Source organism: Bufo bufo, chromosome 1 (genome assembly GCF_905171765.1).
Source record: "Bufo bufo chromosome 1, aBufBuf1.1, whole genome shotgun sequence".
NCBI lineage: Eukaryota > Metazoa > Chordata > Amphibia > Anura > Bufonidae > Bufo > Bufo bufo.
In genome coordinates, this window is record NC_053389.1 from 813870456 (window position 1) to 813942544 (window position 72089).

A 72089-nucleotide genomic window follows, 5' to 3' on the forward strand; every position below is an offset into this window, starting at 1 on the left:
AGACTAACCTTATTGTGGCTCTATCTCCTGAAGATGACTTCAGATATATTTATCTACAAGATAAACTTGTCTTACACCCCCACCACTGCCCCTAATGTGCCCATCATCCGGTCCAATCCTGCAGTGGTTCCCATCTGGTGTTACTACCCACGGTAAGTCTGTACCAATAGTAGGTTTTATAGCTATGTCTTCTAGAGTCTTCCAGTGGTGAAATGTCTTCCAGGACTTTCAAGTTAAGCTAGATGGTAGTTGAATGTGGTCACATTGAGACAGTTTGCCTCAACTAGCCATAAGACAGTCCTGTCCTGCTGGATCTGACTGGGACAGTCACAGCTTGATTCCACTTACATTATGAAGCAATGTTCTGTAGTATCTGTACTGTGATCTTTGGCCATGTAATGAGTATAGCAGCCGTACTGTCCATGTAGCCCCATCCTAATTATTGCATTAATCATCCTGCTCCTCTTCAAGGTTCATAATGACTCTGAAAGGGATCTTGACAAACATTCCCCTCTTGCTCTGTCAATACTAGTGAGAGGATTGGAGCTGTCTCCTCTCCTGGCATGTCTGTTTCACCAACTACTTACTCTCCATGTAGTAATTCTGGAGAACCTTAACTGTTACTGTTTTCTAATGGAAGTTAGCAGTATGCCATAAAGGTCTGAGTGTTCAGTTTTGGGGTGTCTGACACTATTCTATTTGTGCTGCCAGTCACTATGCAGGGACACTCAGATTGGCTTTTATTGCAAACTGCCAGCAATTCAATAGTAGGAATAATGGGGGAGAGGACTGTAACTAACGAGACACTTCAGAAATGTTCTGACCTGGGAATTGGTTACTAAAACAATTGTCTGGGGAGTAGACAGGCCCTCTTTGAATAGGACTTGGCTGGAGGACTCAAGGCAAAAAAAGTAGGTCAGCAACCATCAAACTCTTTGGTGTAAGTAGAGCAGGACTGGTAAGGGGGTCGTAACTTCAGTTAAAAGCGCTGCAACACCTTACATGGCTGGAACACCCCTAAGGCCTCAATGCCATAAGTGTCCGCTTCGCTAATTTACTATATGGTTGACAAGATACTTTACTGTCAACCTCTCAAAGGGCTTGTCCACCATTACAACCATGGCTGCTTACTTCCAAAAATCACCCCTGCTGTCCATTGGCTCAGCTCTATAGTGAATAGGGCTAAACTGCGGTGCACCTGTGGACACATGGGATGATTATGGAAAGCTGCCATTTTCTTGAAATCATGTACAGTTGTCCTTTCATTTCTCTACTCTTCCAGATTTGGCAATGTAAGCAGCAATGCCATCAAGCCAACATGGGCTCCCTTCAGCACCACAGTGAGCTCAGAAGAAAGGTTGTCTTTCTCCTTGACTCTCATGACTGGTAAGACTCCTTCCAGTAGAGGAGGGGTGCGTAGTCTCTTGTCTTTTACTAATAGCCTTATTTTGTCTGTAGAGGACTGGAGTGCTCCTCGTCAATCACTGGTCTACCAGCTTGGTGAGATCTTCTACATAGAGGCCTTTGTGGACATACAGAACCACGTTCCGATGATGCTGTTTGTTGATAGCTGTGTTGCCACCCTTACTCCAGATGAGACCTCTAATCCTCACTATGACATTATTGCTTATAATGGGTGAGTTTCTGTTTTTGTTTTTACTGTTAATTCAAGGGCATTTTCACTGAAATAAATATCTCCTACAGGTGCTTGATCGATGGGATGCTAGGAGATTCCTCTTCAGCCTTTGGTTCTCCAAGACCTGAAGCTAATAAGCTTCGATTCACAGTTGATGCCTTCAGGTTCATTAACAGTGACCTTTCTATGGTAAGGACTAGAGATGGTAGTATGACCCTGAATGCCAAGCAATTAACTTTTTGTACCTGTCTTTAGCATCCTTGTTTTCACCCCACTAATTGGGGTTGAAAGCGCACAACTGGCTACTGTTCTAACCTGCACTTTTAACATTAACGAGTCTGTTGCCAAAATTGGATGTTACACACTGTTTACATGGCACTGTAGCACAAGTGCTATTGGTACCTTAGTTCTTTTGTGGTGACTTTCACCAGCTGAAATTATGTTCAACCCATATGCTAATGTTCTGTCCTAGGGGCTCAATACCAGAAAAGAACTGAGTTTTATCCTAATGCATTCTGAATGGAGAGTAATCCGTTCAGGATGTCTTCAGTTCAGTCTTTTTGCCTTTTCAGGACTGAGATAATACTGCAGCATGCTGCTGTTTTATCTCCGTCACAAATTCCAGAACACTTGCTGGAATGCCAGATCCGGCATTTCTTCCCATGCATTGATGCCGGATCCAGCCCCGAGTGTTCCGGCAAAACAGAACCGTTTTTGCGGTCTGCACATGCTTAGACCACAAAACATGTGAGAAAATAATGCCGGATGACACCGGAGAGATGGATCCAGCATTTGTCAGACGGATCAGGATCCTGTTCTGGCGACTGAACTGCCTGCTGGAATCCTCTGCCGCAAGTGTGAAAGTACCCCAAGTCTGTTGCATCATCCCCAGTACCGGCAAAGAACCTGCACATGGCAGTTCGCCGCCTGGGCATGAACGCTGGTTTCACACGGCGCATGTGCACTTGATTTATTGATGCTACTCCCCACAATGGGCATCAGTGACAAAACAGACTTACAGGGCAGGACAAGCAAGAGGTTGGGGAGTAGTAATATGGAAAAGGCAGTGGCCTGGGCACCTACATCACGAGCACAGCCCCTGGACACTTGCCAGCCCTCATCTGCATATGGATTAAATGTTTTTCGGCTGACAGTCTAACAAAGGAACCTTTGGTACTTGAGCAAGAATGCCATGTAAGCAATGTGTAATGTCAAATTTTGGTGACAGACTCCCTTTAATGAAGGTAAATGTATTGGAATTTATATTCTCCTTTGATAACCTGATTATAATGGTATTCTGCTTGACACTATTGTACGTTAACTGTTTGAAATGAGAAACTCAATAAAAACTATTGAAACAGAATAATCCATATGGGAAACCTAATCCTTTCTAGTATGGGCCCTGAGGTTAACTTTTCCAGCTGTCCAAGATTATGAATAAATTATTTCTCATGAGATATAAACTGTAATTGTGGTGTCTTAGATCTACATAACCTGTCACCTGAGAGCTGCTGACATCAACCAGACCCCTGATCCAATGAACAAGGCCTGCTCCTACAACAAGGCTACCAGCAGGTAAAACCTTGCACATCTGAGTGTCTTCAGTTAGATGACTACACAACCCTAGATGGAGTCTTGGATAACAATGGATGTTCTCTCAATGGTTGACACTTTTCTTGCTCTTACAGTTGGTCACCTGTGGAAGGCCCCAGTGCGAACTGCCAGTGCTGCAACACTGGGAACTGTGCTACAGTTGGCAGCCGGAGAACAGCATGGGGCCCACAACCTGCCAGGTCAAGAGGAGTTGGGAAGAGAGATGTTGGTGAGTTCTTCATTCAAACGTCTCCTAAAGCTTCCATAAATGTGAAGGTATTTGAAAATGGGTGTTGCTAATTCTTCCACTAGGTTCTCATCTAGAGAAATACACTCTGGCCAGACTGGGCCCTCTTCTAGTGACTGGATCTAAGCCTAACCAGGTCTCCAAAGATGGAATTTCCCAAGCTTCCAGAATGGGTGTAGAAGAACCTCTGCAGTTGTGGGTGCTGGTGGCCATGGGCTCAGTCACTTCAGTAGTTGTTGCTGTGACTCTTATTGTGGCTGCAAAATGTCTTCTGAAAAAACTGTCTCACAAATAGTCAAGAAATAAAAATGGGTAAAATGTTACTTGCGTCTTTTTGTCTCAATCGATGGTACCAATGGTTGTATGGGATTGGCTTCATGGGACCCATAACTTCATGCATGGTCCAGCAAAACAGACCATCTCCTGGTGCTATATACATGAGTACTATGGGGCTATATGGAGGAATTTCTGTGGGTCACATGGAAGTATGGTATGGGCACATCTGTATAGAGCTGAGGGTGGTTCATAGCTCACACTTCTCAGGAGCAGAATAAGAATTAAAAGCTGCTCTCTGGAGGCTAAAATTGCTTTAGATTCAGACTGTTAATATTGATCAGGTCATAAAAGCAGGTCTGCATGATGCAGAGATGTGAATGAGGTTGCCGATCATTATACAGATGCATCTAAACAATAGTGGTACTTGATGCCTAAGCCTTATGTTATGGACCTACTAATTAACGAGGATCTATAATCTGGAAATTACACCTACTCCCCACCCCCCCCCCCCCCCCCCCCCCCCAACAATGACACCTAACAGCCTTTAAGGACCATTTTGTAAAGATCCAAATGGAAAAACTGCGGTTATTTGATTTTCGGGTTGGGACATATGGATTTTCTCATGGCATAGCAATAGTATGTGCCCTTAAATGTCTGGGTGTGCGCTTCACCTTCAAAGAAGATCCTGGCTTGAAGTGCATACTTTTCCATTGACTGCTATGCGAATTCTGACAGGACTGCTGGCTCAGCTGTTTTTGGAGATCCCATATCAGTCAATGAAAAGGGTGGCATTCTTTGTTCTTGGCTGGACTACGTTCTTAATGTAGGTCCAGTGGTGGTCTTGAGACCCACACAGTTGCTTGGAACCCCTTGACAGTTGGACAGTGCAAATCTTTCAGCAGGACATGGGGCTTATAGCACCATCTCTGCTATTCATTATCTTAGGCCTCAGGCCACTAGACCTGAATCCTAGGAGTTGGTACAATAGGACAGGTGGTCAGCATGACTTGATGTGCCAGTTTTTAGTGCACTGCCTAACTTGATTTGCCTGCAGGCTGTCCATTGCAGAAGGCAACATGAATGGGGAGTGAGGCAAGCAATTTCTATTTTGGCACTTGGGAGGGGCAGTATAAATAAATGCAGCACTCCTGGGGCCAACCATACTGGAGGGGTGTTATAAATATAGTGGGCACTGTTGGGGTCCCAGCAGTGCCCACTTAGTAGTGTCTTGCAGCAGTGTTAACTTTATAGTGCCCCCTCTTTTATATAAAGAGGAGCACTTCCTGCAGCATACTAAATTGGGGGGTCGCAGCAGGATAACACTATTGGGAACTAAAAGGAAAAAGATGGTCTGGGTGGAGAACATCTAAATCACTAGATGTACGATGCTGTATATAATGTCTAATTCAAATATGCTTTTAGCAGTAGGGTTGATGAAGGAGTTGGACTGGGAGCTTGGCATGGGGACGCTATTTAGCTTTTACCTCAAGGCTAAAATTGATCCAGGTCAAATTTTGTATGGATCTGATGCAGATCTAGTTGTGGACAGATAGGACTGCAGCCAGGAATAGTGAACTGAATAGGGCCCCCAGACATAGCTTTGCTTAGGGCCCAAGCCCTCCCCTTGGTAGGTCCTGCCTCTGGGACCCACTAGACACTGAACGCAAAATAGTAGGATAATCGTGAGGTCCACCCAGGACGTATATATGCAAAGTATTTGCTGTTTGTACAGTACCTGCACTGTAGATGAGACTAAAGATCATCCACAGACCGTAAAAAAAACTGCAGGGTATAAATTGACCTGCAATGTGGATCTTTAACCTGCAGCATTAATTCTGCAGATTTTCAGTGTCCTCTTTTGCAATGCATGGGGACCTTGCCCTTAGACCTTGTTTACAGTCAGGGTTCTGAGCCAAAACCTGGTGCTGGTCAAACACAGAACAGGTACAAATCTTTCCCTCCTGTCTGTGGAGCCTCCACTGCTGGTTTTGGCTCACTGATGAAAATCGCTGATCACAACACTGAAGTGTGAATGAGGCCTTAGAGAGGATACTTCTAATGGTTTCCACTTCTTTTTGGCTCAAAGCCAGTGTTCGTTACTCTAGACCTGTTTAGAATCTAAGTAGCAATCAGAAAAAGCTCAAAACTCTACAACACGTGTCTTACCATCCAGAGGATAGCTTAAGATTTTAGTGAAAACTCCTAAAGTAGCATGAAATCTGGTAATGCCAGTGGGCGAATAGGGGACACAGGATTTTGTGGACAGGTGCCAGCGGAACCAGCTCCAGGTCAACGTGGGCAAAACCAAGGAGCTGGTGGTGGATTTCCGCAGACACAGGCCCTCTGCTTTGGTTCTGGTGAACATACAGGGAATGGACATTGAGCTGGTGGACTCTTATAAGTACTTGGGTGTTCACTTGAACAGCAAACTGGACTGGAGCCAAAACACTGATGCTCTTTTTAAAAAGGGTCAGAGCAGACTATCTGTTGAGGAGACTGAGGTCCTTTGGAGTGCAGGGGACGCTTCTAAAGACCTTCTTTGACTCAGTGGTGGCATCAGCCACATTCTATGGTGTGGTTTGTTGGGGGAGCAGCTTATCTGTGGCTGAGAGCCAGAGATTAGATATGCTCATTAAAAAGGCCAGCTCTGTCCTAGGTTGTCCCCTTGATCCAGTGCAGGAGGTAAGTGCCAGAAGAACTCTATCAAAATTACCATCACTGTTAGACAATGTCTCCCACCCCATGCACGAAGCTGTTGTGGAGCTGGAGAGCTCCTTCAGTGACAGACTGCTGCATCCTAGGTGCACGAAGGGACATTATCGGAGGTCCTTACTCCCAGCAGCGGTTAGGATTTATAACCATCACTGTTCCCAGAAACCCAGTAGTGAATTTTTTTAAGTAAATTCTGTGTAATGTTTTTCTTGTATTTTCCTCTTTAACCCTTTCATGACCAAGGGTCATTGATGCCCCAGTGTACAGGTCAAATTTTATAAAACTGACATGCGTCACTTTATGTGGTAATAACTTTAGAACACTTATTTATCCAAGCCAGTCTGAGATTTTTTTTCTCGTGACACATTGTACTTTATGATAGTCATAAATTTGAGTCAATATATTTCACCTTTTTTATGAAAAAATCCCAAATTTACCAAAAAGTTTGAAAAATTTGCTATTTTCTAAATTTTTAATTTCTCTGCTTTTAAAACAGTGATTCCTCATAAAACATGTATTACTTAACATTCCCCATATGTCTACTTTATGTTGGCATCATTTTGGAAATGTCATTTTATTTTTTGGGGACGTTAGAAGGCTTAGAAGTTTAGAAGCAATTCTTCAAATTTTTAAGAATTTCTAAAACCCACTTTAAGGACCAGTTCAGGTCTGAAGTCACTTTGTGGGGCTTACATAGTTGATACCTCCATAAACGACCCCATTGTAGAAACTACACCCCTCAAGTTACTCAAAACAGATTTTACTAACTTTGTTAACCCTTTAGGTGTTCCACAAGAATTAAAGGAAAATGGAGAATAAATTTCAAAATTTTAATTTTTTGGCAGATTTTCCATTTTGTTACATTTTTTTTCTTTAACACATCAAGGGTTAACAGCCAAACAAAACTCAATATTTATTACCCTGATTCTGCGGTTTACAGAAACACCCCACATGTGGTTGTAAACTGATGTAAGGGCGCAGAAGGAAAGGAATGCCATACGGTTTTTGGAAGGCAGATTTTGCTGGACTGGTTTTTAGATGCCATTTCCCATTTAAAGCCCCCCTGATGCACCCATCCAGTAGAAACTCCCAAAAAGTGACCCTATTTTGGAAACTGTTAGGTGCCATATTTATTGTTACTATTTTTGGGGGCATATGCCTTTTTGATCGCTTGGTGTTGTACTTTGTGATGTAAGGTGAAAAAAATAGCTTTTTGGCACTGTTTTTATTTTTTACGGTGTTCACCTGAGGGGTTAGGTCATGTGATATATTTATCGAGCATGTTACGGACGCGCCAATACCTAATATGTACACTTTTTATTTCACTTTAACACAATAATGGCATATTTTAAATTAAAAAAATGATGTTTTAGTGTCTCTGTGACCTGAGCTTTTTCTTTTTTTTTTTTTTTTTTTTTTTTTTTTTTTTTTTTGAGCGAATTTCTTATGTAGGGTCTCATTTTTTGCGGCATGAGGTGACTGTTTGTTTTATTGGTACCATTTTGTAGGACATACGCCTTTTTGATCGCTCTGTGTTGCACTTTTTGTGGTGTAAGGTGACAAATTGCTTTTTTGACAGTTTTTATGGTGTTTATCGTACGCGGTCGATCATGTGATATATTTATAAAGACTGTCATTATTACTGGCATCCCCATGCGGCGATTGAGGATGCCGGTAATGAATTCTAATAGGCTGACTCTCTCTGAAGAGACCCAGCGTATTAGAGCTGCAATTCTTATGTTGGCCAGCAGGTGGAAGGCCAATATAATAAATCTGCAATTCACATATTACTATACTGCTATTTGAAGTATGGTAATATTGAATAAAAAAAAAAAGTAGTGAACATGTTGGCCTCATAGAGTGGCTACAGAAACATAAAAAAAGGAACCCACCCTGACATAGCACAGTTTGAATGGCGACCTGTATACTCGCAGGTGAGGGCACAGGGGCAAATCCTGGGCTATGCCAAGTGTGCTGTCAGAGCAACCCACTGACTCCTGGATGTGTTTATCTGTTGTAACTTGAGATGACACATGACGGCAGGATGACAGTGGCAGCCACTGCCCATTCCTTTGGCGGTCCCAGGCAACTGTCTGTTGGCCATAGTGTAAAACAACTGTATTGCTAACAGAACGGATTAACTATCAATATCGGTGCACTTGACAGTGATGCACATGGCGGTATAATACACCTTCCTTCAATACTGAGGTAGAGTAACTGTATCCCTAACAGAACGGATAAACTCTGAATGTCGGTGCACTGCACAGTGATGCACACAGCAATATATTGTATTACACCTGCCTTTAAAGGGGTTCTGCAATTTTTTTAAACTGATGATTAATCCTCTGGATAGATTATCAGCATCTGATCGGTGGGGGTCCGACAACCGGAACCCCAGCTGATCAGCTGTTTGAGAAGGCAACAGCGCTGGTGTAACACCCCAGAGTAGTTACTTCACGTCTCTACCCCGTTACTATGTTCTAAGAGCTTTACACTGTCATCAGATGTGATTTTGCTTATGTCTTCCACAAATGTGCAAAGAAATCCATGTTAAATGTAATTGTTCCTGTAATTTTCCTGGTTACCAGTAGGTGGCAGCAACACATTGGCAAGTAAAGCTACAGTTTAGTGAATCTAGGCTGGAATGGATTATTGTGAGAGAGGTGGGCAGTTCCCACATCCTGCAGCATGGTTGGAGAAGGAAGTTAGTGTGAGTGTAGCCCACCCCCTGCTAGGGGTAGGGTGTGTGTGAGGAGATCCCCTGGATAGAGAAGACATCAAGGACCTAGTCTCGGCTGAGACTTGGCCATATACCCAGTGTGAGTAGATTCAGCTCAGCTGGATGAAGAAAGCAGAAAATTACAGACAACCGCCAGAGTTCCAGGAAGAAAGTATCCCCTGAGAATTAATCTGAGATAAGTCCAGAGATCTAGGAGAAGCCATATCCTCCTCATCTAGTCTGTCCCTGTGATGGACTGAACCGTCACTGGGGCTGCTGGAGAAGCCTGAGGGCCAGCCTCCTTCCTACGGACTATGGACCCAGAACTATGGAGACCCCCTCAGACCTTTTGGGGTTACAAGGAACTAGGAACCCTGATATATGTGTGGAGTTTATATGCCACATATTTTCTATTGACCACTAAAGGTGCAGGGTGTGAATCCAGCAACACAAAAAGGGTTAACGCTGCACTGAGACTCCCACTGATTGTGTTAGTGATGGGATTAAGATAGCTGACTCTAGGAGTAGCCGACTCTAGTGTAGATGAGTAGATCCCCCTAAAATACATTTAGGAGATAATCCCATCACATGTGTCTCCTCTCTCCCTATTCATTCATTAGGGAGGGGGTGAAGATGTCTGTTTGCATGTTGTTCATGGTTGATTGATTTATGTTGCTAGACTTTTTGAACTGTATATATACTGAGTTGGTCTTCAATAAAGTGAGTTCCTTCAACATAGAGCCTCATCTCATGTGTGGTGGGAGCATCTATATTTACTCTGGGGATTGCTATTGGTATTATACTCCCCTGGTATTACAACACGGTTCTACCCACTGGATCCTGGTCTTGGGCCCAGGGTGAGTAGAAGACGGCGAGATCCCAACCAAGCTGTGGCGGTTTGTGGGGTCTGCAGTGCTTACGGTGTCAAGTGGAGTGCTTGGAGCCCTCGGGAAGCAAAAGGAGCATCCATCAACTGAGGTACCCAATCGGGGTGCCAGGAGATCCGTTACAGTCCTCACACAGCAGCAGTTAGAGATAAGTGCAGACGCTAACCCTGCCATAGTTACATAGCTACCAAGCAGACATTTTTATCCTGCAAGCTCTAAATTTAAAGCAGAAGTATTCATTCCTGCCAATGATTGCCAGAACCTACTTGGACCAAGAGAGCAAAGCTGTATACTGCTTGGATGCAAGTTACTTCAATTAATGAAACGTTTGAACTTCATCTAAAGGTCTGGACATCATTTGTTCTGCAAAGTTTCTCTATTGAAGGAAGATTACAGAGGCTCTACTGACATCAAAGGATGGCTTGGTGCTCTCTCCAATATGGCAGTACCAATTGTTTCTCTATTTTTCCTACTATCACTACACTCAAATTTATTGCAAGTGAGCCAGGAGTCGCGCCGTACCCAGGTAGGAGACACCGTGACACAATTATCACCTCCCTGTAGAGACATTATAGGCCCTTACACCGCTCTGGCTTCCTAATCTGGGACGTGCGTTATAACACCTTGGAAGAGCCCTGGGATAGTACCCTGCACACGCTGCAATTGGCGTCACAACAAATTCAGAACATTAACAACCCGTATCCTGGCCATTGCACTGGCAGTAGTGCCGCGGCCTTCTCGCTGTTTACCGCAGGCCCAGTGTCGTCACGACTAGTATCATTGGCCTGGGCGCGGCTAAGCTCCATTCAAGTAAACAGAGCTTAGCCCCGCTCAGACCATTGATACTAGTCGTGACGTCACTGGGCCTGCGGTAAACAGCGAGAAGGCCGCTGCGTTACTGCCAGCGCCGCTGCCTTCTCAAACAGCTGATCGGCAGTGGTCCCGGGTGTCGGAACCCGCCGATCAAATGCTGATGATCTATCCAGAGGATAGATCATCAGTTAAAAAAAATTGCAGAAACCCTTTAAGGCCTCATGCACACGACTGTATTTTGTTTCCGTGTCCGATCCGTTGTTTTTGCGAAGAGGATGCGGACCCATTCATTTCAATGGGTCCGCAAAAAACGCTGTGTGCTGTCCGCATCAGTATGTCCGTTCCGTTGCTCCGCAAAAAAAATTGTGCACGTCATCCGTGGACCGCAAAACACATACAGTCGTGTGCATGTAGCCTAATACTGAGGCACAGTAACTGTACCGCTAACAGAACAGATTAACTATGAATGACTGCGCTGTGATGCACACGGTGATACATCATCCCTGCACTCTCCCTACACTCTCTCTGCTCTCTCCCTCTCCAATATTGTTCATTTAAACTTTATGGAACAACACTGTCCCTAGCGCATGAGCGCTTGCCACGGAGACCGCGCGGGATGAGGATTTTAGGCTACTTTCACATCTGCCCGGGTTATTTTCTCCCAGGCTGTGAGCTCTGCGCTGCGATTGGCCAGCGCTACAGAAGAACAAGGGCAGACTCCGCCTACCATAACTTAGTGACCGGAGATACCGGAGGACATAACAGGAGAACGGAGCGGCGCCCGGGGATAATAGTAAGTGCAGTGAGATCCCCGGGCGCCGCTCTCCATGTCTGTATAGTTAGTTCACAGTGTAATAATAGGTGAAAGGTCCTCTTTAAGCAGATAAGTTACCATGAAGGGGACTGGTCAATCGGGAGCTCGCTCATCTGTTCACGGCTTTGGTGACTTTACTCTTTGTGTTATCTTTTGTACGTATACATTTTATCATCGCTTAGTAAACTTTTTATACACCTAAAGCCTCATTGACACATCCGTGTTCATACTCAAATCCGTGAAGAGGTGGTCAGTGATGCCTCCGTGAAGATGTCGTAGCTGCGATAGCGCCGCCCCCGTCATTGCACCCCTCAGATGTCGCGTTCATACATGATTGCAGCATCTGAGTGTAATTTCACACAGTTTTTAACAATAAAAAAGATTAGATCAAACTTACCGCCTCCATTTGCTTGCGACGGGTCTGCCGCCGCCATCTTGCTTGAAGATCTCGGCAGAAATCTGTCTGTCGTAATGATGTAATCTCGCGCCGCATGGGTTTTCAGCCGAGATCTTCAAGTAAGATGGAGGCTGGCAAGCTGTCGCGAGAAAATGGAGGCGGTAAGTTTGATTTTTTTTTGTTTTTTAGACAATTTCAGGTTAAATCGATTCGCTGACACAAGGCAGGAGGAAATTTGGATTCTAGGCGAATTTATCCTGAAATTCGCATTGAATTCCACTTCGTGGGATTCGATTCGCTCATTTCTAGTCTGTGTGTCCGTTTTTTTGCTGTCCGTGTGTCTTCCGTGTTTCACTGACAGCACAGCTAACACAAATAATTTTCCAAACATCTCTTCCTAGTGATCCATGAAACACGGATGGCATCCGTGTTGGATCCGTGGTTTTCACGGACACAGACTATAATGGGCGTGATGGATCCGTGACAAAATACAGCAGGATCCGTGCTAAAAACACTGATGTGTGAATACACACAATACAATGTATGGGGGACGTGTGCTGGAGAACACGTACAGAACACGTACATGGAACAGTGACATGTGAATGAGGATTAAGTCGCGTTAAAAGGGTTTTACCAAGACGTTAACACTGATGACGAGGGTTGGGCGAATCGCGCTTCGTTCAAAACTTGGTTTAAATACTGTACAGAGACCCGTATGTAAGGGCTGCACGGAGGGGAAATTCGCTAAGTCCGACGTCTCGTGAGGCTTTTTTAGGTCCAGGCTCCACAGTGCAGCACAATATACTGCCCCAGCAGAACCAAATACCACAGTGCAGCACAATATACTGCCCCAGCAGAACCAGATACCACAGTGCAGCACAATATACTGCCCCAGCAGAACCAAACACCACAGTGCAGCACAATATACTGCCCCAGCAGAACCAAATACCACAGTGCAGCACAATATACTGCCCCAGCAGAACCAGATACCACAGTGCAGCACAATATACTGCCCCAGCAGAACCAAACACCACAGTGCAGCACAATATACTGCCCCAGCAGAACCAAATACCACAGTGCAGCACAATATACTGCCCCAGCAGAACCAGATACCACAGTGCAGCACAATATACTGCCCCAGCAGAACCAAATACCACAGTGCAGCACAATATACTGCCCCAGCAGAAACAGATACCACAGTGCAGCACAATATACTGCCCCAGCAGAACCAGATACCACAGTGCAGCACATTATACTGCCCCAGCAGAACCAGATACCACAGTGCAGCACAATATACTGCCCCAGCAGAACCAACTACCACAGTGCAGCACAATATACTGCCCCAGCAGAACCAAATAACAGAGGGCAGCACAATATACTGCCCCAGCAGAACCAACTACCACAGTGCAGCACAATATACTGCCCCACCAGAACCAAACACCACAGTGCAGCACAATGTACTGCCCCAGCAGAACCAGATACCACAGTGCAGCACAATATACTGCCCCAGCAGAACCAGATACCACAGTGCAGCACAATATACTGCCCCAGCAGAACCAAATACCACAGTGCAGCACAATATACTGCCCCAGCACAACCAAATACCACAGTGCAGCATAATATACTGCCCCAGCAGAACCAGATACCACAGTGCAGCACAATATACTGCACCAGCAGAACCAAATAACACAGTGCAGCACAATATACTGCCCCAGCAGAACCAGATACCACAGTGCAGCGCAATATACTGCCCCAGCAGCACCAAATACCACAGTGCAGCTCAATATACTGCCCCAGCAGAACCAAATACCACAGTGCAGCACAATATACTGCCCCAGCAGAACCAAATAGAACAGTGCAGCACAATATACTGCCCCAGCAGAACCAAATACCACAGTGCAGCACAATATACGGCCCCAGCAGAACCAAATACCACAGTGCAGCACAATATACTGCTCCAGCAGAACCAAATACCACAGTGCAGCACAATATACTGCACCAGCAGAACCAGATACCACAGTGCAGCACAATATACTGCCCCAGCAGAACCAAATACCACAGTGCAGCACAATATACTGCCCCAGCAGAACCAACTACCACAGTGCAGCACAATACACTGCCCCAGCAGAACCAAATACCACAGTGCAGCACAATATACTGCCCCAGCAGAACCAAATACCACAGTGCAGCACGATATACTGCCCCAGCAGAACCAAATACCACAGTGCAGCTTGGGCGGCCCCTTGGTCATCAGCCCACTGATACATTTTCCTGTAGGATCTATGACCAGCCTGCCCCTGGATACATAACTGAGAAGAAATAGAGAATGGGGGTCATTTACTAGGACCAGCATTTTACGCCGGTCTTAGATGCCCCTCCTGCGCTGCTGTAAGACTTGTCTAATTTATGAAGAGTCGTGGACATGGCGAGAAGTTGAATGAAAAAAAGTGGAGAAGTAGTATTTTTTCCTAAAGTTAGTAAAGTTGCTGGGATCCAGGTTCCCGTCCTGGTCTCTACGACTCTCAATTGTACATGGCGCAAAACCGCCAGTGCGAGAAAGTAATGCAAAAACAGCATTGCAACGCCATGGCAACTCATGACTTTTTAAGAGCCCAGTGTATTGCCTTATTCACACAGTCAGCGGGGCACATTTACTATCGTGTCTGCGCCTGTTTTCAGGAGAAAAAAAGCGGTTTCCGACAGTCTTATTTTTTAAGTCTCATTTACCAACTGATTCTGCGCCTGTTTAGGAGGCACTTGCGCCTTGTTCGTCCAGACGGGGGAAACAAGTCCTGCATGCAGTACTATTGTATCCGTCTAAAAAAACAGATCTCAAAACAGATTAAGGCTACATGCACACGACCGTATGTGTTTTGCAAACAAAAACGGATGACATCCGTTTCCATCCCTTTTTTTTAACGGATCCATTGTAACAATGCCTAAAACGGACAAGAATAGGACATGTTCCTTTTTTTTTGCGGGGCTACAGAACGGACATACAGATGCGGAGAGCACACGGTGTGCTGTCCACATTTTTTGCGGACCCATTAAAATGAATGGGTCCGCATCCTATCTGCCATAGTGACAGCTTTATATCACTACGATTCTGTGGAAATAAGGCCATGCAGAGACACATAGGATTATAAATCATGATAATGCCGTGCTCTCCCGCGAGTCCAGAGCGGAGGATCACACTCACACACGGAGCGCGATTCCCGCAATGAACTCGCTCGTGTGAAACAGCCCTTAGGGTTCATGCAAACAAACTTATTTTCTTTCCGCCTCCGTTCCATTTTTTTGCGGACCGAGTGCGGAACCATTCACTTAAATGGGTCCGCAAAAACAATGGAAGGTACTTTGTGTGCATTCTGTTTCAGTATTTCCGTTCCGCAAAATTAGTGCATCTCCTATTATTGTCCGCAAATCACGGTCCAAGGCCCCATTCAAGTCAATGGGTCAGCAAAAAATACGGAACTCACACGGAACACATCTGTATGTTATCCGTATTTCGCGGATCCATACTGTAGAAATGCTATGCCCAGCCCATATTGCTCATGTGTTTGGTGATTAAGTTACTGTTTCCGTTTACGATCCACAAAAAACGGATCGCATACGGAAACCATACAGATATGTTTTGTGGATTAACGGAATGGAAGCGGACTTAAATCAGAGAGGAAAAAAAATACTCAAATACGGAACAACGGATCTGTGAAAAATGGGTCGCAAAACAACAACGGCCGTGTGCATGAACCCTAAGGAATTAATACACCCAAGAAATGAACACAAATCCCTTATGAACTCCACCACTGGACTCTGCATTGCCATATCCTCATCAGTTATGGATGGTGTCCAGCTGAGTATAATGAAGGGTCAGGTGAAGTGATGACCATGTGATGGGTGAGGTATAAAGATCTCCTCCTTCCCCCACTTCCTGGTGTGACTTCTCCTGTAGTCAGGATGTTGTTAGAGATTAGGTGGAGTTGGCTGCTTGTGGTTCTCATCTATGGGTCAGGCTTTAGCAGTGCCTTGGTTAGACATCGGCGCCAGCCAGACACTCGGTGGAGGAATTATCAGCCTGGATGGGGATCTTCTAGAACTGTATCTGCAGTAGGTTCTCCTAGGAGAAATCCTTTGCCTCCAGTTTCTGGTATTGGGTCTCTAAGAGGTTCTGGTCCTGTGTCTGGATGGGGTCGCATGTATCCTGGAGTAGGTTTTCAGTCCCGACAGCTTACACAGCCCCCACCGATTATGCTGAACCCATCGTCCCCTGTCAGTGTGCAGTGTGCTGAGGACAGTATGGTGGTGACTGTAGACAGAGACTTCTATGGTAATGGTAGGCTGGTGAATCCTTCAGACCTGGTCCTCGGGACCTGCACAGCTAGCTCTCAGACTTCAGTTACCACTGTAGTCTTTCAAATTGCTCTTCAAGAATGTGGAAGCAACCTAGAGGTAAGTTGGTGGAGGACTAAAGGTCCCTTAATAGTAGACAAATATGCACTGGGCAACAATTACTGTTTATCATGAAAACCCTTTAGGCCCTTTTCACTATATTGAAATGGTTGTGGATAGAGATGAGCAAATTTCATATTTTGAAATATTTGTTTGCTTTTACTGGTAAAAGGTGAATTGTTATAGATTCTACTACCACGGACCCTAATGCAATTTTATTATGACGGATGCCTTTAAAGGCATTCTGCTATGCTTTCAGTCATAGAAGTCTATGGGCTGCAAAACCTGATCAGTTCCTGTTATGCAGGGGGGTCCTCTCCTGCATAACTGAAACGGGTCGGATCCTTTTTGCAGGCCATAGACTTCTATTGTAATGGAATGTCTCTAAAGGCATTCTGTCATAGAATTGCGTTATGGTCCGTGGTAACGGAATCCATAACACAATTCCCCTTTTACCAGTAAATAAAGCATGAACAAATTTCATAACCTGAAATTCGATCATCACTCTTGTTGTGGACAAAGATCTGGTTTCTTTGAGGTACATTGACCCTTTCTACAGCTTGTGCCCAGGAATGTTGGCTAGTTTTAGCCGGTATACTATGGTGTCATGATCTTCTGACGCAATAATGGACTTTCATAACACAATCTAACCAGTTGTCCATTTCTGGCCTTGCAGTGTACTTGACCCACTGCTTTGACAAGTTTCTCTTGTTCTTATAGGGTGGCCAGTTCTTACAAAATTTTCCCACTGATTTGGTTGAGCTTTTTTTTTTTTTGTGCTTTCAGTGGAGACTAACCTTATTGTGGCTCTTTATCTCCTCAAGATGACTTCAGATATACTTATCTACAAGATCAACTTGTCTTACAACCCCACCACCTCCCCCAATGTGCCCATCATCAGGTCCAATCCTGCAGTGGTTCCCATCTGGTGTTACTACCCACGGTAAGTCTGTACCAATAGTGGGTTCTATAGCTGTGTCTTCTAGAGTCTTCCAGTGGTGAAATATCTGCCAGGACTTTCAAGTTAAGCTAGATGGTAGTTTAATGTGGTCACATTGAGACTGTTTGCCTCAACTAGCTATAAGAAACTCCCGTCCTGCAGGATCTGACTGGGACAGTCTCAGCTTGATTTCACTTACTACAGAACATTGCTTCATAAAGTATCAGTACTGTGATCTTTGGCCATGTAATGAGTATAGCAGCCGTACTGTCCATGTAGCCCTATCCTAATTATTGCATTAATCATCCTGCTCCTCTTCAAGGTTCATGATGACTCTGAAAGGGATCTTGACAAACCTTCCCCTCTTGCTCTGTCAATACTATTGAGAGGATTGGAGCTGTCTCCTCTCCTGGCATGTCTGTTTCACCAACTACTTACACTCCATGTAGTAATTCTGGAGAACCTTTTAAGTTTTACATTTTTCTAATGGAAGTTAGCAGTATGCCATAAAGGTCTGAGTGTTCAGTTTTGGGGTGTCTGACACAAATTCTTATGGTGCTGCCAGTCACTATGCAGGGACACCCAGATTGGCTTTTATTGCAAACTGCCAGCAATTCAATAGTAGGAATAATGGGGGGGACTGTAACTAACAAGACACTTCAGAAATGTTCTGACCTGGGAAATGGTTCCTTAAACAAGTCTGGGGGGTAGACAGGCCCTCTTTGAATAGGACTTGGCTGGAGGACTTGAGGTAATAAAAATGTCAGCAACCATAAAACTCTTTGGTGTAAGTAGAGCAGGACTGGTCAGGGTGTTGTAACTTCAGTTAAAAGCGCTTCAACACCTTACATGGCTGGAACACCCCTAAGGCCTCAATGCCATAAGTGTCCGCTTCGATAATTTACCATATGGTTGACAAGATACTTTACTGTCAACCTCTCAAAGGGCTTGTCAACCATTACAACCATGGCTGCTTACTTCCAAAAATCATACCTGCTGTCCATTGGCTCAGCTCTATAGTGAATAGGGCTAAACTGCAGTGCCACATGCCACCTGTGGACACATGGGATGATTATGGAAAGCTGCCATTTACTTCTAATCATGTACAATTGTCCTTTCATTTCTCTACTCTTCCAGATTTGGCAATGTAAGCAGCAATGCCATCAAGCCAACATGGGCTCCCTACAGCACCACAGTGAGCTCAGAAGAAAGGTTGTCTTTCTCCTTGACTCTCATGACTGGTAAGACTCCTTCAAGTAGAGGGGTGCGTAGTCTCTTGTCTTGTACTAATAGCCCTATTTTGTCTGTAGAGGACTGGAGTGCTCCTCGTCAATCACTGGTCTACCAGCTTGGTGAGATCTTCTACATAGAGGCCTTTGTGGACATAGAGAACCACGTCCCGATGATGCTGTTTGTTGATAGCTGTGTTGCCAGCCTTACTCCAGATGAGACCTCTAATCCTCACTATGACATTATTGCTTATAATGGGTGAGTTTCTGTTTTTCTTTTTACTGTTAATTCAAGGGCATTTTCACTGAAAGAAATATCTCCTACAGGTGCTTGATCGATGGGATGCTAGGAGATTCCTCTTCAGCCTTTGGTTCTCCAAGACCTGAAGCTAATAAGCTTCGATTCTCAGTTGATGCCTTCAGGTTCATTAACAGTGACCTTTCTATGGTAAGGACTAGAGATGGTAGTATGACCCTGAATGCCAAGCAATTAACTTTTTGTACCTGTCCTTAACTTCCTTGTTTTCACCCCACTAATTGGGGTTGAAAGCGCACAACTGGCCACTGTTCTAACCTGCACTTTTAACATTAAAGAGTCTGTTGCCAAAATTGGATGTTACACACTGTTTACATGGCACTGTAGCACAAGTGCCAGTGGTACCTTTGTTCTTTTGTTGCGACTTTCGCCAGCTGAAATGATGATCAACCCATATGCAAATGAGGGCTCGTAGGTGCCCAGGCCGCTCTGCCTTTCACATTGCTTGTCCCGCCCTGTAAGGGTACTTTCACACTAGCGTTATTCTTTTCTGGCATTAAGTTCTGTCCTAGGGGCTCAATACCAGAAAAGAACTAAGTTTTATCCTAATCCATTCTGAATGGAGAGCAATCCATTCAGGATGTCTTCAGGTCAGTCTTTTTGCCTTTTCAGGACTGAGAATACCGCAGCATGCTGCGGTTTTATCTCCGTCCCAAATTCCAGAACACTTGCTGGCATGCCAGATCCGGCATTTCTTCCAGTTAACATGCATTAATGACGCATCCAGCCCCGAGTGTTCCGGCAAAACAGATCCGTTTTTGCGGTCTGCACATGCTTAGACCACAAAACATGTGAGAAAATAATGCCGGATGACATCGGAGAGATGGATCCAGCATTTGTCAGACGGATCAGGATCCTGTTCCGGCGACGGAACTGCCTGCCGGAATCCTCTGCCGCAAGTGTGAAAGTACCCCAAGTCTGTTGCGTCATCCCCAGTACCGGCCGAGAACCTGCACATGGCAGTTCGCCGCCGGCCTGGGCATGCCCGCTGGTTTCACACGGCGCATGCGCACTTGATTTATTGATGCTACTCCCCACAATGGGCATCGGTGACAAAACAGACTTACAGGGCAGGACAATCAAGAGGTTGGGGAGTAGTAATATGGAAAAGGCAGTGGCCTGGGCACCTACATCACGAGCACGGCCCCTGGACACTTGCCAGCCCTCATCTGCATATGGATTAAATGTTTTTCGGTTGACGGTGTAACAAAGGAACCATTGGTACTTGAGCAAGAGTGCCATGTAAGCAATGTGTAACGTCAAATTTTGGTGACAGACTCCCTTTAATGGAGGTTAATGTATTGGAATTTATATTCTCCTTTGATAACCTGATTATAATGGTATTCTGCTTGACACTATTGTACGTTAACTGTTTGAAATGAGAAACTCAATAAAAACTATTAAAACAGAATAACCCATATGAGAATCCTAATCCTTTCTAGTATTGGCCCTGAGGGTAACTTTTACAGCTGTCCAAGATTATGAATGTAAATTATTTCTCATGATATAAACTGTAATTGTGGTGTCTTAGATCTACATAACCTGTCACCTGAGAGCTGCTGACATCAACCAGACCCCTGATCCAATGAACAAGGCCTGCTCCTACAACAAGGCTACCAGCAGGTATAACCTTGCACATCTGAGTGTCTTCAGTTAGATGACTACACAACTCTAGATGGGGTCTTGGATAACAATGGATGTTCTCTCAATGGTTGACACTCTTCTTGCTCTTACAGTTGGTCACCTGTGGAAGGCCCCAGTGTGAACTGCCAGTGCTGCAACACTGGGAACTGTGCTACAGTTGGCAGCCGGAGAACAGCATGGGGCCCACAACCTGCCAGGTCAAGAGGAGTTGGGAAGAGAGATGTTGGTGAGTTCTTCATTCAAACGTCTCCTAAAGCTTCTATAAATGTGACGGTATTTGAAAATGGGTGTTGCTAATTCTTCCACTAGGTTCTCATCTAGAGAAATACACTCTGGCCAGACTGGGCCCTCTTCTAGTGACTGGATCTAAGCCTAACCAGGTCTCCAAAGAAGGAATTTCCCAAGCTTCCAGAATGGGTGTAGAAGAACCTCTGCAGTTGTGGGTGCTGGTGGCCATGGGCTCAATCACTTCAGTAGTTGTTGCTGTGACTCTTATTGTGGCTGCAAAATGTCTTTTAAAAAAACTGTCTCACAAATAGTCCAGAAATAAATGGGTAAAATGTTACTTGTTCTGTCTTTTTGTCTCAATCGATGGTACCAATGGTTGTATGGGACTGGTTTCATGTGACCCATAATTTAGGCCTTACCTCGTCTCTGGCTCCAGGCACACTCCAGCCAGATGGGTCAGGGTAGTACGTAGGCATGCCTCTTCTGTTCCTCGCTCAGCTCCTACTAATATATATATATATATATATATATATATATATATATTAGTACAGTAATATCACTACAATAAACATAATACAAACCTAACTGCACAATTCAATTCCCAATTCCACCCCACACACTATCTATACAATACTCTTACACACAGGTAAATTAGCAGCAGCCCACCCACCTGGCTACACTCTCCCTCAAGGGGTTAATTCAATACCAGCAATGCAAGGGTTAAAGCATGGGCTGTGGGTAAGATAGGGAATTCTGGGGTAATTGGAAACCACACAATCACTGCAATGTAGGGGTAAATACAGTGCAGGAGTAACCAAGGAAAGGGTTAAAACAGAGTAGTTAGCCTCAGCAGGATCTAAACACAGGGCTAGGTCTGCTCGGCACTGAAGGGGTTAATGCAGGGGCTTTCTGGGGTAATGGCAGGGGGCAGTGGGAATGCAGAGGTTAATGGATTTATTACAGGGATAGGCAGGGACTGGTGGCAGTGGGAATGCAGGGCACAGGGATCTCAGGGCAATGCAGGGGAGGATAGCAGGGGTTATCGGGAATACTCAGCCACTAATCGTCTTCCAGGGGACGATCCTCACTTGAGGTTGCTGGGGTTAACTTCCCTCAGCGCAGAGCTTTTTTTTTTTTCCCTTCACTTTCTACTCAGCGCAGTGCTACCTGCGCTTTCTCCCTGTGTGGGGGATCTTGTCTTCTGAGCGCCGGCTGTGCTTTCGCAGAGCAGCGCAATGCTCTGCGTCTTCAGGGAGGCGGGTAGGGGTTCTGTTTGCAGCGTAGCCTGTAACGCTGCCTGCGCTTCTGTGCGGTTAGGGGGTGTCTCTTCTGAGCACCGGCTGCGCTCTTCTCATCTGGGGGGTTGCAGGGATTATGGGCCTGAGCGGAGCGCTGCCAGGATATTTAAACCCGGCAGCGCTCGCTCCAGTCTTACCGAGCTGCAGGCGTACGCCTGGAGCCCAGTCCACGTGGGCCGGAGCGGTGATATGACATCACTGCGCTAGCCCGTGTGTCCTGGAGCGCGCTTCCAGGCAGGGAATGATTCAAATCTCAGAGATGTTATCAAAGAACAGAGGATCTAAATTGATTCTCTGTACTTTGAAGTGGCCGAAACGGGACATAATTGTCCAGTTGTCGGCCTCGCTTCCTGCAGGAGCATTCCAGATGGGGGGGCACCCGACATGGGGGATTATGTTGGTTGCATTATGAATATATATCTATATAGATGCTTGGGGTACATCCATATATATATTCTATATAAACCTGGGGCATAATACTGGCCACATTTAGGATAATAAAAGTATATAAATATATGGATAATGGAGCACATACATATAGATACACACATCTACACAACATATCTCGGGGACAGCCATGGCAGATACGTATATACAGATGTATGAAATAACTGGGGCATACATACATCTATATATAGACATCCCTAATTATAATATAAGCCTATATATCTATATACAGATGTATGCAATATAAGGGGCATACACATATCCATATACACTGCTCAAAAAAATAAAGGGAACACTTAAACACAATGTAACTCCAAGTCAATCACACTTCTGTGAAATCAAACTGTCCACTTAGGAAGCAACACTGAGTGACAATCAATTTCGCATGCTGTTGTGCAAATGGGATAGACAACAGGTGGAAATTATAGGCAATTAGCAAGACACCCCCAATACAGGAGTGGTTCTGCAGGTGGTGACCACAGACCACTTCTCAGTTCCTGGCTGATGTTTTGGTCACTTTTGAATGCTGGCGGTGCTTTCACTCTAGTGGTAGCATGAGACGGAGTCTACAACCCACACAAGTGGCTCAGGTAGTGCAGCTTATCCAGGATGGCACATCAATGCGAGCTGTGGCAAGAAGGTTTGCTGTGTCTGTCAGTGTAGTGTCCAGAGCATGGAGGCGCTACCAGGAGACGTGGAGGAGGCCGTAGGAGGGCAACATCCCAGCAGCAGGACCGCTACCTCCGCCTTTGTGCAAGGAGGAGCAGGAGGAGCACTGCCAGAGCTTTGCAAAATGACTTCCAGCAGGCCACAAATGTGCGTGTCTGCTCAAATGGTCAGAAACAGACTCCATGAGGGTGATATGAGGGCCTGACATCCACAGGTGGGGGTTGTGCTTACAGCCCAACACCGTGCAGGACGTTTGGCATTTGCCAGAGAACACCAAGATTGGCATATTCGCCACTGGCGCCCTGTGCTCTTCACAGATGAAAGCAGGTTCACACTGAGCACATGTGACAGACGTGGAGAACGTTCTGCTGCCTGCAACATCCTCCAGCATGACCGGTTTGGCATTGGGTCAGTAATGGTGTGGGGTGGCATTTCTTTGAAGGGCCGCACAGCCCTCCATGTGCTCGCCAGAGGTAGCCTGACTGCCATTAGGTACCGAGATGAGATCCTCAGACCCCTTGTGAGACCATATGCTGGTGCGGTTGGCCCTGGGTTCCTCCTAATGCAAGACAATGCTAGACCTCATGTGGCTGGAGTGTGTCAGCAATTCCTGCAAGATGAAGGCATTGATGCTATGGACTGGCCCGCGCGTTCCCCAGACCTGAATCCAATTGAGCACATCTGGGACATCATGTCTCGCTCTATCCACCAACGTCACGTTGCACCACAGACTGTCCAGGAGTTGGCAGATGCTTTAGTCCAGGTCTGGGAGGAGATCCCTCAGGAGACCGTCCGCCACCTCATCAGGAGCATGCACAGGCGTTGTAGGGAGGTCATACAGGCACGTGGAGGCCACACACACTACTGAGCCTCCTTTTGACTTGTTTTAAGGACATTACATCAAAGTTGGATCAGCCTGTAGTGTATTTTTCCACTTTAATTTTGAGTGTGACTCCAAATCCAGACCTCAATGGGTTGAAAAATTTGATTTCCATTTTTTTATTTTTGTGTGATTTTGCTGTCAGCGCATTCAACTATGTAAAGAACAAAGTATTTCAGAAGAATATTTAATTAACTCAGATCTAGGATGTGTTATTTTTGTGTTCCCTTTATTTTTTTGAGCAGTGTATTTATATATATATATATATATATATGTATCCACAGACCTGGGCCCATACTGGCCATACAGGGCAAATATATATATGTATATATTAAAAGTCATATATACATATATTTGCATAATACTCCTTCCCTCTACACATCCCGTTGAAAGATAGAACATATCCTATTATTGCCCGCAAATCACGTTCCGTGGCTCCATTCAAGTCAATGGGTCCGCAAAAAAAACTGAACACATGCGTAAATTTTATGCCCAGCCCATTTTTTTCTATGTAATTACTGTATACTGTATATGCCATACGGAAAAACGGAACAGAAATGGAAACACAATGAAAACAAAAAATGGAACAACGGATCCGTGGAAAACGGACTGCAAAACATTGAAAAAGCCATACGGTCCTGTGAAAGAGGGTTAAGGCTACATGCACATGACCGTATGTGTTTTGCGGTCCGCAATTTGTGGATCCGCAAAAGAAAAAACGTATGCCATCCGTTTTTTTTTACGGATCCATTATAACAATGCCTAAAACGGACAAGAATAGGACATGTTCTATTCTTTTTTGCGGGGGAAAAAAAACGGAACGGACATGGAAACAAACAACGTTCGTGTGCATGTAGCCTCAAACTGATGCAACAGGATCTGTTTTTTTTTCTCTCTCTCTTCGGCTTCATGCACACGACCGTTGTTTTGGTCCGCATCCGAGCCACAGTTTTTGCGGCTCGGGTGCGGACCCATTCAATTCAATGGGGCCGCAAAAGATGCGGACAGCACAACGTGTGCTGTCCGCATCCGTTGCTCCATTCCGTGGTCCGCAAAAAAAATATAACCTGTCCTATTCTTGTCCGTTTTGTAGAGAAGAATAGGCAGTTATATTAATGGCTGTCCGTGCCGTTCCGGAACGCAAGCGGACGCCATCAGTGTTTTGCGGATCCACAATTTGCGTACCACAAAACACACAACGGTTGTGTGCATGTAGCCTTCTTCTGACAGATCAGAAGGACAGAAAGCTAAACGGTGATGTGAAGTCACCCTAAGGATTCATGTAAACGAACGTATTTTCTTTCCACCTCCGTTCCATTTTTTTTGCAAACCGTATACGGAACCATTCACTTAAATGGGTCCGCAAAAACAACGGAAGGTACTTTGTGTGCATTCTGTTTCCGTTTTTCCAGTCTGCAAAATTACTGCATGTCCTATTATTGTCCGCAAATCACGGTCCGAGGCCCTACTCAAGTCAATGGGTCCGCTAAAAAAATAGAACGCACACGGAACACATTCGTATGTCATCCGTATTTCGCGGATCCATACTATAGAAATGCTATGACCAGCCCATATTGCTCAAGTGTTTGGTTATTAATAAGTTACTGTTTCCGATCCGCAAAAAACGGATCGTATACGGAAACCATACAGATATGTTTTGTTGAATAACGAAACGGAAGCGGACTTAAATCAGAGAAAAAAAAACCCTCAGATACAGAACAACGGATCTGTGAAAAATGGGTCGCAAAACAACAACGACCGTGTGCATGAGCCCTAAGGAATAAATACACCCAAGAAATGAACAGAAATCCCTTATGAACTCCACCACTGGACTCTGCATTGCCATATCCTTATCAGGTATGGATGGTGTCCAGCTGAGTATAATGAAGGGTCAGGGGAAGTGATGACCATGTGATGGGAGAGGTATAAAGATCTCCTCCCTCCTTCCTGGTGTGACTTCTCCTGTAGTCAGGATGTTGTTAGGGATTAGGTGGAGTTGGCTGCTTGTGGTTCTCATCTATGGGTCAGGCTTTAGCAGTGCCTTGGTTAGACACCGGCGCCAGCCAGACACTCGGTGGAGGAATTATCAGCCTGGATGGGGATCTTCTAGAACTGTATCTGCAGTAGGTTCTCCTAGGGGAAATCTTTTGTCTCCAGTTTCTGGAATTGGGTCTCTGAGAAGTTCTGGTCCTGTGTCTGGATGGGGTCGCATGTATCCTGGAGTAGGTTTTCAGTCCCGACAGCTTACACAGCCCCCACCGATTATGCTGAACCCCTCATCCCCTGTCAGTGTGCAGTGTGCTGAGGACAGTATGGTGGTGACTGTAGAGAGAGACTTCTATGGTAATGGTAGGCTGGTGAATCCTTCAGACCTGGTCCTCGGGACCTGCACAGCTAGCTCTCAGACTTCAGTTACTACTGTAGTCTTTCAAATTGCTCTTCAAGAATGTGGAAGCAACCTAGAGGTAAGTTGGTGGAGGACTAAGGGTCCCTTAATAGTAGACAAATATGCACTGGGCAACCATTACTGTGTTTATCATGAAAACCCTTTAGGTCCTTTTCACTATATTGAAATGGTTGTGGATAGAGATGAGCAAATTTCATATTTTTAAATTTGTTTATGCTTTTACTGGTAAAAGGTGAATTGTGTTATGGATTCTACTACCATGGACCATAATGCAATTCTATGACTGAATGCATTTAGAAGCATTCGGTCATAATAGAAGTCTATGGGCTGCAAAACGGATCCGTTCCTGTTATGCAGGAGGTCCTCTCCTGCATAACTGAAATGGGACGGATCCTTTTTGCAGGCCGTAGACTTCTATTATGATGGAATGCCTCTAAATGCATTCACTCATAGAATTGCATTAGGGTCCGTGGTAGTAGAATCCGTAACACAATTCTCCTTTTACCAGTAAACCAAGCGTGAATCGGTTGCATGACCGGAAATTTGCTCATCTCTTGTTGTGGACATAGATCTGGTTTCCTTGAGGTACATTAACCCTTTCTACAGCTTTTGCCCAGGAATGTTGGCTAGTTTTAGCCGGTATACTATGGTGTCATGATCTTCTGATGCAATAATGGACTTTCATAACACAATCTAACCAGTTGTCCATTTCTGGCCTTGCAGTGTATTTGACCCACTGCTTTGTCAAGTTTCTCCTCTTGTATATCTTCTAGAGTGGACAGTTCTGACTAAATTTTCCTACTGATATGGTTGCGCATTTAGGATTGGTTTTATTTTATTTTTTTGTGTGCTTTGAGTGGAGACTAACCTTATTGTGGCTCATTATCTCCTCAAGATGACTTCAGATATGCTTATCTACAAGATCAACTTGTCTTACACCCCCACCACCTCCCCCAATGTGCCCATCATTCGGTCCAATCATGCAGTGGTTCCCATCTGGTGTTTTTACCCACGGTAAGTCTGTACCAATAGTAGGTTTTATAGCTATGTCTTCTAGAGTCGTCCAGTGGTGAAATGTCTTCCAGGACTAACAAGTTAAGCTAGATGGTAGTTGAATGTGGTCACATTGAGACTGTTTCCCTCAACCAGCCATAAGACAGTCCTGTCCTGCTGGATCTGACTGGGACAGTCAGCTTGATTCCACTTGCATTATGAAGCAATGTTCTGTAGCATCAGTACTGTGATCTTTGGCCATGTAATGAGTATAGCAGTCGTACTGTTCATGTTGTCCCATCCTAATTATTGCATTAATCATCCTGCTCCTCTTCAAGGTTCATAATGACTCTGAAAGGGATCTTGACAAACATTCCCCTCTTGCTCTGTCAATACTATTGAGGGGCTTGGAGCTGTCTCCTCTCCTGGCATGTCTGTTTTACCAACTACTTACTCTCCATGTAGTAATTCTGGAGAACCTTTAACTATTCCTCTGATTCCTAATGGAAGTTAGCAGTATGCCATGAAGGACTGAGTGTTCAGTTTTGGGGTGTCTAACACTAATTCTATTGGTGCTGCCAATCACTATGCAGGGACACCCAGATTGGCTTTTATTGCAAACTGCCAGCAATTCAATAGTAGTAGGAATAATGGGGGGGGGAGGGGGGGGAAACTGTAGCCCTCAAGATACTCCAGAAATGTTATGACCTGGGAATTGGTTACTAAAACAAATGTCTGGGGAGTAGACAGGCCCTCTTTGAATTGGACCTGGCAGGAGGACTTAAGGCAAAAAATAGGTTGGTGACCATAAAACTCTTTGGTGTAAGTAGAGCAGGACTGGTCAGGGTGTTGTAATCAGTTAAAAGCGCTGCAACACCTTACATGGCTGGAACACCCCTAAGGCCTCAATGCCATAAGTGTCCGATTCGCTAATTTACCATATGGTTGACAAGATACTTTCAAGTACCAGTCAACCCCTTAAAGGGCTTGTTCATCATTACAACCATGGCTGCTTACTTCCAAAAATCACCCCTGCTGTCCATTACCTCAACTCTATAGTGAATAGGGCTAAACTGCGATGCCACCTGTGGACACATGGGATGATTATGGAAAGCTGCCATTTACTTGCAATCATGTACAGTTGTCCTTTCATTTCTCTACTCTTCCAGATTTGGCAATGTAAGCAGCAATGCCATCAAGCCAACATGGGCTCCCTTCAGCACCACAGTGAGCTCCGAAGAAAGGTTGTCTTTCTCCTTGACTATTATGACTGGTAAGACTTCTTCCAGTAGAGGAGGGGTGCGTAGTCTCTCTGGTCTTGTACTAATAGCCTTATTTTGTCTGTAGAGGACTGGAGTGCTCCTCGTCCATCACTGGTCTTCCAGCTTGGTGAGATCTTCTACATAGAGGCCTTTGTGGACATGGAGAACCACGTCCAGATGATGCTGTTTGTTGATAGCTGTGTTGCCACCCTTACTCCAGATGAGACCTCTAATCCTCACTATGACATCATTGCTTATAATGGGTGAGTTTCTGTTTTTGTTTTTTACTGTTAATTCAAGGGCATCTTCACTGAAATAAATATCTCCTACAGGTGCTTGATCGATGGGATGCTAGGAGATTCCTCTTCAGCCTTTGGTTCTCCAAGACCTGAAGCGAATAAGCTTCGATTCACAGTTGATGCCTTCAGGTTCATTAACAGTGACCTTTCTATGGTAAGGACTAGAGATGGTAGTATGACCCTGAATGCCAAGCAATTAACTCTTTGTACCTGTCTTTAACATCCTTGTTTTCACCCCACTAATTAGGGTTGAAAGCACACAACTGGCCACTTTTCTAACCTGCACTTTCAATATTAAAGAGTCTGTTACCAAAATTGGATGCTACACACTGCTTATATGGCCCTGTAGCACAAGTGCCAGTGGTACCTTTGTTCTTTTGTGGTGACTTTCACCAGCTGAAATGATGATCAACCCATATGCAAATGAGGGCTCATAGGTGCCCAGGCCGCTCTGCCTTTCACATTGCTTGTCCCGCCATGTAAGGGTACTTTCACACTAGCGTTATTCTTTCCTGGCATTAAGTTCCATCCTAGGGGCTCAATACCAGAAAAGAACTGAGTTTTATCCTAATGCATTCTGAATGGAGAGTAATCCGTTCAGGATGTCTTCAGTTCAGTCTTTTTGCCTTTTCAGGACTGAGATAATACTGCAGCATGCTGCGGTTTTATCTCCGTCTCAAATTACGGAACACTTGCTGGAATTCCAGATCCGGCATTTCTTCCCATTGACATGCATTAATGTCGGATCCAGCCCCGAGTGTTCCCGCAAAACGGATCCATTTTTGTGGTCTGCGCATGCTTAGACCACAAAACATGTGAGAAAATAATGCCGGATGACACCGGAGAGATGGATCCAGCATTTGTCAGACGCAGGGCTTTTTTTCTGGCGGAACGCACCGAAACGGCGTTCCGCCACCTTTTGACATCGCAGCCTGCCATGCATCAGCGGGGAGGGACTGGGAGGAGGAGCTGGGGGCCGGTGTGTTCACTGTGCTCCGGCCCCGCCGCTCCAGTACAGTTATAAAATGTGTAAATTAATTAATAATTTATGCTGCCCCCTCTGTAGTATAACATTCAATATATCCTACTCACAGGGCTACTGTTATATCGTAATGCAGCGCGAGTGACATCCCGTGCCTGCGCCGCCTGCTTCATTCATAAAGTAGGCCGGGCAGGTACGTGACGTAAGTCACTCTGCCGCTCGTCTGCCCGGCCGGCCTGCATTACGATATAACAGTAGCCCTGTGAGTAGGATATATTGAATGTTATACTACAGAGGGGGCAGCATGAATCATTAATTGAATTACACATTTTATAACTGTACTGGAGCGGCAATGGGGGGGGTCTGTGGATGGCACTGTTAAGGGATGGAGGGGGGTCTGTGGATGCCATCCAGTGTCGGACTGGGGAACCTAGGGCCCACCAGTAAAATGTATTTTGGGGGCCCACCGTACGGATACATTCAAATAGAATACATATTTTAGGAAGTTTTTTTTATATGAACATAGGCTGGTTGAGGTGCTGTACATTGAATATATGTATGTAGTGCAGTAAGTCTACTGCACTATGTGCCACTTGTGCAGGGGGTGGGAGACTAGGGGCCCACCTTGCTCAGGGGTCCACCGGGGGATTCCCCTGTACCCCTGTGGGCCAGTCCGAGCCTGATGCCATCTAAAGATCCCCCATAACAGAGCCATCCCCATCTGGGGGGTTTCTTTGCTGGGCTGGACTTTTATAGCCCCCCCAAATTTTACTTGCATCCCTGTTCTCTAAAGGGGTGGTTTTAGGGATGGGTAGGGGCGTGGCCAGGGGAGGTGGGGTGAGTTCCACCACCTTTTCGCTGAGAAAAAAAGCCCTGGTCAGACAGATCAGGATCCTGTTCCGGCGATGGAACTGCCTGCCAGAATCCTCTGCCGCAAGTGTGAAAGTACCCCAAGTCTGTTGCATCATCCCCAGTACTGGCCGAGAACCTGCACATGGCAGTTCGCCGCCTGGGCATGCCCGCTGGTTTCACATGGCGCATGCGCACTTGATTTATTGATGCTGCTGCCCACAATGGGAATCAGTGACAATACAGACTTACAGGGCAGGACAAGCAAGAGGTTGGGGAGTAGTAATATGTGAAAGGCAGTGGCCTGGGCACCTACATCACGAGCACAGCCCCTGGACACTTGCCAGCCCTCATCTGCATATGGATTAAATGGTTTTTTGGCTGACAGTTTAACAAAGGAACCATTGGTACTTGAGCAAGAGTGCCATGTAAGCAATGTGTAATGTCATATTTTGGTGACAGATTCCCTTTAATGAAGGTAAAGGTATTAGAATTTATATTCTCCTTTACCTGATTATAATGGTATTCTGCTTGACACTATTGTACGTTAACGGTTTGAAATGAGAAATGAAAACTATTGAAAAGGAATAACCCATATGGGAATCCTAATCCTTTCTAGTATTGGCCCTGAGGGTAACTTTTCCAGCTGTCCAAGATTATGAATGTAAATTATTTCTCATGAGATATAAACTGTAATTGTGGTGTCTTAGATCTACATAACCTGTCACCTGAGAGCTGCTGACATCAACCAGACCCCTGATCCAATGAACAAGGCCTGCTCCTACAACAAGGCTACCAGCAGGTATAACCTTGCACATCTGAGTGTCTTCAGTTAGATGACTACACAACCCTAGATGGGGTCTTGGATATCAATGGATGTTCTCTCAATGGTTGACACTTTTCTTGCTCTTACAGTTGGTCACCTGTGGAAGGCCCCAGTGCAAACTGCCAGTGCTGCAACACTGGGAACTGTGCTACAGTTGGCAGCCGGAGAACAGCATGGGGCCCACAACCTGCCAGGTCAAGAGGAGTTGGGAAGAGAGATGTTGGTGAGTTCTTCATTCAAACGTCTCCTAAAGCTTCCATAAATGTCAAGGTATTTGAAAATAGGTGTTGCTAATTCTTCCACTAGGTTCTCATCTAGAGAAATACACTCTGGCCAGACTGGGCCCTCTTCTAGTGACTGGATCTAAGCCTAACCAGGTCTCCAAAGATGGAATTTCCCAAGCTTCCAGAATGGGTGTAGAAGAACCTCTGCAGTTGTGGGTGCTGGTGGCCATGGGCTCAATCACTTCAGTAGTTGTTGCTGTGACTCTTATTGTGGCTGCAAAATGTCTTTTGAAAAAACTGTCTCACAAATAGTCCAGAAATAAATGGGTAAAATGTTTCTTGTTCTGTCTTTTTGTCTCAATCGATGGTACCAATGGTTGTATGGGACTGGTTTCATGTGACCCATAACTTCATGCATGGTCCAGCAACACAGACCATCTCCTGGTGCTATATACATGAGTACTATTGGTTTATGGAGGACTTTCTGTGGGTCACATGGAAGTATGGTATGGCCACATCTGTATAGAGCTGATGGGTGGTTCATAGCTCACACCTCTCAGGAGCAGAATAAGAATTGGAAGCTGCTCTCTGGAGGCTAAAATGGCCTTAGATTCAGACTGATAATATTGATCAGGTCATAAAAGCAGGTCTGCATGATGCAGAGATGTGAATGAGGTTGCTAATCATTGTACAGATGCATTTAAAAAATAGTTGTGCTTGAAATTACACCCCCCCCCTTCCCCCAACAATGACACATACCAGCCTTAAAGGAGTATTTTGTAAAGATCCAAATGGAGAAACTGGAGTTATTTGATGGTTCTCAGGTTGGGACATGCAGATTTTCCCATGGCATAGCAATAGTATGTGCCCTTAAATGTCTGGGTGTGGGTTTCACCTTCAAAGAAGATCCTGGCTTGAAGTGCATACTTTTCCATTGACTGCTATGGGAATTCTGACAAGACTGCTAGCTCAGCTGTTTTTGGAGATCCCATACCAGTCAATAAAGAGGGTGGCATTCTGTGTTCTTGCCTGGACTACATTCTTAATGTAGGTCCAGTAATGGTCTTGAGACCCACACAGTTGCTTGGAACCCCTTGACAGTTGGACAGTGCAAATCTTTCAGCAGGACATGGGGCTTAATATCTGCTAGTCACTATCTTAGGCTTCAGGCCACTAGACCTGAATCCTAGGAGTTGGTACAATAGGACAGGTGGTTGGGATGACCTGATGTGCCAGTTCTTAGGCAGTGCACTAACTTGATGTGCAGGCTGACCATTGCAGGTGGCAACATGAATAGGGAGTGAGGCAAGTATTCTATTTTGGCACTTGGGAGGGGCAGTATAAATAAATGCAGCACTCCTGGGGCCAACCATACTGGAGGGGCATTATAAATATCCAGGGTCCCAGCAGTGCCCACTTAGTAGTGTCTTGCAGCAGTTTAAATTTTATAGTGCCCCCTCTTTTATATAAAGAGGAGCACTTCCTGCAGCATACTAAATTGGGGGCAGCAGCAGGATAACACCATTGGGAACCAAAAGGAAGATGATGATGATCTGGTCTGAGTGGAGAACATGAGTAAAGAGAACATCTACATCACTGGATGTAAGGGGTATGATGCTGTATATAATGTCTGACTCTAATATGCTTTTAGCAGTAGGGATGAGGAAGGAGTTGGGATGGGGACGCTATTTTGCTTTTAACTCAAGGCTAAAGCTAAAATTGATCCAGGCCAAACTTTTAAAGGTATCTGATGCAGATATAGTTGTGGACAGATAGGACTGCAGCCAGGAATAGTGAACTGAATAGGGCCCCCAGACATAGCTTTGCTTGGGGCCCAAGCCCTCCCCTGGGTAGGTCCTGCCTCTGGGACCCACTAGACACTGAAGGCAAAAATAGAAGGAAAATCGTGAGGTCCACCCAGGACAGATATGTGGAGCATTTGCTGTGTGTACAGTACCTGCAATGTAGATGAGACTGAAGATCATCCACAGACCATAAAAAAAATATATAATCTGCAGGGTAAATTGACCTGCAATGTGGATCTTTCACCTGCAGCATGATTAATTCTGCAGATTTTCAGTGTCCTCTTCTGCAATACATGGGGGCTTTACTCTTAGACGCTGTTTACAGTCAGGTTTCTGAGCCAAAACCTGCTGCTGGTCAAACACAGAACAGGTACAAATCTTTCCCTTCTGTCCGTGGAGCCTCCACTGCTGGTTTTGGCTCACTGATGGAAATCGCTGATCACAACACTGAAGTGTGAATGAGGCCTTAGAGAGGATACTTCTAATGTTTTCCACTTCTGTTTGGCTCAAAGCCAGTCTTTAATTCTAAACAGGTCTAGAGTAACGAAGTAGCCATCAGAAAAGCTCAAAGCTCTACAACATGTGTCTTACCATCCAGAGGATAGCTTAAAAATGTAGTGAAATCACCTAAAATGGCATGAATTCTGGGACATAGAATCTCCAGACAGTTAAAAATCCCCCCCCCCCTCCCCTCGAAAAATGGCAATACCGTGGTCCCTCAAGTTACAATATTGGTTCCAGGGTGACCATTGTAAGTTGAGTGGTTCCAAAGGCCCAAAATGTCATCCAAGATAATAGAAAATGAAGATTTAAGAAAAATAAGCAGATAACGAAGACGGATGAAACAAGTCCTTACATATAACGGTCAGGAATAGCTGATAACCAGCAACTAATACAGATATTTTACCAGATAAATGGCCTTGATTGGTTGGATCTGTTATACCCCAGTGTGGCATTACTTCTCTTTGCACACCCACTATCTTCTAAGGTTGATCCAGTGTCATCTTGCTATGTATTATCCTGTCCTGCATACAATGTCTATCTATTCCCTTGCAAATGTTGTGTTTACATGTAATGTACCTGGTTTACCAGCAGATGGTTCAACGTAACAGGCGGTGTTTCTCTATGAATAACCCACAAGGTGCACACCATAGGGTAGTACAGTCCAGTTAAATAAACGAACCTAAAATACTCCAGATTGGAGGCTCACCTTAATGGGTTGTGTAATCAATAGGCACAACACTACTGAAGGCATGGAAGGGGTCGTAATAGGCCCCGAAGGCAGATGGTCATGCAGTCAGGGATGTACGCACTTCCACGTAGGGATGCCTGGAGTCCCCAAGAAGGCGGATAGATCCGAATAGAAAGAAGAAACTCCCACGGTGCAAATACCAATCTTTGATGATACAAACTTGATTTAATAACTTAGCAGGTGGTACAACGCGTTCCGGGGCAGAAAACACCCCTTCATCAGGTACAGACTGCTCATACAATAAACACACTTAAATGCATAAAAGGGGAGTGGAGGGGGTCCTGACCCTTCCACATGTCAAGTACTGAACCTGCAATATAGCTTTCAAATTAATACAATCTTTAAATGGGGGTCACTGGTGAATAAAACATTGGTGGTCAGTGTGGTGTATTCCAAAAAAAATCATAAAGACAGACTTGCTTTGAAAATTAGATCATTGGAGCGGTGTCCGGCTGAGAGATAAAGCCGGAACACATCGCTCTGCTGGGTGCGGTCATGTGACTGCTCCATCACCCAGCAACGGGATGCTACTCCTCCTGCCCTGTTAGAATGTATGGGCGGGCGGGAGGAGGAGCACATCGGAGGGAACAAGCGGTGTTAATAAAAAAATGAAAGGGGGCGTGGGGGAAATAAAATAGGAGAAGGAAAGGAAACGCTCCTATACAATGATAGGGAGTGGAGGGGGAGACAAAAGGCGGTGCTGACGGAGGAGGGTAAGGTGTTGGGAGATAAAAACACCACCCATAGCATAGCACATATGAAGAGTAAATGACGATAAATATAAATAATAATAAATAGGCATGAAAAATATACAATTGAATCGCAAATAAATGATAATTTGATTTTGAATATAATGGATGCTAAAGGACCTGGACACTTAAAATAAGACAAATTATCAATATAGTCAAATTAATTTCCCAGATTAACTATATAATCACAGGACAGGATAAGCTAGTCCCTAGAGGTAACATACGCATTGAACCTGATAAACTGTGATAGTATCAGTATGGTGGTGACTGCACAGAGCGAAAAAGAATATAAAGTGAAGCGATGTATAAAATGAGTAGGATAACTCAATGTAAGGCTACAATAGGGTCACTATAGTCAGAATGTAATAAAATCAGGGGGTTGAATGTCAAGGCATGGGAAGAGGGGAAAAAAAATAAAAAATTAAAAATTTGGATGTACCAGCAGATGGTGGCAGAGCTAGTTTCCCTGGGAAGGAACCTTCTAATTCCCTTATGTCCTAACCAGTGGCACAAATGGGGTATTCTGCCCCTGTGGACTGGTTAGGAAAGGTGGAAGTTTAATGAAACAATAAAAAAAAACACTGGCATGCACACGCCCTCCCTGCCCCCAATAAAGAGGGGTGTGACCCTCCAAACCATGTGTTTTTTTCTGTCCTGCGGACAGGACGGGACGGGTGGTGCACTCCTCCATCCCTGCGGTGGAGAGTGTTTTTTCCCCCTTTTTTATTTAATCTCAGGAGTCTTATATGTTCCCTTGGGAACTGTGCCGCTCGTCCGATGCGGCCTGAGGATGTCCTCCGGTTTATGCCGTTGTTGCCTCCCTTGTACAGAGCCTTGCTACTGTGGGGCTTACCTTATTTACTGAGCTGGAGTGGCGGTGGCGGCGTCCCGCATGTTCGGCTGGGCGCCGCCTTCCTGCGGAAGTGATGTCAGATGACGTCACTTCCGGGTTTCGCTCCGGCCGATCTGATCATCGGCCGGAGGTGTATTTTTATGTTATAGGGCCGTGGGGGGCCTTTAAATGTTTCATGGTCCCTCTCTGGGCCCAGAATATAGAGTTTTTTTCTTTTAGTTTTTCTTTTAGTTTAAAGATATAACTTAGAGGTTTACCCCGCCCCCTTTGAGGGCGGGGCTTTCTTTTTGGCGCCAACAACCCTATTTAAACTGGATGAAGCTCCAGGTTCAGTCTCCTGGAGCGCAGCTTGCTGTTAACCTTGTGTGGTTTGGTGCTAGAGTGTTGCTAACCTCTGTGTGCTGAAAATCTTCTTTTTTGCTTATTATATAGAGCTTGCTAGGATCTTCTGGGTAAAGATCCTGAAGCTTGCGATTAAGCTCTGTTTTCTTGAATTTTGCTAAATTCATGTCTCTTTTTAATTAACAGCCATGTCATCTACCGGTGACGGTGAGCGAGAGCCCAGCAGGAAGTCCGCGGGCAAGAGGCGCCACCTGCAGTGCCATGACTGTCAGATCGTCCTGGAGGACTCTTACTATTTCTCCCGCTGCCCATCCTGTAGGGCCAAGACACTCCCCCAGCTGGAGCCATCTGTCCACGACGTGGTCGATTGGGTGAAGGGGTACATGGAGTCCAACATGAGCCAGGTCAACACCTCCATACAGGAGCTGAAGAGTACCCTGGTCTCCAAACGTCATCGTCCCTCCTCCCCCCATCGTGCGATGGAGGTCTCGGGGGGTCAGGAGGCGAGAGAGGGTTCAGCCTCTTCCTCCTCGGATGATGAGGATGGATTCGCATATTTTATTCCGCTGGAGAAGGCCCAGCGGCTACTAAAATCCTTCCGGTCGGGGGACCAGGACGTTGATCCGGGGGAAGCCTCATCCTCTGCCTCTAGGGGGCCTAGGGCCTTTAAAGCGGATGATTCTCTCCTGTCTCTGATGAAAACAGAGTGGAGAAAGCCAGAGAAAGGTCCAGTGTTGACCAAAAGGTTCAAGGCGGTGTTTCCGGTTAAAGAGGATCAGGTATCCTGGGGGCCTGTCCCCAAAGTGGACATGGCGATCGCAAAATTATCCAGAAGGACCCTGATCCCTTCAGACGACGGGTCAAGTTTGCTGGACCCAATGGACCGGAAGGCGGACTGCGCGCTTATTCCTCGGCCTCGGCCTCCGCCTCAGTCGCAATTTCCTCGTCCGAAGTGGCGAATTTTCTAAAATCTAGATTTTCCCAAATCTAGTCTGACCTGGACCAAGGGGTCTCTAGGGACGACATTCTGGCCTCATGTAAGACGGCCAGCCTTGCCATTGACTTCTTGTGTGACGCAGCTCCACAACAACTGAAGCTGGCATCCAAGTCCATGGCTCTTTCAACCGCGGGCAGGCGTCCGCTTTGGTTGAAACCTTGGAAGGCCGATACGACCTCAAAACATAACCTCTGTGCCATGGCATATGAACCCGGCAAACTTTTTGGTGCAGAGCTTGACCACATAATGGAGGGGCTGTCGGACAAGAAGGGCAAGTCCCTTGCCCAGCAGTCCTTTCGTGGTCGGGGCAAGGGGTATAGTTCCAGAGCGGAACCGCAACCGAGACCCCAGAGGAATTGGGGTTCCCGTAGAGGAGGGAGATCCTCTCGGGGTTCTAGACCCCCCCAAGAAGTCCTCGGCGCTCTGATTGCGGGCCTCCTCGAGGCTCTTGGTATTTAGCCGGTCTGACTGGAGATCTCGGGCTCCCTTCTCCCCACATTGCCGTAGGCATTTTCTACCTTGTTGGCAGGATCATATCCAGGACAGTTGGGTCCTGAGTGTAATTTCTCATGGCTACCTTGTAGACTTGAGCAGTTTGCCTCTGGACAAGTTTGTCCAAACAAGGCTTCTTCCCAGCAACAAGCAGAAGATTCTAGAAAGCTACGTGCTAGAATACTTCCAGAAGGGGGCAAAAGAAGAGGTTCCTCTCCAAGAGAGGGGAACAGGTATCTACTCCCCAGTTTTCCTGGTACCCAAGAGTACCGGTGGTTGGAGGATGATTATAGATCTGAGGTTCTTCAACTGTTTCATAAAACAGAAGAAGTTCCGTATGGAAACTATCCAGTCAGTGACCAATCTTCTTATGCCGGGAGATTTCTTGGCAACCTTAGACCTCAAGGATGCTTATGTCCATATTCCCATCCATCCTGGGTCCAGAAGATTCTTAAGGATCGCGGTAAACATCGGGGGGGGGGGGGTCCTAAAACATTTTCAGTTTGTGGCCCTCCCGTTTGGGATTTCTTCAGCCCCACACACTTTCACCAAAGTAGTGGTCTCTGTGGTGGCCGCACTAAGGCTTCAGGGCCTGAACATAGTTCCATACCTGGACGACTGGCTCCTCAGAGCTCCTTCCCAAGCGATCCTGTCCCAACACATCCAACAGGCTGTTACATTCCTACATCAGTTAGGATGGATAATCAATTGGGACAAATCCCAACTTCAACCAGCCACCTCGGTAAGGTTCCTGGGGTTCATGGTGGATTCAATCAGGGTGACAATTCATCTCACTCCCGAAAGAAGGCAATCCGTGCAACAGACAGCCCGTTCTCTCTCTGTACCAAAACAGGTATCGATTCGAACGTGGATGAGGATGTTGGGACTAAGGTCACAAAGTCTCCTGAGAGAGATAGGGGTGATTTTGGATTGGGCAGAACTGAACCTCACCCACTTATCAGCCGTTCACATTCGCGGAGTTCACAATGTGATTGCGGATCGCCTGAGCCGAGGTCTTCCAACCGGAGAATGGTCACTTCATCCAGAGGTCTTCAAGGAGATAACGCTCAGGTGGGGCATGCCAGAGATCGATCTCATGGCAACGAGGTTCAACACCAAGGTGGAGAGGTATTGCTCCCTTTACAGGGAGGACAACCCGGTGGCAATAGATGCACTGTCAATCCCATGGAGGTTCAGGCTGGCCTACATCTTCCCTCCAATTTCCTTGATACCAAGGGTCTTGATGAAAATCAGGCAGGACCAAGCGTCAGTTATCGCCATTATCCCAAACTGGCCGAAAAGAGCTTGGTTTACCCAACTCTTACAGATGAGTCGGGGTCAATTTCTGAGGCTTCCCCCAGAGAGAGTACTGGTGTCGGGGGGCACCCAGGTCTCCTCAAATGTTCAACCTGACGGCCTGGAGGTTGATCAGTCCCTTTCAGGGATAGAAGGGCTATCGGGGTCTGTCTTGAGAACCCTGGAGCACTCCAGATCAGAAGCTACCAATAAGGCCTACTCCAGAATCTGGAAGATCTTTTCATCCTGGTGTACAAGACATCAGCAAAGATCCGCTGAAGCTTCCATCCCAAAGATCCTCCAATTTCTTCAGGACGGTCTGGACAGGGGGCTATCACCAGCTACCCTTAAAGTGCAGATTTCAGCAATCTCTGCTTGTCTCAACAGAGCTATTTCTCAAGACCCTCTTATCAAGAGGTTCCTGAAGGGAGCCTCAAGATTAAAGCCTACAGTAATCAGACCTATCCCGACTTGGGATTTGTCGGTCGTGCTCAGGGGGTTATCATCTCCCCCCTTTGAGCCCCTAGAGGAGGCGGGATTCAGGTTCCTGACCTGGAAGATCACCTTCTTGTTAGCTGTGACCTCTGCAAAGCGAGTTGGGGAACTCCAGGCTTTTTCTGCCTTTGAGCCATATACGAAGTTCCTACAGGATCGGGTACTTCTAAAATTTTTACCTACCTTCATCCCAAAGGTTCCTTCCTTTGACAATATCAATCAGGTGATCTCCCTACCAACATTGGCTCCACCCCCCTCCTCTGAGGAAAGAGGGCTCCATACCCTCGATATTGCGAGATGTCTTAGGATTTACCTGGAACGCTCCAAGGTATTTAGGAAGGATGAAAACCTCCTTATCCTTTTTTCCGGTACCCATAAGGGGAGGAAAGCCTCTAAACCCTCCATCAGTCACTGGATTAAAGAGGCAATTCGGGAGTCTTATATGTCTCAGGGCTCGGTGCCCCCTGAATTTGTAAGGGCCCACTCTACTCGAGCAGTGGCCACTTCTTTTGCAGAGAGAAGCTCGATCCCATTGGACGTGATCTGTAAGTCAGCTTCTTGGAGTTCTCACTCCACTTTTATCTCACACTATAGAGTGGATACCAGAATACATAGTTATTCCTCATTTGGCCGGACAGTGTTATCTTCCGCCAGGCATGAGGACCCTCCCATGGGGGTTTCTACTTGCTAAATCCCCATTTGTGCCACTGGTTAGGACATAAGGGAATCGGTAATTTCTAACGATAATTAGTTTTCCCTTAGTCCTAACAGTGGCACACAAATTCCCCCCCCTATGTTATTAATTGTGATTATGCTTGTCTACTTGTAATTACACATGGTTTGGAGGGTCACACCCCTCTTTATTGGGGGCAGGGAGGGCGTGTGCATGCCAGTGTTTTTTTTATTGTTTCATTAAACTTCCACCTGTCCTAACCAGTCCACAGGGGCAGAATACCCCATTTGTGCCACTGTTAGGACTAAGGGAAAACAAATTATCGTTAGAATTTAACGATTCCATTCCAACGTTCTCTAGAGAGGGAGGGGTTTAGTTAATGAGCGAGTCTAGCTTACCCCCTGCTAGGGGAGGAAGCAGGCCTAGTCCCTGCTGGACAGGCCCTGCCTGTGAGTTTTAAATGGTTGCACATCCCCTCCTGGGATTGCATTGCCTAAAGCCAAGCTAAGTAAGCTTGAAGCCAGGAAGAAGTTTTCCTAGGATTACAGTGAGAGTCAGACTACAGAAGCTAAATTCCAGCAGAAGAGGTAAAGTTCCTATTTAATCCAACCGACCTAGAAGAGCTGAGAGTGTTTGCCTGCTGATGACCAAGATAAAGTTTGGAAGATTGTTCCTTAAGTTTATGCAAAGTAAAGCTGTGTTCAGTGGTAATAAAAGTCGGGACTCAATTATTCCTTCATCATCCAAATTAATCACCCCTTTTATCGCTGCTGTGGGCAACCACGTCTGGGATCCAAGTATATCCAGGTAGGAACACTGTGACATGTGCATCCAACACCTTCAGGGAGATTGTAGGCAACCCTTAAACCGCTCTGGCATTTCTACACCTGGATACCAACACAGCTATACTTAAAGGGGAATCCATGTCCTCGTTGCTTAAATGCAACTGGCATCACAACAACTTGCTCTTTCAGAGGGACAAATATCGTAAAAACCTCTGAAAGGGTAAGGGATACCCCAGACGCTGGCCCTAGTCCGTGCAGATCTAAGGCAATGTATGTTGAGTCTAGTTTAAACTTACAGTGGTCTTTTCTGACGCATCGTAAGTTGAAAATATTGTATCCTGAGGCCATTGTATCTTGAGGGATCACTGTATATATGTGCAACATGTGTCTTACAATTCAGAGGGTAGCATTTTAAATGCTAGTGAAAACATGAAATACTAGTCTGAAATCTGTTTCAGGGCATCTCCAGAGAGTTCAGTTTTTTTGTGTGCAAAATATAGCAACACAAGTGTGCTATATGTCTTTTAGCCCTTTCGCTACCAGCGGCGCTGGAGCAATGTTTAAACATGGTGCCATGGCTGGCGGGTCATTACAGCCTTTAGATGTTGTGATCACAGGATCTAAAAGGTGAAAAACCCAGAAGCACACACTTCTGGGTTAATGCTGGCATCCCCATGCGGCGATTGAGGATGTCGGTAATGAATTCTAATAGGCTGGCTTTCTCTCTCGAGACCCAGCGTATTAGAGCTGCAAATCTTATGTTGGCCAGCAGGTGGAAGGCCAATATAAGAAATTTGCAATTCACATATTACCATACTGCTATGGTAATATTGAATAAAAAAGAAAGACATTAGTGAGCATGTTGGCCACCTAGAGTGGCTACAAAAACATAAAAACGGAACCCACCCTGACATAGCACAGTTTGATAAAAGTTGCAGAGAGGGATGAGAATTGTGTTGGGCAGGATCTGGGAGCTGGAACGGGGTGCCAGAATGGAGGAGGAGAAGGCAATGTAGGGCCAAAACCTCCCAAAGAACTGGCAGGACCAGATCTGCTCAAATATTGTGGTGAGCTCAGAAACTGGTATTGCCCTTAACACTGTGGGCACAGGCGCAAAATGTGCAAGCTTTGTGCAAGCAACTCTCATATAGCATTTTTTTCTCCACAAGGCCAGCACACAAAACCACAGCCAGGCGCAAGATCTGCAGAATTAAAATAAGCTGTGGGCACTCAAACATACAGTAGGTATCCGAGCTCTCTTGCAGCACATGTTAAAGTAGCCCTACATTAGAGCATTTGAGATACACTCTGGTGCTCCAAATCAATGTACCCCAGGGGGTTAATATCCACGCGTGGTTCAGAGACTGGACACTGACACAGAAGCTGGTCAAAGCAATCTCTAATTTATGACAGAAAGTAAGTGGTATATGTATCTTCAGAAAAGGGCAGTACTTTCTGAGGCCCAGGCATTATTTCATTGGCTCAAAAGGAAGAAGAGATAATAGAGAGGAGATAACACCCTGGCATCTGCACACTGGGCACTACTTTGGGATGTGAACTAATGTAAACATCTGGTTATCGTCGCCATTTTGTAATGGTGTTTATCCTAACAATAATACTGCATACGTCATATGTGACACTTCAAGGAGGTGCTTTTCTATAGGCAGTAAATAATATATACATATCATCAAGTCATATGACTGGCTTATGCATTCCATCACAATCTATATACCTCCCTTGGGACACCTGTACAAAGATGAGAAAACATACACTTCCCACAGCACAGCTCTTTGCCCACCCCCATCTCTTCTCCAGTCTTGAAACAAAGAGGGGGGTGAAAGGCACTTGAAGAAGAAAAAGTTAACTCATTACAGTCCTAGAGATACAAAAATATAGAAAAAAATTCACACATCTTTAACAGTCCCCCCTTGAATTTCATTCTCTCCCTAAACATCTGTCCCAATGCTCCGCCTCCTCTTCACCAGCTTTCACGACAAGCTATTCCTAGTGAACAGCCTCCCATGACACTGAATTTGAGCACGGGGAAGTCAGATGATCTTTCCCTAATTTGCGTTGACATCATATGGGGGAGACTGGAGGTCATCAGTGCTTCTGATTTGACTGGACCGAAGTTTTCATACAATTTTCCATATTCTTTTGAGTCATGATCAACAGTCACACAAGTCTCAACACTTCCTTGAAATCAATCCAATTATGCTTTTCTTTGAGCTTCACTGTGCTTGTGGTCAACAACACTCGGAATGGACCATCAAACCAGGGTTTTAGGACTTTTCTAACGTGTCTTTTACTACCACCCAATCTCCAGACACAAGTGGGTGGGTTCCTGGTACTTTATCAAAACCTGGAAGTGAAGCAAAAACTCAAAAATGTACTTTAGTCAAATGCTTGTACAAAACTGATCACATAATGTCACGACCGCTACCCCAGCAGCAGTCGTGTCGCACCAGACAGAGGGGAAGGGGGACCCTTATCTACGGATGGGAATAGTATGGCCACCCCTGATTTAACCCTAAGCTGGCACCTGTCTGCCCTGATATCCTAGACGGGGTGTGAACCCGTGCGGCGAGCTGGATGCCTAAACCCTCCGTCACCCTAAAAAGCCTAGAGTGGGGAACGGCCGATGGGAGCGCTAGTCACCATCACTCATGTCTAGGAGAACAGCAGGAGAAGACAGCAACAAATAAACTATATAAGAGATAGACTTATCCAGTCACGAGCAGAGAAGGCGATCCCAATCACGACAGTCCACGCCGGACAAGAGCTCCACAGCAACACCATGAAACGATCTCCTTCAAAGGTCAGAATAGAACTGGAAGTGAAGACTATATCTGGCAATGACTGCAAGTGAAAGTGAAACTAATATAGTAGCTGGGAGTGGCAGACAGGACTCACCTGAGAAGGATGCCTACAAACTCCCAGTCAGGACAAAAAGGTTCACAAGGCAAAACCCAGATGACATACCCTGAACCACGGAGCAAACTCACAAGCTATCGCGAGTAGCAAGTCGCTGCGACCTTCTCCTCCCAGACCTGTCTGGATCAGTCACAGTCGTGACAGTACCCCCCTTTCTACGAGGGGCCCCTGGACCCTCAAGACCAGGCCTCTCCGGATGGGAGCTATGAAAAGCCCGAATGAGTCTGTCCGCTTTTATCTCTGATGCTGGAACCCACATTCTCTCTTCGGAACCATAACCTTTCCAGTGCACCAGGTACTGAAGAGAGCGGCGAACATATCGTGAATCAACAATCTTTTCTACCTGAAACTCAAGACTGCCATCAACAACCACCGGTGGAGGCGGTAGTGGCAATGGTTCCGGAGGTTTTACATATCTCTTAAGCAGAGATCTGTGGAAGACATTATGGATCCTTAGAGTCTGAGGTAGCTCCAGACGAAAAGCCACCAGGTTAATGATCTTAATTACCCTATAAGGACCAATAAATCTCGGACCTAATTTCCACGAGGGAACCTTCAACTTGATATTTTTGGTAGACAACCACACCAAGTCATTCACCCCAAGGTCCGGACCTTCAGAGCGCTTCCTATCAGCCGCACGTTTGTATCTACCACCAATTCTCTTCAAACTTTCTTGCACACTCTGCCAAAACTGAGGATGGAAACCATACGCACCAGAAAATGGTGACTTATCGGTGGATTCTTGACGACGATTATTAATGGCAAACTCGGCTAACGGTAAATAAGATGACCATTCCTCTTGATTTTCGGAAACAAAGCATCTCAAATATGTCTCTAGGTTTTGATTGGTACGTTCAGTCTGACCGTTGGACTGTGGATGGAAAGATGAAGAAAACGACAGATGAACCCCTAAACGAGAACAAAAAGCTTTCCAAAATTTAGAAACAAATTGGGTACCACGATCCGAAACAATATCGGAAGGGACCCCGTGAAGCTTCACGATGTGGTCAATAAAAACCTGAGCCAGTGTGTTAGCATTAGGCAATGCGGCAAGAGCAATAAAGTGCACCATTTTACTGAATCTGTCAACAACTACAAGAATAACAGTCTTCCCCGCTGATACTGGTAGATCCGTAAAGAAATCCATTTACAGGTGCGTCCAAGGCCTGTTGGGGATGGCCAGAGGTAAGAGACGCCCTGCCGGACGAGTATGATCTACCTTAGAACGAGCACAGGTAGCACATGCAGACACAAATTCAACACCTCCTGGCGCCATTTAGGCCACCAGAACCGACGAGACACTAACTCAGAGGTTGCCCTACTACCTGGGTGTCCTGCCAGTGTGGAGTTATGGTGTTCTTTTAGTATCTCCAGTCGTAAATTTTCTGGCACAAACAGTTTACCCGAGGGGCAGGAGGCCGGGGCGTCCCCCTGAGCTTCCAACACCCTCCCCTCCAAACCTGAGTGTAATGCAGAGACCACCACCCCCTTTTGCAAAATGGGCTCTGGTACCTCAACATCACCCCCTCCAGGAAAACTTAGAGAGAATGCATCCGCCTTAGTATTTTTTGCCCCCGGGCGATAGGTTATTACAAAATTAAACCTAGTAAAAAATAACGACCACCGAGCCTGTCTAGGGGTGAGACGTTTAGCAGACTCCAGATATAATAAGTTTTTGTGATCAGTAATCACTGTGACGGGATGAACCGCCCCCTCCAAAAAATGACGCCAACTTAATAGCCAAAAGTTCCCTGTTGCCAATATCATAGTTCCTTTCAGCAGTAGACAATTTCTTCGAAAAGAAAGCACACTGACGCCATTCACCAGGGGACGGGCCCTGAGATAGTACCGCTCCCACCCCCACCTCTGATGCGTCAACCTCTACAATAAAAGGAAGCGAGACATCTGGCTGTACGAGAATAGGGGCCGAGGTGAATCTCTCCTTCAGAGATGCAAAGGCAGTTTTGGCTGCATGTGACCATTTGGAAAAATCGGATCCCTTTCGGGTTATGTCTGTCAGTGGTTTGACCACCAAGGAATAGTTTTTTATAAACTTTCTATAAAAATTGGCAAACCCCAGGAAACGTTGCAATGCCTTCAGGTTCTCAGGCAGATCCCAGTCTATAATCGCCTGGACTTTCTCTGGATCCATGCGGAAACCTGAATCTGACAACACATACCCTAGAAATGGCAGTTCTTTTACGGCGAACACACATTTTTCTAACTTAGCAAACAATTTGTTGGCCCTTAATATCTGCAGCACTTGTCTCACATGGATCTAATGTGTATCCAGATCCGGGGAATAGACCAGGATGTCATCAAGATATATCACAACAAATCTCCCGATAAGGTGACTAAAAATATCGTTGACAAAATGTTGGAATACCGCAGGCGCATTAGTAAGACCAAATGGCATGACCAGATTTTCATAATGCGCTTCCGGAGTATTAAAAGCCGTCTTCCACTCATCCCCCTCTTTGATGCGAACCAGGTTATAGGCTCCTCTGAGATCCATTTTGGAGAACCATTTAGCACCAGCAACCTGATTAAAGAGGTCGGGAATGAGAGGAAGAGGATAGGGATCTCGGATAGTTATCCAGTTTAATTCCCGTAAATCCAGGAAAGGACGTAGGCCCCCATCTTTCTTTTTAACGAAAAAGAACCCTGCAGCCACAGGTGAAGAAGAGGGTCTGATGTGTCCCTTAGCCAAACTCTCCGAAATATAATCTTTCATAGCCTTCCTCTCCGGGCCGGAAAGATTGTATAACCGGGTTTTAGGTAGTTTGGCCCCAGGTAGTAGATTAATCGGGCAATCATATGGACGATGAGGTGGTAACCCCTGACAACCCTTCTCAGAGAACACATCCATAAAATCTGACAGAAAGGCAGGTAAAGATGTTACAGAGAGTGTAGAGCACCTACTACTCAAGCAGTTGTCCTTACAATGTTCACTCCACTCCACAATCTCCCCGGCCTGCCAATCCACCACTGGATTGTGAGTCACCAGCCAGGGAAGCCACAATACCATAGGAGCCGGAAGACCGTCCAGGACATAACACGAGATATGCTCTTTATGGAGGTCCCCTACCTGCAGATGGATATTATGAATGATCTGAGTTAACTCTTTCTGAGTAAGAGGGGAGGAGTCGATGGCAAAAACAGGAATAGTTCTGCGTATCGGTTCTGGAGTAAAACCCAGAGCCTGAGAAAACCGTGAATCCACCAAGTTGACCCCCGCCCCACTGTCCAAAAAGACGGAACAGATCTCAGTCTTATTGCCCGCCTCAACGGTAGCGGACAACAAAAACTGAGACATGCGTATGGAGGAAACGAATACGCCCAGACTGTTATCCTCCGCACAATCTGGGGACTCTAGTTTTCCCGGCGGCTCCTTTGTTTGTGGTCTCTTGGGTTCTGAGGGACAAACCTTTACAAAATGACCCCTCCCCCCACAACGAAAACAAACCTCTGACCTACAGCGGAACTTAGGAGGATTCACCCGTCTAGTGGCGCCCCCTATTTGCATTGGTTCGACTGGATCATAACAAACCGATCCCTGCCCTATAGAGGCCTCCGTAAAATTGAATAGTCTCTCTCCCTGAGTCGTCTGTCGATTCTTATGGACAGAGACATAGCAGCCTCCAGAGACCCAGGGACCTCATATACCGCCAGCGCGTCTTTTAATTTTCCAGACAACCCCTGGCAGAACTGACTCCTAAGGGCCGAGTCATTCCATAACGTATCAGTAGCCCACCTACGGAATTCGGAACAATATAGTTCAGCAGACCGGTTCTCTTGCAGAAGTCTACGTAGCTTAGACTCAGCCAGTGAGACCCTGTCCGGGTCATCATATACGAGACCCAGGGCTTCAAAAAACTCCTCCACTGATCGTAAGGCCAGAGAGTCTGATGGTAGGGAGAAAGCCCAAGCCTGCGGATCTCCTTGCAGGAGAGAAATTGCAATACCCACCCGTTGTTCCTCACCGCCGGAGGATCTAGGGCGTAACCTGAAGAACAATTTGCAAGCTTCTCTGAAGGTTACAAATTGGTCTCTCCCTCCTGAGAACCTATCAGATAAATCCACTTTTGGCTCAGGAGTACCTTGGTTTCCCGTAGCAACGGTGGAACCCAAGGATGGCTGCTGCTGCTGCAGCACTGTTGCTTTTAATCCTGCCACTTCAAGGGATAAACCCTGTAATTGTTTCGCCAAAACCGTAACCGGATCTATAGTGGAACAGAAAAATACAAAGCAAAACAGCAAGCAAAAAAAAAAAAAAAAAAAAGAAATGTCACTTTTTATTTTTATTTTTTAATTTTTTTTTAAAAGGCCAGATATACTGTCACGACCGCTACCCCAGCAGCAGTCGTGTCGCACCAGACAGAGGGGAAGGGGGACCCTTATCTATGGATGGGAATAGTATGGCCACCCCTGATTAACCCTAAGCTGGCACCTGTCTGCCCTGATACCCTAGACGGGGTGTGAACCCGTGCGGCGAGCTGGATGCCTAAACCCTCCGTCACCCTAAAAAGCCTAGAGTGGGGAACGGCCGATAGGAGCGCTAGTCACCATCACTCATGTCTAGGAGAACAGCAGGAGAAGACAGCAACAAATAAACTATATAAGAGATAGACTTATCCAGTCACGAGCAGAGAAGGCGATCCCAATCACGACAGTCCACGCCGGACAAGAGCTCCACAGCAACACCATAAAACGATCTCCTTCGAAGGTCAGAATAGAACTGGAAGTGAAGACTATATCTGGCAATGACTGCAAGTGAAAGTGAAACTAATATAGTAGCTGGGAGTGGCAGACAGGACTCACCTGAGAAGGATGCCTACAAACTCCCAGTCAGGACAAAAAGGTTCACAAGGCAAAACCCAGATGACATACCCTGAACCACGGAGCAAACTCACAAGCTATCGCGAGTAGCAAGTCGCTGCGACCTTCTCCTCCCAGACCTGTCTGGATCAGTCACAGTCGTGACACATAATCTGTCAGACAACCACGTTGCATCTGAAGCTGCTGTAGGAAATAAAATCCTATCCTAGGGGCTGACCCAAAAAGAACCTTACAGGGAGTGCAGAATTATTAGGCAAGTTGTATTTTTGAGGATTAATTTTATTATTGAACAACAACCATGTTCTCAATGAACCCAAAAAACTCATTAATATCAAAGCTGAATATTTTTGGAAGTAGTTTTTAGTTTGTTTTTAGTTTTAGCTATTTTAGGGGGATATCTGTGTGTGCAGGTAACTATTACTGTGCATAATTATAAGGCAACTTAACAAAAAACAAATATATACCCATTTCAATTATTTATTTTTACCAGTGAAACCAATATAACATCTCAACATTCACAAATATACATTTCTGACATTCAAAAACAAAAACAAATCAGTGACCAATATAGCCACCTTTCTTTGCAAGGACACTCAAAAGCCTGCCATCCATGGATTCTGTCAGTGTTTTGATCTGTTCACCATCAACATTGCGTGCAGCAGCAACCACAGCCTCCCAGACACTGTTCAGAGAGGTGTACTGTTTTCCCTCCTTGTAAATCTCACATTTGATGATGGACCACAGGTTCTCAATGGGGTTCAGATCAGGTGAACAAGGAGGCCATGTCATTAGATTTTCTTCTTTTATACCCTTTCTTGCCAGCCACGCTGTGGAGTACTTGGACGCGTGTGATGGAGCCTTGTCCTGCATGAAAATCATGTTTTTCTTCAAGGATGCAGACTTCTTCCTGTACCACTGCTTGAAGGAGGTGTCTTCCAGAAACTGGCAGTAGGACTGGGAGTTGAGCTTGACTCCATCCTCAACCCCAAAAGGCCCCACAAGCTCATCTTTGATGATACCAGCCCAAACCAGTACTCCACCTCCACCTTGCTGGCGTCTGAGTCGGACTGGAGCTCTCTGCCCTTTACCAATCCAGCCACGGGCCCATCCATCTGGCCCATCAAGACTCACTCTCATTTCATCAGTCCATAAAACCTTAGAAAAATCAGTCTTGAGATATTTCTTGGCCCAGTCTTGACGTTTCAGCTTGTGTGTCTTGTTCAGTGGTGGTCGTCTTTCAGCCTTTCTTACCTTGGCCATGTCTCTGAGTATTGCACACCTTGTGCTTTTGGGCACTCCAGTGATGTTGCAGCTCTGAAATATGGCCAGACTGGTGGCAAGTGGCATCTTGGCAGCTGCACGCTTGACTTTTCTCAGTTCATGGGCAGTTATTTTGCGCCTTGGTTTTTCCACACGCTTCTTGCGACCCTGTTGACTATTTTGAATGAAACGCTTGATTGTTCGATGATCACGCTTCAGAAGTTTTGCAATTTTAAGAGTGCTGCATCCCTCTGCAAGATATCTCACTATTTTTGACTTTTCTGAGCCTGTCAAGTCCTTCTTTTGACCCATTTTGCCAAAGGAAAGGAAGTTGCCTAATAATTATGCACACCTGATATAGGGTGTTGATGTCATTAGACCACACCCCTTCTCATTACAGAGATGCACATCACCTAATATGCTTAATTGGTAGTAGGCTTTCGAGCCTATACAGCTTGGAGTAAGACAACATGCATAAAGAGGATGATGTGGTCAAAATACTCATTTGCCTAATAATTCTGTACAGGGTGTATAGGGACAAAGGCCTGTCTCACGGTTAGGCGTATACCTTAATAAAAGAGGGCTACCAGCAGGCACTCTATTAAGGCTTTTTGAATCTTTAACTTAGGGTCCCGTTCAGTTCCTTTTTCCTACTCTACTGCTGCTTTGTGGATGGTACGAAGCATGTAAGGCCTGTCCTACACCCAAGGGTTTGGCCATCCTGAAAACAAGTCATCACATATCAATACATACTCATACATGCCCACCTTGGGTAGTTGAAGGTAGTCTGCAAACGTTGAAACAGATACAAAAAGCAAGACGTGTTTCTTGGGTACCTTATCCACCTTGCCCACGTTGTTCTGGGCACAAATAATTTATCCTTGAGTATGTCTGACTGTTACAGTGCTGAACCCTGGGGCGTACCATATGCTACGTACTAAATCACACATAGCAGTTTTTGTCTGGTGCATCACTCCATGGGTTGCCTGTGCCATCGTGGAGTAGAGGGACCTGGGAAGGCAAAGTTTCCCTTCTTATTTGTAGTCCCCCCCTTTTCCATCCACCAGTCCCTTTCCTCCTTCCCCATCTGGTTCTGTAAGGTCTTAAGAACTTTCGGGAGCCAGGAGGAGTTATTTCAGGGACCTGAACTGTGGCCACTTAAGACAGGGGTCTGCTTAGGTAATTTGGCAGCCATTTTTGCTGCCTGATCTGCCGTGGCTTTCCCCTTTTCCTCCTCTGCATCTGTTTACAGTGGCCTTTCGTTGCTATCATCACCCCTTATGTTAGTGACAAGAGGGCTTCCATCAGAGACCTCACTGCTTCCCCATTTTCGATGGGTTTACCTGAAGCGATCAAGGAGTCTCTGGCTTTCCATATGGTCCCATAGTCATGGGCTATCCCAAAAGCACACCTGGAATCAGTGTAAATGTTAGCTGTTTTTCCATCTGCATATCTGCAGGCCATCTTCAGAGTCTTTTAGCTCCACTTCTTGAGCAGACATGTGTGGTAGTTCTCGTTTAATCACCACTGCCCAACCTGTGTAGTACCTGCCATCCTGGCCATACCTCGATCCATCCACAAAGAGCACATGATCTAGATTACCTAATGGCTGATTTACCGAATCCCACTACCTCTTGTGACATCATCTGCAAACAGTCAGGAGCCTCTTCCTTTGAATCTGGAAGAAAAGTTTAAAGTGCGGTGCCCTAACTCTTCCCTCCCCCCCTTGATCCAGAGGCAACAGGGTGGCTGGGTCCAAAGTATTACACCTTTGGAGAGCAACATTGTCAGGCAACAAAATGGAACACTGCATTCTCAAATAACGGGCAACAAAACAATCATTTGGATTGTACGTTCATGAGGATAGATGTAATATCACCATCACTTTGTGGTTCAGAACTATCTCAGAGCTTTCATCAAGCATAGCTAGTACAACTACTACAGCTCTGATGCAGAAAGGGGCACCTCTGGCCACGGGATCAAGTCTGGCTGAATAATATGCTACGGGGCGTTATTGCTGTCCATGCAGTTGGGTGAGGACAGCTGAGTCATGGCCACTCACTTCATAACAATACAATCTAAATGTAATAATCTGATAGGCCCAGTGTGGGGGAACACAAAATTGCCAGCTCTAGGCATAAAAAGCATCTACCACCTGATCTGTGAGGCGGTAGGGACTAAAGGACAAATCAATCACAGTGGACTGAGTAGAGGTAATGTTGAAAAGGGAGCGTACTACTTTCCCATCCACTTCTACCCAAAGACTTGTGTCCTTGGAGAGTAAACCAGGGGAGGCCATGTTTGCTGTGCACAACTGTCTTGGCTGCTCCAGTATCAATCAAAAACGGGACTACTTCTTTTATCACCCAGAATGAGGGATATAATTGGGTCAGACTGAATCTGCTAAAAATATTTAAAAGTAGAGCCGATACTGGATTTCCTGTTTCCTAATCTTGATCTAACTCCCCCCCCCCTCACCTGTCTTTGTGTTTTCCTTATGACAAAAAAAACATGGGTGTCTGTGGGGACGGACAGTGATCCGGGCATGGTCAACATAGAATACAATCCTCTGGTGTGGTGTGGACGAGGAGTACCACACACAGCACAACACTCTCTCTTCTGGGATCTCGGTCCCACAGACTCTGCAGGCCTATCTCCCAGGACCATTATAGGGTGGCAGACTTACTTTTTTCCTCACTTCAATGAGGCGTTTGACATCAGGGCTGAAGCAATTCCAAAGGAACACTACCTATGGTTGGCACCACTGAACCACCCAATGCTGCTTGATGTTACTCTGCATTTTGGCTTACAGAAGTATCCAACTTTTCCTATGCGGAATTAATAGACTGGAAAACAGGACTTCTCATCTTCCATGGGAGTGTCTTATAACTAGGGGATGGGCACAAGGGCTGTCGTTGTCTGTAACATTCACCCCTATCCTCCTCCCTCCGCTCTGAGTCATCTAAGTCCACCCCTTTCAGTTGGACGCTGTGGTCCTCCTTTTGTTCGTCAGTAGTGGGCCAGCTGTCCATTAGAACAGAGCTCTGATGTTTAGCACAACACATAACATGTAACACGTAACTTCAAACATTGAAACAAACAGATCTGACAATACAGACATGAACACACAAAGGGCTCATAAGAAACTTTTCATTGACTTCAATTTAAAAAAATGTACAGCTCAATCAACACTGTTGGCACCAATAAAAAAAACTAAAATCTTCTAAGGAAAATAAAATAAAATAAAATCCTCAATGCGCATATTATTTAAAAAACAAATATCGTACTCCATACGCATTCACATTTTCATGTACTCATTTTCACAAACAGCTCATAACCACGCCCTTATACATAAAATATGAATTGCATTCACAGCTCTGCTAAAAACATCCATCGGTCTTCACACATTTTCGACTCAACTACAACTCAAAGCCACACCCATTCACATTCCACTGAATCATTTATGTCTTCCAACCCAGTCACATAGTTTTCTTTGTTTCATCCCAAAACTTGCAGCACAGACAAACACAGCTTTCCTGGAAACAGATAGCCACACCACACCCAGAATTGCTGATGTTCTATGTCGCTGTTGTGCTGTGTTTTCCAATGTCTTCTGGTCTTCACTCTGTGATTAATCAAGTCTTTTAAGAAGACAATATACATGTTATAATCATACAGTCATTTTGTTAAAAGCTGGATTCCCACATTACACTGTTTGGGAAAGAAGAAAGAAAATTATTGAACAATTCTTCGTCTTGTATAATAAATTACACATCACTTACTCTGCATGATTCCCTCCCCCCTTTTTCTTTGCCCGCTTCTCTTATCTCAGAAATGTTTCTGTGTGAAGGCGGGGGAAGTGAATCTCTGTAGCTCACACTAGATACAATACTTATCCATTAACTGACCATCTTTTACTGCTGTAATCTCTAATGCTAGTGCTAGTGCTAGGATCTTCCCTATTTAAACACACACATATCATTAGGGTAACAAAACTTAACCAGTTCATTTCTGAACATTTAACACAAGCGCCTTTCTGATTGCAGACACTGGGGCACTTTCTTTCTTGCTAGTGCCATCAATTAACATCCTGACACTGCTCTGTAACATTCTTTTTCACATTTTAACTTTCAATTCTCTATTAATATCACATCCTATAATCTTCCTCTTCCCTCGTTACTAGCTAGGGGCTGTATTTTCTCCTTCTTCATAATACTGGGACTGACCCATTTCAACAGCAGTATTTCAGACAGACGCACACAAAACAGAGGAGTAAAGAGGCACCTTTAACCCTTTCCGCCACAGACAAAGGATTCACCCTCCCACTGGTTGGCTCCGATCTGACTATCACGTCTGACTAGTCAGCTGGGACTCCCCGCACGTCTCAGGCGGCTCCGCACGCGTCTTCCTGGGGTCAGGTCAGGTGGAGAATATCTCCGCAGTCTTCCCTTATCTAAGGGTCATACGGCTCCACGCGTCTTCCTGAGGTCAGGTCAGGTGGAGAATATCTCCGCAGTCTTCCCTTATCTAAGGGTCATACGGCTCCACGCCTCTCCCTGCCAGGTCAGCCGGAGTTTACTTTGTCCCACACCTCGGCACTACAGCACCCCCTTCCAAACCAGGAGGTTACTGTCCCCTCCCTTTGTCTGTGGTCTTACTGTCCATGCTCAATTCACTCCTCGGACCATACTGACACACATAAACACATATACACACCAGAGTGATCTATCAATTCAGATTATGGTTCTATGGACCCCAGGCTTTCAGCATATTAGCCGACTACTATACTTACATGGGTACCACCTCACAGCAGACTAAGCCAACATGAAGTGACGAACTAAATGGCAGAAAGGCGGGTAAGAGTATTCTTAACGTTCTATTAAAGCCGGCCATCGCCTCTCTGCCGTTCGTCAAGTCCTGGGGCCTCTTGTGTGTCGGCTGTTGATGCTACCTTCGCCTTGGGGTCCCATCTGGGGTGCCATCTGTTAAAGTAGCCCTAAATTAGAGCATTTGAGATACACTCTGGTGCTCCAAATCAATATACCCCCAGGGGATTAATAACCACGCGTGGTTTAGAGACTGGACACTGACACAGAAGCTGGTCAAAGCAATCTCTAATTTATTACAGAAAGTAAGTGGTATATGTATCTTCAGAAAGGGGCAGTACTTTCTGAGGCCCAGGCATTATTTCATTGGCTCAAAAGGAAGAAGAGATAAGAGAGAGGAGATAACACCCTAGAATCTGCGCACTGGGCACTACTTTGGAATGTGAACTAATGTAAACATCTGGTTATCGTCGCCATTTTGTAATGGCGTTTATCCTAACAATAATACTGCATACGTCATATGTGACACTTCAAGGAGGTGCTTCTCTATAGGCAGTAAATAATATATACATATCATCAAGTCATATGATTGGCTTATGCATTCCACCACAATCTATATACCTCCCTTGGGACACCTGTACAAAGATGAGAAAACAGACACTTCCCACAGCACAGCTCTTTGCCCCCCCCCCCTCTCTTCTCCAGTCTTGAAACAAAGAGGGAGGTGGGAGGCACTTGAAGAAGAAAAAGTTAACTCATTATAGAGATACAAACATATAGAATAAAATTCACACATCTTTAACACACATGAGGCGGCATCACCGGATGATCCAAGTACAACTGGCTAGCATTCCCAATCAGAAATATGTCCTTCTCCGAGTCCTCTTTGCGGCAGCCAACCTGCATCCCCCACCAATACAGTGTCCTTGTCGTCATCATCCGTTTCTTCTCCAGCTAAGACTTCTTAAAGAAGCCCAATCACGACCCCAAAGACCCAAATTACCGCAGACCGATTACAAGCCTCAACACCATCTCCAAGATTATTGAGAAAGCAGTAGTACAACAGCTACAACCCCATTTGGACACCCACAAACTCTTGGACCCACTTTAATCTGGATTCCGCCCTGGCCACGGGACAGAAACGGCGCTCCTCAAAATTTGGGATGATGCCCTCGAAGCAGCAGATGAAGGAGAATCATACCTCCTGGTGCTGCTGGACCTCAGCGCAGCTTTCGACACAGTAAATCATCAAACCCTGCTCACTTGTCTCACAGAAGTAGCCGGAGTCGCAGACTTGGATCTTCCCTGGTTCGCATCCTTCATGGAGAACCGATCCCAGAAAGTGAAACTAGGAGCCTTCACCGCAGAAGCACGTAAAATCACATGCGGAGTCCCTCAAGGATCACCCCTGTCGCCTGTGCTCTTCATCATCTACCTCCGACCACTCCTCAAAATCATCAGCAACCAGGATCGTTAATTTCTAACGATAATTTGTTTTCCCTTAGTCCTAACTGCAGCACAGATGGGGTTAACTGCCCCCCATGGACTGGTAGGACCGGCGGAATTTTGAATGAGCCCAAAGAAGAACCAATGAACAAACTCCAGCTCCCCTAAAGGAAGGGGTTCACCCCCCAGCCCACCGTATCTATAACAAGAATGTACTTAGGGCAGGAAAATTTGTATGCTGCTGTTAGGACTAAGGGAAAACAAATTATCGTTAGAAATTAACGATTCCCTTACGTCCTACCAGCAGCACAGATGGGGAGATAGCAAGAAGAATCCCCTAGGGAGGGTCCTCATGCCTGGCAGAAGTAAGAACTGTCTGCCCAAAGGCCGAAAACTCTGCCACCTTAGCATCTATTCTATAATGAGAGATGAAGGTTGATTCAGAGCTCCAGGAAGCCGCCTTACAGATCACCTCTAAGGGGAGAAGGCTTCTCTCCGCAACAGAGGTTGCCACGGCCCTAGTAGAATGGGCCCTCACAAACTCCGGAGGATCTAAAGATTGGGACATAAAAGCTTCCCTGATGGCTTCCCTGACCCAGCGACTAATAGTAGTTTTAGACGCTTTACGGCCTTTAGACTTACCGGCAAACAAGATGAAGAGGTTCTCATATATCCTGAACTCTCTGGATCTATCCACATAGATCTGGAGGCATCTCGAGATGTCCAGTGGATGTCTAACTGGAACATCAGAGGAGGAGGCAGAGAATAATACAGGTAGAGAGTTTACCTGGTTGATATTTTGAAAAGATGGAACCTTAGGTCTAAAATAAGGTAGAAATTTCAGAAGGACTCTGTCCTGTAAAAAAAATGATATATGGATGTAAAGCAGAGAAAGCTTGCAGCTCGGAGATTCTCTTGGCTGAGGTTATAGCCAGGAGAAAAAACACTTTAAGAGTTAAGAATTTAAAATTTGCGTCCTCCAAAGGTTCAAAGGGGGGAGATGCTAACCCCTTGAGAACCACTGACACGTCCCATTGGGGAACAGGTTTCAGTTTTGTAGGCTTCAATCTTTCAGCTCCTTTAAGGAAGCGTTTGATGAGCGGGTCCCGAGAGTATGGTCTGTTGAGACAGGCCGAGATGGCAAAGACGTGAACCTTCAGGGTAGATGGGGAGAGACCTTTATCTAGCCCATCCTGAAGGAACTGTAATATCGCAGGAAGGGAAGGATCTGAAGACACCACCTGGTTGGAACTACACCATGACGTAAAGATCCTCATAATCCGGGAGTAGGCCTTCTTTGTAGACTCTGCTCTGGAATGTGACAGGGTTCTCAGGACCGACTCAGAGAGCCCTCCCACTCTGGGAAGGGACTGATCAACCTCCAGGCTGTCAGGTTGAATCTGTGCAGATCTGGGCAGAGATGAGTGTCCCAAGACACCAGGGTCTGCTCTGGGGAGAGTCTCCAATATTGTCCCCGACTCATCTGAATGAGCTGGGTAAACCAGTATCTCCTGGGCTAAAATGGTATGATGGCTATTACCGAGGCCTGATCCTGATGGATTTTCATCAATACCCTCGGTATCATGGAAAAAGGAGGGAAGATGTAAGCCAGCCTGAACCTCCACGGTATCGTCGGAGCGTCTATCGCCAGGGGGTTGTCCTCCCTGTATAGGGAACAGAACCTCTGCACCTTGGCGTTGAACCTGGTTGCCATGAGATCCACCTCTGGCATGCCCCATCTGTGGACTAACTGCCTGAAGATCTCCGGATGCAGTGACCACTCCATGGTCGGTAAGCCGCGACTTAAGCGATCCGCAATGATGTTGAGGGAGCCTCGGATGTGAGTGGCAGATAGATGATATAGGTTCAGCTCTGCCCACCGCAGAATTACCCCGATCTCTGAAAGAAGGGGTAAGGATCTTGTGCCTCCCTGCTTGTTTATGTAAAGCACTGCAGTTATGTTGTCTGACTGGACTTTCACTGCCTTGCCCCGGATCTGAGGGGCGAAGTGGAGGAGGGCTAGCCGGATAGCACGCATCTCGCGGAGATTCGAAGAAAGATGCCGCTCCTGAGGAGACCAAGATCCCCGAACTGAGGATCCGTCTAAATGGGCGCCCCAGCCTACAAGGGACGCGTCTTTGTCAATATGAGCCAATCTGGTTGGGTCATAGACTTTCCCGCTGGTAGATGGAACTACCATCTGAGGGAATTCCGGGTTTGGTTGGATAGGGAGCACAGGGAATCTAGCCCCACAGGGCTGCCATTCCAATTGTCTAAGACCTCCGATTGAAGAGGACGGAGGTGCCATAAAGCCCAAGGGACTGCATCCGCAGCCGCTGACATGAGCCCCAGCATCTTCATGAGAGTCCGGATGGAGACTCGTCGTGGGACAGAAAGGAACCTTGCCAGGTCCTGAATACGCGCTCCTCTTTCTGGCGTCAACTGGAGGGACATCTCCAGAGAGTCGACCACGAATCCTAAATAATGGATTGAAGTCGATGGGCTCACGTTCGACTTCTGCCAGTTGATGATCCAGCCTAGGTCGAGGAGAAAGGAAATTGCGACATGAAGATGATGAGTAAGTATTGGGACTGAAGAGGCTAGAAGAAGCCAATCGTCCAAGTAGGGAACAATGGTCAGTCCCTGAAGTCTCAGAGCTGCCACCACCGACACTACCACCTTGGTGAAGAAAGAGGGGCAGATGAGAGTCCGAAAGGGAGGGCGGCAAATTGAAAATGCCTGCGCACTCCTGAAATCTGGACCACGACCCTGAGAGATTTCCGAGAGGAGGGGTGGATCGGGATGTGGAGGTAAGCATCCTTAAAGGTCCAGAGTAGCCATCACGTCCCCAGGGCTGAGGATGTGGCTGACTGACCTTATGGTTTCCATCCGGAACCTGGTTCTCCTTACTAATCGATTGAGAAATCTCAAATCTATGATCATCCGGAGATCTCCTGTTTTCTTGGGCAGCAGGAATACTGGAGAATAAATCCCTAGACCCCTCTCCCCTGCCGGTACCTCCTCTAGGGCTCCCTTGGAAATGTAGTCCTGGATATAGGACTCTAAGCTCTTCTGTTTGGCCGGCAGAATACTTTAAGAGCAATGAATCTTTCTGGAGGAAAAGAAGCGAGATCTATTAGATAACCAGCAGAAACTATGCTTTGAACCCAGGGGTCTGAAATTTCCTGGGCCCATACATGCTTGAAATGGGAGAGACGACCCCCCCACGGGAAGTTGGGGGAGGGGTACGGGAAAATCCAGAGGCGTAACGACAGGGGCAGCAGGGTTTAACCAAGAGCCTCTGAGAGGCCCATAGTCAGGAGGGTTTTGCCTCCTTGGTGGGTTTGCGGAAGCGTCTCGAAAATCTTTTAGACTGCCCCCCCCAATCTCTACTTCTGGCCTGCTGTCCGTATCTGCCTCCGCGATCTTGCCTGCCCCGAGCCCGAAAGGGCTGTTAGGGGAGACTCTTCCCCTTTTTATCGGAGAGTCCTTCCATGATGTTATCTAATTCCGAACCGAACAAGCGGTCCGGCTCGAAAGCGTTATCCGCATTCCAGGGTTTCAGCCATAGAGGTCTCCTGGCAGCCGACACTAGTGCCATTGTCTTGGCTGCCAACTTCAGCTGTAACTGGGACGTGTCACATAAGAAGTCCATGGCCAAATTAATTGATTTAAATGCGGCCAGGATATCGTCCCGGGAGACACTCTGGTTGACATCTGTTTGGATCTGATTCAGCCTAATATGCAAAAAGGAAGTGACCTCCGTGGCTGCAATAGATGTTGAGGCCGAGGCTGCGGCGGCCGAGTAGCTCCTTCTCAGGGTGCACTCTGCCCTCCTATCAAGAGGGTCCTGCAGGCTAGACCCATCGTCCGCAGGGACCAGAGTGCGCCTGGACAATTTGGCTATAGCCCTGTCCACCTTAGGAATGAAACCCCATGATTCCACCAGGGGTTTTAGCCATCGGGAACATCAGTTTAAACCTTTGGGTGAGGACTGGACCTTTTTCCGTTTTTTTTCCATTCTGTGCGCATCACAGAAAGAAGGGTCTCATCTGCCTTAAAGACCCGCTAAGTCCGACAGGCGGGATCGGAGGACTCCCCTATGTCAACATCATGGTCCCCCGACCTGATGGACTTCAATAACTTCTGCGTCTTTTCGGGTAGGAAAAAACACGAAGTTGATTCTTCCTCCTCAGAGGAAGATGACCCCACTAAGAGGGGAGTGGGTCTGTCAGTAGGGGCGGCAACCTCCATCGGAGTCTGGGGGGGAACCGGTAGCCTCTCATTTAGTAGCCGCACAACCCCCTTGATGGAGTCGTCTACATATGTCTTTGCCCACTGGTACATGTCCTGCATAGTGGGTTCCGTGGCGGTGCCGGAACGGCAACTGTCACACCTGGAGTAGGGGCAACTGTCGTCTAAGGGCGTGTTGCAGTCATAACAGGCCAGGTGTTTCCTCTTGGCCGCAGACTTCCGCTGCTGATCTGACTCTCTAGGAGAAGCCATCACTGTAACGAAAGAAAAGATTAAAACATCCCTAAAGCCCAATGACAGGGAGTTTATAACACAAAAATTTACCTAACGGTATGCCCACCAACACTTTGGAAAAATTCGTGGCTGAAGAAATCAATCAGAAAGACAGAGAACTCTCAGTCAAGCACAAAGAGACTCTGGAGCTAGCTTGTTAAAGCAGCGCAACCAGAGACAGAATTATGGGACCAGGGAGCTTAACCACCTCAGCTCCCCTAGCTTAAACACCCTTAATGATCAGACCACTTTTTACACTTCTGCACTACTCTACTTTCACCGTTTATTGCTCGGTCATGCAACTTACTACCCAAATGAATTTTACCTCCTTTTCTTCTCACTAATAGAGCTTTCATTTGGTGGTATTTCATTGCTGCTGACATTTTTACTTTTTTTTTAAATTTATCGTGAAATTTTTCACTCTCAGTTGTAATTTTTTTTTAAAAAAACTACATCTATATATAAATTTTTCTTTAAATTTATTGTTCTACATGTCTTTGATTAAAAAAAAAATGTTTGGGTAAAAAAAAAATGGTTTGGGTAAAAGTTATAGCGTTTACAAACTATGGTACAAAAATGTGAATTTCCGCTTTTTGAAGCAGCTCTGACTTTCTGAGCACCTGTCATGTTTCCTGAGTTTCTACAATGTCCAGACAGTAGAAAAACCCCACAAATAACCCCATTTCAGAAAGTAGACACCCTAAGGTATTCGCTGATGGACATAGTGAGTTCATAGAACTTTTTATTTTTTGTCACAAGTTAGCGGAAAATTATGATTTTTTTTTTCTTACAAAGTCTCATATTCCACTAACTTGTGACAAAAAATAAAAACTTCCATGAACTCACTATGCCCATCACGAAATACCTTGGGGTGTCTTCTTTCTAAAATGGGGTCACTTGTGGGGTAGTTATACTGCCCTGGCATTTTAGGGGCCCTAATGTGTGGGAAGTAGTTTGAAATCAAAATCTGTAAAAAATGCCCTGTGAAATCCGAAAGGTGCTCTTTGGAATGTGGGCCCATTTGCCCACCTAGGCTGCAAAAAAGTGTCACACATCTGGTATCGCCGTACTCAGGAGAAGTTGGGCAATGTGTTTTGGCGTGTCATTTTACATATACCCATGCTGGGTGAGAGAAATATCTCGGTCAAATGCCAACTTTGTATAAAAAAAATGGGAAAAGTTGTCTTTTAGAGAGATATTTCTCTCACCCAGCATGGGTATATTTAAAATGACACCCCAAAACACATTGCCCAACTTCTCCTGAGTACGGGGATACCAGATGTGTGACACTTTTTTGCAGCCTAGGTGGGCAAAGGGGCCCACATTCCAAAGAGCACCTTTCGGATTTCACAGGGCATTTTTTACACATTTTGATTTCAAACTACTTCTCACGCATTAGGGCCCCTAAAATGCCATGTATGTCCAGCATTAGGAGTTTCTGCTATTCTCCTTATATTGAGCATACGGGTAATGAGATTTTTTTTTTCCGTTCAGCCTCTGGGCTGAAAGAAAAAATGAACGGCACAGATTTCTTCATTCGCATCGATCAATGTGGATGAAAAAATCTCTGCCAAAGGGGAAAGGCGTCTGCCAGGACACAGGAGCTCCGCCCAACATCCATACCCACTTAGCCCGTATGCCCTGGCAAACCAGATTTCTCCATTCATATCAATCGATGTGGATGAATAAATCATTGCCGGGATTTTTTTTTTTTTTATATACAAAGTGTTTGCCAAAGCATATGAACAACGCCGCCCCCTCAGCTCATATGCCTCAGCAAACGTATCTTTTACTGCAGAGGAGAAATCTGGTCTTGCAGCGCCGCATACACCGACTTTTGTGTAATCTGACAGCAGCGCAATGCTTCTGTCAGAATGCACATCAGTGCTGCAGCTAGTCGACCGGTTGGTCCACCTGGAAGGTAAAAAAAAAAAAAAGAAAAAACCAGGCCGCAACGCAATAAATTTATTAACTTTATAATGACATTTGAACGGAACATATAAACTTTATTTAACTTTTTGAACAGAACGTAAACTTTTTTGCTTACCGGTGATTTTTTTTTTTTTTTTACCTTTATAGGACAAACCTCTCCTTCCCCATAGGACAATGTGCAAAGCGCAAATCGCCCAAAGATGTGGCGAAGTACATTATGCACTTTGTCCCAGGTGAAAGGAGAGGTTTGCAGCAGCTGTGAGTGAAAGGGCCCTAATAGCCCTGTGTGCCTGTCCTGTGAGATGCAATCCCTATGCTAAGTGTACCTGTGTGTGGTACTTCCGGAAACACTCCCCTAAGCATAGGGCAGGGTGGTCAGGGCAGTCAGGACAGAAATAGCGGGTGTCACGCCTTATTCCACTCCTGCTACAGACACAACATCTTTTTCGGGGTGACGGTTGGGTTGAGGTACCAGCAACGATATTGGGGAAATGTCGCTCGTGTAGACGGCTCACTACACTGGCTGGATGGGGCCACGGAACCTCCTGGATACAGGAGGTTCTCGATGATCTCTTCCTGAAATTTGAGGAAGGATCCTGTTCTCCCTGCCTTACTGTAGAGAACAAAACTATTATATGCAGCCAATTGAATCAAATATACAGACACCTTCTTATACCAGCGTCTGGTGCGTCGGGAAACTAAATAAGGAGCCAACATCTGGTTATTGAAGTCCACCCCTCCCATGTGAAGGTTATAGTCGTGGACTGAGAGGGGCTTTTCAATCACACTGGTTGCCCGTTCTATTTGTATTGTCATGTCTGCGTGAATGGAGGAGAGCATGTAAACGTCACGCTTGTCTCTCCATTTCACCGCGAGCAGTTCTTCGTTACACAAGGCAGCCCTCTCCCCCCTTGCAAGACGGGTGGTAACGAGCCGTTGGGGGAAGCTCCGGCAAGTAGGTCGCGCGGTGCCACAGCAGCCAATCTGTTCTAGGAACAAATGCCTGCAGAGGGGCACACTTGTGTAAAAATTGTCCACATAAAGATGGTACCCCTTGCCAAATAAGGGTGACACCAAGTCCCAGACTGTCTTCCCACTGCTCCCCAGGTAGTCAGGGCAACCGACCGGCTCCAGGGTCTGATATTTACCCTCATAGATCCGAAATTTGTGGGTATAGCCTGTGGCCCTTTCACAGAGCTTATACAATTTGACTCCATACCGGGCGCGCTTGCTTGGGATGTATTGTTTGAAGCCAAGGCGCCCGGTAAAATGTATAAGGGACTCGTCTACGCAGATGTTTTGCTCAGGGGTATACAAATCTGCAAATTTGTTGTTGAAGTGGTCTATGAGGGGCCAAATTTTGTGGAGGCGGTCAAAAGCTGGGTGGCCTCTGGGACGGGAGGTGGTGTTGTCGCTAAAGTGCAGGAAACGCAGGATGGCCTCAAATCGTGCCCTGGACATAGCAGCAGAGAACATGGGCAAGTGATGAATTGAGTTCGTGGACCAATATGACCGCAATTCATGCTTTTTGGTTAGACCCATGTTGAGGAGAAGGCCCAGAAAACTTTTTAATTCGGAAACTTGGACGGGTTTCCACCGGAAAGGCTGGGCATAATAGCTTCCCGGGTTGGCGGCTATAAATTGAGTGGCATACTGATTTGTTTCTGCCACGACTATGTCCAAGAACTCCACAGTCTTGAACAGCTCAAAAAATCCCAGTGCCGAACCGATCTGAGCTGTCTCAACCCGAACTCCAGACTGGGCGGTGAAAGGGGGAACTACAGGTGCGGCTGAAGTTGGGGACTGCCAATCAGGGTTTTCCAGCACCTCAGGGACTCTAGGGGCTCTACGGGCCTGTCTTTGCGGTGGCTGCGACGGGGTAACTATTGCACGTGCCACCGTACCAGCTTCAACTGCCTTTCTGGTGCTCGCCACTTCACCATGTTGTACGGCAGTGCTGGTACTAGGTCCAGGGTGGGCTGCGCTGCTGGTGTATGCCTCACCACGTAATCCGACAGCGCCAGCCCCACTCTGCTGCCCTTGAAGCGGATCCTGCACAACCTGTGGTCTAGCAACAAGGGGCCGGGTACGCCTGATGCTATCAGGGACCTCAACCTCCTCGTCCGAACTTTGGGTCAGACTGCCACTGCTTTCTACAGGTTCATATTCTGACCCGCTGGATTCGTCAGATGAGAGTTCCCATTCCTCATCCGACTGGGTCAGAAGCCTGTAGGCCTCTTCAGAAGAATACCCCCTGTTTGACATTTGGACTACTAAATTTAGGGGTATTCCCTGAGACTACCCAAGAAAAAAAGCAAGCCTGTCTTACAAATGGGTTATATCAAAACTGATTTTTTTATCGCCGCAGCGCTTGTAAAGTGATTGTGCAGTGATCAAAAAATTATAATTTTTTTGTCACTGCGGCAGGGCGGGCGTGGGTGAATGCACGTGTGGGTGACCGATCAGGCCTGATCGGGCAAACACTGCGTTTTGGGTGGAGGGCGAACTAAGGTGACACTAATACTATTATAGATCTGACTGTGATCAGTTCTGATCACTTACAGATACTATAACAGTACAAATGCTGATTAGCGATACGCTAATCAGCGACTGCGGTGCGGTGGGCTGGGCGCTAAACGATCGCTAACTACCTAACCAAGGGGCCTAAACTATCCTAAAACCTAACAGTCAATACCAGTGGAAAAAAAAAGTGACAATTTACACTGATCACTTTTTTCCCTTTCACTAGGTGATTGACAGGGGCGATCAAGGAGTTAATTGGGGTGATGGGGGGTGATCTGGGGGCTGTGTGGTGTTGGGTGTACTCACAGTGATGTGTGCTCCTCTGCTGGGACCAACCGACCAAAAAGACCAGCAGAGGAGCACAGAAGCCATTTAACACCTTATATTTATAAATATAAGGTGTTATATGGCTTGTGATTCGTTTTTTTTTAAATCGCCAGCCTGCCAGCGACGATCATTGGCTGGCAGGCTGGTGATGTAATACCCCTCTAACTTTTGCCGGCGTGCGCGGGCCGGCTTTGGGCGAAATCTCGCGTCTCGCAAGATGACGCACCGATGCGTGACTCTGCCTGAGACTGCCGCCTCCGGAACGCGATCCTGCGTTAGGCGGTCCGGAGGCGGTTAAAGGGCTTCTGTCACCTCACTAAAACTTTTTGTTGTGTACTTATAATCCCTATACTGCGATTTATCCATACATAATGTGATTAATCATTTTGGTTCAGTAGATTCTGCTAAAAACATACTTTTATAATATGTAAATTACCTGTCTACCAGCAAGTAGGACGGCTACTTGCTGGTAGCAGCCGCATCCTCCTATCATAATGACGCCCCCTCCACATGTTGATTGACAGGGCCATCGGACGGGATCTTTCTCTGCTGGCCCTGTGGAGACCAAGATCCCCGAACTGGGGATTTGTCTAAATTGGCGCCCCAGCCTACAAGGGACGCGTCTGTTGTCAATATGAGCCAATCTGGTTGGGTCATAGACTTTCCCGCTGGTAGATGGAACTACCATCTGAGGGAATTCCGGGTTTGGTTGGATAGGGAGCACAGGGAATCTAGCCCCGCAGGGCTGCCGTTCCATTTGTCTAAGACCTCCGATTGAAGAGGACGGAGGTGCCATAAAGCCCAAGGGACTGCATCCGCAGCCACTGACATGAGCCCCAGCATCTTCATGAGAGTCCGGATGGAGACTCGTTGTGGGACGGAAAGGAACCTTGCCAGGTCCTGAATCTGCGCTCCTCTTTCTGGCGTCAACTGGAGGGACATCTCCAGAGAGTCGACCACGAATCCTAAATAATGGATTGAAGTCGATGGGCTCACGTTCGACTTCTGCCAGTTGATGATCCAGCCTAGGTCGAGCAGAAAGGAAATTGCGACATGAAGATGATGAGAAAGTATTGGGACCGAAGAGGCTAGAAGAAGCCAATCGTCCAAGTAGGGAACAATGGTCAGTCTCTGAAGTCTCAGAGCTGCCACCACCGACACTACCACCTTGGTGAAGATAAGAGGGGCAGATGAGATTCCGAAAGGGAGGGCGGCAAATTGAAAATGCCTGCGCACTCCTGAAATCTGGACCACGATCCTGAGAGATTTCCGAGAGGAGGGGTGGATCGGGATGTGGAGGTAAGCATCGTTAAAGGTCCAGAGTAGCCATCACGTCCCCAGGGCTGAGGATGTGGCTGACTGACCTTATGGTTTCCATCCGGAACCTGGTTCTCCTTACGAATCGATTGAGAAATCTCAAATCTATGATCATCCGGAGATCTCCTGTTTTCTTGGGCAGCAGGAATACTGGAGAATAAATCCCTAGACCCCTCTCCCCTGCCGGTACCTCCTCTAGGGCTCCCTTGGAAATGTAGTCCTGGATATAGGACTCTAAGCTCTTCTGTTTGGCCGGCAGAAAACTTTGAGTGGCGATGAATCTTTCTGGGGGGAGAGAAACGAGATCTATTAGATAACCAGCAGAAACTATGCTTTGAACCCAGGGGTCTGAAATTTCCTGGGCCCATACATGCTTGAAATGGGAGAGACGACCCCCCACGGGAAGTTGAGGGAGGGGTACGGGAAAATCCAGAGGCGTAACGACAGGGGCAGCAGGGTTTAACCAAGAGCCTCTTAGAGGCCCATAGTCAGGAGGGTTTTGCCTCTTTGGTGGGTTTGCGGGAGCGTCTCGAAAATCTTCTAGACTCCCCCCCCCCTCTACGTCTGGCCTGCTTTCCGGATCTGCCTCCGCGATCTTGCCTGCCCCGAGCCCGAAAGGGCTGTTGGGGGAGACTCTTCTCCTTTTTATCGGAGAGTCCCTCCATGATGTTATCTAATTCCGAACCGAACAAGCGGTCCGGCTCGAAAGAAAGCCCACACAAGTTATACTTAGAGGCGTTATGCGCATTCCAGGGTTTCAGCCATAGAGGTCTCCTGGCAGCCGACACTAGTGCCATTGTCTTGGCTGCCAACTTCAGCTGTAACTGGGACGTGTCACAGAAGAAGTCCATGGCCAAATTAATTGATTTGAATGCGGCCAGGATATCGTCCCAGGAGACACTCTGGTTGACATCTGTTTGGATCTGATTTAGCCTAATACGCAAAAAGGAAGTGACCTCCGTGGCTGCAATAGATGTTGAGGCCGAGGCTGCGGCGGCCGAGTAGCTCCTTCTCAGGGTGCACTCTGCCCTCCTATCAAGAGGGTCCTGCAGGCTAGACCCATCGTCCGCAGGGACCAGAGTGCGCCTGGACAATTTGGCTATAGCCCTGTCCACCTTAGGAATGAAACCCCATGATTCCACCAAAGGTTTAGCCATCGGGAACATCAGTTTAAACCTTCGGGTGAGGACTTGACCTTTTTCAGTTTTTTTCCATTCTGTGCGCATCACAGAAAGAAGGGTCTCATCCACCTTAAAGACCCGCTGAGTCCGACAGGCGGGATCGGAGGACTCCCCTATGTCAACATCATGGTCCCCCGACCTGATGGACTACAATAACTTCTGCGTCTTTTCGGGTAGGATTCTTCATCCTCAGAGGAAGATGACCCCACTGAGAGGGGCGTGGGTCTGTCAGTAGGGGTGGCAACCTCCATCGGAGTCTGGGGGGGAACCGGTAGCCTCTCATTTAGTAGCCGCACAACCCCCTTGATGGAGTCGTCTACATATGTCTTTGCCCACTAGTACATGTCCTGCATAGTGGGTTCCGTGGCGGTGCCGAAACGGCAACTGTCACACCTGGAGTAGGGGCAACTGTCGTCTAAGGGCGTGTTGCAGTCATAACAGGCCAGGTGTTTCCTCTTGGCCGCAGACTTCCGCTGCTGATCTGACTCTCTAGGAGAAGCCATCACTGTAACGAAAGAAAAGATTAAAACATCCCTAAAGCCCAATGACAGGGAGTTTATAACACAAAAATTAACCTAACGGTATGCCCACCAACACTTTGGAAAAATTAGTGGCTGAAGAAATCAATCAGAAAGACAGAGAACTCTCAGTCAAGCACAAAGGGACTCTGGAGCTAGCTTGTTAAAGCAGCGCAACCAGAGACAGAATGATGGGACCAGGGAGCTTAAAGGGCTTCTGTCACCCCACTAAACTTTTTTTTTTTGTGTACTTATAATCCCTATACTGCGATTTATCCATACATAATGTGATTAATCATTTTGGTTCAGTAGATTATGCTAAAAACGTACTTTTATAATATGTAAATTACCTGTCTACCAGCAAGTAGGACGGCTACTTGCTGGTAGCAGCCGCATCCTCCTATCATAATGACGCCCCCTCCACATGTTGATTGACAGGGCCAGCGGACGGGATCTTTCTCTGCTGGCCCTGTTTACATTCAAAATCTGGCGCCTGCGCCGTACCTGTCTTCAGTCGGCGCAGGCGCACTGAGAGGAGGACGCTCGCTCGGCCGCTCCATTCTCAATGCGCCTGCGCCGGGTGTATATGTGACGTCATCGGCGCAGGCGCATTGAGGATGGAGCGGCCGAGCGAGCGTCCGCCTCTCAGTGCGCCTGCGCCGATTGAATACCGTTACGGTGCAGGCGCGAGATCTTGATAGCAGACAGGGCCAGCCAGAGAAAGATCCCTTCCGCTGGCCCTGTCAATCAACATGCGGAGAGGGGGGCCTTATGATAGGAGGATGCGGCTGCTACCAGCAAGTAGCCGCCCTACTTGCTGGTAGACAGGTAATTTACATATTATAAAAGTACGTTTTTAGCAGAATCTACTGAACCAAAATGATTAATCACATTATGTATGGATAAATCGCAGTATAGGGATTATAAGTACACAAAAAAAAAAACTGTTTAGTGGGGTGACAGAAGCCCTTTAAAATGGGGAGGAATTGCCCAGGGGAGGAATTTCCTGTAGCAATCCCTCCCCCTGAAACGTCACTGCCACTGTTTATGACAATGCATACTAATACTGTAGTAATAAGAGGAATACCTCACCCCCCCCCCTGTGAAAAAATATCCGGTCGGTAACCTCTCTAGTTTTGTTTAAAAAAAAAACGTTGCCGGACAAAACCGAGAGACCGGAAGTGACGTCGCTGCCGGCCGCGCGTCACTTACGGTCATGGCGGCGCCGGCGCTGCCTACAATGTCTTATTGTAGAAAAAATAAAAAGGAGGCAAAATGGGGGATTTAATAAAACCCCAATATAATAATACGGCCTCCAGTTCCCCCAAAGAGAGGGGAGAGAAACTCGCCAGTCCACCTGTCCAAAGGACAGAAAAAAAACACGGAGGGCTGGGGGGTGAACCTCTCCCTTTAGGGGAGCTGGAGTTTGTTCTTTGGTTCTTCTTTGGGCTCATTAAAAATTCAGCCGGTCCTACCAGTCCACGGGGGGGGGGGGCAGTTAACCCCATCTGTGCTGCTGGTAGGACGTAAGGGACTCTGCTCTATCATTCTTACGCTGATGACACCCAACTTTACTTACGCATTACCAACAAAAAAGATCAATACCACGCCCTGGAAATCTGCCTCTCATTGATCGACGAGTGGATGACTGAGAGCTCTCTCAAACTCAATGGTTCCAAAACAGAACTCCTCTTCCTTCATGCAAACCGAAACAAAAACTCTAGCATGACATGCACGCCACCCACCATCCTCAGACAAACCATTACTCCCAGCACCAAAGTCAAAAACCTCGGAGTCATCTTTGACTCAGACATGACAATGGATGCACAAATAGGATCAGTAGTCAGTGGATCCCATTATCTTCTTCGCCTGCTGCGCAGACTCATTCCCTTCATCCCTGAAGGAGACGCAGCAGCAGTAGTTGGAATAACCATCAATTCCCGACTGGACTACGCAAACTCCCTCTATCTAGGACTTCCCAAATACCAAATTTCACGTTTACAAGTTGTCCAGAACACAGCCGCCAGACTGATAACTGGAAAAAAAAAACTGGGAATCTATTACTTCGTCCTTGAAGACCCTCCATTTGCTACCCGTGAAGGATCTGATCAAATTCAAGACCCTCTGCCTCACCCATAAATGTACACAAAAGGAAAGCACCCCAATACCTCTGCGAAAAAATAAAGCACTACACCCCAGGTCGCCCCCTCCGGTCAGCTAGTCAGAACCTCCTCCATATACCCAAGACCCGCTACAAATCTAAAGGCGAACGAAGGTTCACAGTCCAAGGACCCCGGCTATGGAACACTCTACCTGCAGAGATCCGCTCAGAAGAAAACCATCTAGCCTTCAGGAAGAAGCTCAAGACCCACCTCTTCTGAAAGCACAGGCGGTCAAGAACGTTGGAGACTCCTTGTGATTCTCACAGGCTTCCGCAAGTGCTGGTAATGTCCAGGAGACTTTCCTCGCATTTCAGACATTCTCATGTGGTGAGGAACGCTCTCTTGGACTTGCAGCAACAGAACAGTCTACAGCTACCCCACTTTATCCCCGACGTTCTAACTCGCTGGAACTCAGCATTGCACATGCTTGATCATGAGTAGCAGAAAGCCGTGAACAGAACGGATTAACTCTGAATGATGCACACAGCAATATATTGCACCTGCCTTTAAAGGGGTTCTGCA

General features: G+C 46.3%; 3 protein-coding genes across 3 annotated transcripts in view; all 3 read left to right on the top strand.

The window, feature by feature from the left end:
* Positions 1–3771, top strand: part of LOC120986600 (zona pellucida sperm-binding protein 3-like) — a 5047-nt gene extending 1276 nt beyond the window's left edge. The window contains exons 2-8 of the mRNA XM_040415260.1: positions 34–152; positions 1283–1386; positions 1459–1636; positions 1705–1825; positions 3120–3211; positions 3325–3458; positions 3542–3771. Of these exons, the coding sequence (XP_040271194.1) occupies positions 34–152; positions 1283–1386; positions 1459–1636; positions 1705–1825; positions 3120–3211; positions 3325–3458; positions 3542–3771 (978 nt within the window). The remainder of the gene's footprint in view (positions 1–33; positions 153–1282; positions 1387–1458; positions 1637–1704; positions 1826–3119; positions 3212–3324; positions 3459–3541) is intronic.
* A 12280-nt stretch (positions 3772–16051) lies between these two features.
* Positions 16052–21211, top strand: LOC120986601 (zona pellucida sperm-binding protein 3-like). Its single transcript, XM_040415261.1, has 8 exons — positions 16052–16543; positions 17368–17486; positions 18621–18724; positions 18794–18971; positions 19040–19160; positions 20560–20651; positions 20765–20898; positions 20982–21211. The coding sequence occupies exons 1-8, from the start codon at positions 16052–16054 to the stop codon at positions 21209–21211; spliced, it is 1470 nt and encodes a 489-aa protein (XP_040271195.1).
* Positions 21212–26167: 4956 nt separating this feature from the next.
* LOC120986602 (zona pellucida sperm-binding protein 3-like) lies at positions 26168–32348 on the top strand. Its single transcript, XM_040415263.1, has 8 exons — positions 26168–26659; positions 27497–27615; positions 28764–28867; positions 28942–29119; positions 29189–29309; positions 31697–31788; positions 31902–32035; positions 32119–32348. Exons 1-8 carry the CDS (start codon positions 26168–26170, stop codon positions 32346–32348), a joined length of 1470 nt encoding a protein of 489 aa, XP_040271197.1.
* Positions 32349–72089: the final 39741 nt, after the last annotated feature.

Bases quoted from the DNA above. Each gene is read 5' to 3' on its own strand.
- LOC120986601 (XM_040415261.1), top strand. From the start codon at position 16,052: ATGTTGTTAGAGATTAGGTGGAGTTGGCTGCTTGTGGTTCTCATCTAT. The intron at 16,544-17,367 runs GTAAGTTGGTGG...TATCTCCTCAAG, and splicing joins AATGTGGAAGCAACCTAGAG to ATGACTTCAGATATACTTAT. The intron at 20,899-20,981 runs GTGAGTTCTTCA...TTCTTCCACTAG, and splicing joins AGTTGGGAAGAGAGATGTTG to GTTCTCATCTAGAGAAATAC.
- LOC120986602 (XM_040415263.1), top strand. From the start codon at position 26,168: ATGTTGTTAGGGATTAGGTGGAGTTGGCTGCTTGTGGTTCTCATCTAT. The intron at 29,120-29,188 runs GTGAGTTTCTGT...TATCTCCTACAG, and splicing joins GACATCATTGCTTATAATGG to GTGCTTGATCGATGGGATGC. The intron at 29,310-31,696 runs GTAAGGACTAGA...GTGGTGTCTTAG, and splicing joins TTAACAGTGACCTTTCTATG to ATCTACATAACCTGTCACCT.